This window comes from Squalius cephalus, assembly GCF_949319135.1.
Source record: "Squalius cephalus genome assembly, chromosome: 11".
NCBI classification, from domain to species: domain Eukaryota; kingdom Metazoa; phylum Chordata; class Actinopteri; order Cypriniformes; family Leuciscidae; genus Squalius; species Squalius cephalus.
Genome location: NC_137132.1, coordinates 629755 through 701843, shown reverse-complemented (window position 1 = coordinate 701843; position 72089 = coordinate 629755). Strand labels below are relative to the sequence as shown.

Below are 72089 nucleotides of genomic sequence, written 5' to 3'. Positions count from 1 at the left end.
CATAAACCAAATCTTCACAGTTGCTTGTCTCCTCTCTACCAAACTACCAAAATGGACCTCTGGTCAAGAAATGGAGATTATGAATTGAGAAACTGTAGCCATATCTTCTTCCAAAGAGATCGATATTAACTTTTTTTGTGTTAAACATACAGTATTCATAAGAATAACATTATCACTTTGTAAATTGTCTCTAAATTGTCTTGTATATAGTTTGTAAATATTTTTATGAATTGTGAGAACTTGAAGGTGCAACACAATAAAAAACACCTAAAAATCACAGGCATGGTCATGTAATAATTTGCAGTTTACAGTTGTTAAAGATGCAGTTGTAGTGCCAGAGACATCTACCTTCTCTTGAGTACAATGGTAATAAATAACATGTCTTTTTCTTGGGGTGCTCAGTGTTAAAATAATTGTATTGCTCTTAATCATAAAAACATCTTTACATTTCACACAGAACATACAACATTTAATTGGAAACACTACTAACACCAACTCTTGAAGTATTAGACATTAGGCATTAGGCATTTCTGTATGTAGACATAGAAATAAAACCTGTCTACATTTTCTCTGATTGCATCCAAAACCTCACTGTCTCTGTAAACTCTTTGGATGAGTATGTCTTCCTCAGCTGAAACAACAAAATCACACCAATCCATTCCTGCAATTAGCATCTGCCCCTGCACTTGCCAGTAATAAGCATGTTTTTTTTTTTTAGCTCCAATTTGCCTGACTCCATTTTCAAATATGGACAGTCAACGTAGCTTTTAACATTTGGACATTTCATCTCAATCAGCCCAAACGGACATGGCTCTGAAGGGTCAAAGATGATCCTGTCTGGAGACGCCCCCAGCCAAGGAGCATCAGGGTAGTGACCAAACCACAGGGGCAGGCCCGTCGCGACAAGGCAGGCAAACCAAGCAATTGCTTGGGGCCCCGAGCTGGCCTGGGGCCCCAAGACAACGACTGGTTAAGAATAAAATGCAATGACAAACTGTGTGAGCGCCCCTTTGATAGTCAATGCAGTAAAGTGCAATGACACTGTTATCGGGATCCCCCTCAGTAGTCGCTGACAGCAGCCAGCCAACCACGTGATCTCTGCTGCCGGCAAAATACAAAACATCCTCGGCAGTCATCATGAAGCGGAATTATGCAAGTAAAACAAGATAGTGGTAAGTGATAAATTACACTGGATAAAATAGCTCTACTTGTCTTGTACAAATGGTGTAATTTTGCAGCAGGTAGGCTAGCAAAAATATGTTTATGTTAGCTGTCTGCCTGACGGCAAATGCTGCTTGTAACGACCAGTTAGTGCAACTTTTTTGGGGGGGTTTGGGGTCAGGGATGTTTGGATGTTTGGGTCAAGGAATTTGGGGGATTATGGTAAGGGTTACATTTCCGACACACGCTTGAGGTGTTCGGCCAATCACAATGCACTGGGTCAGCTGGCCAATCAGAGCACACTACACTTTCCAGAAGGAGGGGCTTTTTAGAAATCGACTACAGTAGGAACAACAGGAGCTACAATAATGTACAGTGTGTGAATAAATAAATAAACATTAAAGCATGGTAAACTGATGGGAAACCGAGGCTTTCTGAAGCATTTGAGGCTTTCATCAAATTGTGCCGAAAAAAGGTTCATTACTCGAAGCTTTTAACACAATGCGCATTAGTGACATCTGGTGGTCACACTCGTTTTCTCTACTATATCTAACAAATCACCACAGAGCAGAAAAGCACGTGACCAAACAAAGCTTCGGAAGTCGGTGACATACAAGTGTGGATCAATACAGTTCTGTCTAATCTCATCTAAATTAATTTCTGCCAATGAGACACAACTCATGTCATGTGTATCCTGGCCAATGCATTCACATATTGAGCAATAATATAACATATACAAGAATGTGATCATAATTATAGCAACTGAAAACTATTTTGTGTTCTGTTTTAAAAATATATAAATGATGTTATAGGGAAGTGTAGTGTTAAATCGTTTAAATAATGCCTCTTCGATAATCATTTCCCTTTTCTGCTTCAGATGAGGACCAGCTGTCCCGACCTTCCGATCCTGCATGACGCTCGAAGCTTCAGACGTCATCAATCACGTGGTATTGTCATTTCCACATGTGAGGGACCAAGAGGCAAGAACAAGGAACACAAGCTTTGCAAAAGAAAATGGGTCTTTATTTGAACCCAAGAAAAAAAACAACTTTACAAACTCATAAACTTCTTACAAGAAAAATAAACAAACAGAAAATGAGATCAAAACAATTAGACAAAAAAAACAAACAAACTAAAACTATTGACCTGCTCAAATGAACAAAGCAACAGTTTATAAAGGAAAGGATGGGCCCATTACAAATTAAGAGGGGAAACAATTCAACTTTACATTCAACATATAACCATAAGTAAATCAAAATCAAATCAAACAAAGGTATACAATAAATAAAGATAAGGAAAGCAAAATGTAATCAAATATCATAAATGTACAACTAAATAAATCAATTGATAAAGACATTAACATTTCTTCCTCCCCCGGGCAATTTCAGCAAATGGTATGTTCGGGCGGAACCAATAACGCTTAAATTCTCTGTTCCTGCCCGGACTCTAATCTTTGTTACGCCAGGATGCGGCTGCAGCGGACCATGTCTGAAGTTCATCACGAACGGTAAACTTAAACTCAAAATAGAAACAAATATAAATAACATATACAACGTAACTAATTTGTGTGCACTTCAAATCAGTAACAATGTATATAAAATGTGCTGTAAATGTAAACATATGAAAACCTAACAATAAAGAAATTAATATTGTTTGTTTTGTGTGATTTATTATGATCCATCACTATACTGAAACAAATGAATATGAATGACAAAATAAGTTTAAATAAAGAGTATTCTTAAATGTATGCATGTTGGCGTGTGTGCGTGTGTATGCATCCACATTACCGCTCTTGTGCGGCCACCACTCAGGCCGTCACACCACACAAGCATCGGTACAGTGTGTGATACAATAGTGCTTTGAAAACTGCGTCGGAGCATCGGAGCCCCGGCATCAACCGTCCCATCACTACTATATTCTGTTTTCTTCATCGTCAGAGGAAAGTGTGAGAGACCAGAGGATCCAGAGAGCCATGAGTGTGTGCAGAAAAGTGCTCAGTACTTTTTCCTTCTCATGGAAAAGAAAGGAGAACGAGCAGCCGCTCAAGAGGAGCTCAAGCTGCCAAAGCACAGGTTGATCACAGAATCTCCACCAGTTCAGGGTCTCGCCATGCAATGAAAGCACGAGTGCTAGAGCAGGAGAAGGCCATTGCTAAAGTTCATCAGCTGATAAAAAACAAGGCACTTGCTCCTCATGGCGGGACATTGATGTCCTGGAGTCTGTTTGCAAGGCTCTAACTCTAACTCCACTTGCTGACTTCACTGATGGCCATTCTGCTGAAGAACATGTGAGTGTGTTGTTCCTGAAACCTGAACTGCAGCTCTTCAATGAGGAGGTCTTGAAACCAGAAGCTGAAGACTCAGAGCTCACCAAGACCATCAAGGCTACTGTCATCAGCTCTCTGAATGAGGAATATGACCATGCTGCCACTGATGACCTTCTGAACATACAGTAGCATCCCTTGTTGATCCTCGTTTCAAGACGCGCTCCATCAAAGATGACGAGGTTGAGGCTGTGAAACCCAGAGCCGTGGCTCAGATGCTGGATGAATGTCAGAGCACATCACAAGCTCCTCCTGCATTCCCATCATGCACTGCACTGGAAGAGGCGAAGGAGATGATGCTGCGACACCAGCCGAACTGCAGAAGAAGACACTGGCAGCTTTTTCATCAAGTCCTACACTCAGTGTGTGTCTACATCTGATCTTACTTCTCAATTCTGAAGGTGTGTTCCACTCGACAGGGTCCCTACGCAGTGTTCACTGCTCCCTACTCCCTGAACACGGTATATCAGCTGAAGTGGACTTCGCTGACAATAATCGCTCGTTTGGAATAACCTGCAACGTCATCAATGAAAGGCAACGATTATGATATAACTTAAATAAATATTGTAATTTACTTTTCAAATTTAAAATCATATAATAGGCCTATATATACAATAAATAATAATCATAACATTGTATTAGTCTATTAGTTTATTACACAGACTACTTTAATTGACTAAACATAAGCTGTACTGTAACAGTCACTCAATATGAAAATAATCTTTGATTTGGTTATCTATATATAAATGTGCTCTTAATATGGTCTTAATAATTGTGGAGGTCTCATCTCGAGAGCTTTCTTTCCCGCGCGCCGCTGAATAGCAAACATTCCTGAGGTAAATAAAGTAAAATAAAGAAATGACAATATAACATTTGACAGATATATGAGCTTTTCAACTCCTCGTTCAGCTCTGAAATCAGCATGAAAATGAATATAAATGTGTAAATGTGATGTATGTGGTCCCGCACATAAAGCACAGCTGCCATCAAATAACACCATGCCTGATGTTCAGTCAGCATATGTGTGAGTGTGTGGTGTGTGGAGGAGCACAAGCACTGAGAGAACACACTCCTGATAGACGTCTGAAGCACAGATGAAGGTCTGTGATGTCCAGCTGCTGTTTCCCTCCGTCAGAACTGATTGTGCCGTTCACACTGTCCCAGGGTTTAGTGTGGCATCAGTAGCAGCTGAGAGTTCAGTGCAGGTGTGATGGAGAGATGCTCTTCTCATCTGTGTTCTGCTTCATCAATCCTCACATACAAACAGAAAGAGACCAGCACATCATCATGTCTGGAGACCTTCTTCACGTTTAACAGCAACTCTTTCAGAATGTGTGATTCTTCAAACTCTGAGGCTTTACCTGCACGACTGCACTGAAGAAACGCGTGTTGCCCAGATTACTGAGAGACCTGACAGACACGACACCAGCGCTTCATGTGGAGCTGATTTCAGGCTTTTGGGATGTTGTCCTGTTTTTATGTCTTTCTTTCAACCTTTCCGCTTCTCTTTCGCTTTGTCCACCGTCTCTTCAGGATTCTCCATGATTCTCTCTTTCTTCCTCGCTTCTTATTCTCTGATAGTTATCATTGCAATATGTTACAAGACAATGTTTTTATTTTCAAACATTAGGTTATAGATCCTAAATAATGTGCCTTAATAATGTTATGATAAAGTCACTAACAAAAACATTTAAATTCAGAAACTCTCAGGGGAATCTTGTCCCGACTGTCATCTGAAGTTTATAGAATGTACGGTATAATATAAAGGGACAATAGTGTCTAATAAATACATTTTTGGTTCATTATTTAACAAAAAAAGGCATTTTTAAAATAATATTAATAGGCTACTAATATTACTTAAAATAAGTTAATTATTAAATAACAAGTCTATGCATTGATTAATTCATGAATTATTACTAATGTGAATTATGTTTAGTTGATGAAGGAACACAGCCCAGATAGCAGACGGATGTGGGCCACTTCAGGCAATGATGCGGCACTGCAGGCCCACTTATGGCCCGGACCAAATGTGTCTGAGCCTGAAGTGGCCCACATGTAAAATGGCAAATATGGCCCAAATATTTTAAATCACATGTGGGCCTTTTTAGGCAAAGATGCGGCACTCATGGCAATGTGTAATCTGAATGTGAGCCTAAAGTGGCCCATATGATAAATAATGAATATGGCCCAAATATCACAAACCAAATGTGGGCCACCTATGGCAAAAACGTGGCACAATCGACAATGACTAATCTGGATGTAAACCAAAAATGGCCCACATATGTTTCAGCAAATGTGGCCCAGATTTCTTAAAACATATCTGGGCCAGTTTTGGCAAAGATATGGCACAGTGGCACTGTCTCATCTGGATGTGAGCCAAAAGTGGCCCACATATAATGCTGCAAATGTGGCCCAGTTATCTTAAAACACATCTGGGCCAGTTTGGGCAAAGATACGGCTCAGTGGCACTGTCTCATCTGGATGTGAGCCAAAAGTGGCCCACATATAATGCTTCAAATGTGGCCCAGTTATCTTAAAACACATCTGGGCCAGTTTTGGCAATGACATGGCTCAGTGGCACTGTCTCACCTGGATGTGAGCCAAAAGTGGCCCACATATTATGCTTCAAATGTGGCCCAGTTATCTTAAAACACATCTGGGCCAGTTTGGGCAAAAATATGGCTCAGTGAGCACTGGCTCATCTGGGTGTGAGCCAAAAGTGGCCCACATATGATGCTTCAAATGTGGCCCAGTTATCTTAAAACACATCTGGGCCAGTTTTGGCAAAGATATGGCTCAGTGAGAACTGGCTCATCTGGGTGTGAGCCAAAAGTGGCCCACATATAATGCTCCAAATGTGGCCCAGTTATCTTAAAACACATCTGGGCCAGTTTGGGCAAAGATACGGCTCAGTGAGCACTGGCTCATCTGGGTGTGAGCCAAAAGTGGCCCACATATAATGCTGCAAATGTGGCCCAGTTATCTTAAAACACAACTGGGCCAGTTTGGGCAAAGATATGGCTCAGTGAGCACTGGCTCATCTGGGTGTGAGCCAAAAGTGGCCCACATATAATGCTGCAAATGTGGCCCAGTTATCTTAAAACACATCTGGGCCAGTTTGGGCAAAGATATGACTCAGTGAGCACTGGCTCATCTGGGTGTGAGCCAAAAGTGGCCCACATATGATGCTTCAAATGTGGCCCAGTTATCTTAAAACACATCTGGGCCAGTTTTGGCAAAGATATGGCTCAGTGAGAACTGGCTCATCTGGGTATGAGCCAAAAGTGGCCCACATATAATGCTGCAAATGTGGCCCAGTTATCTTAAAACACAACTGGGCCAGTTTGGGCAAAGATATGGCTCAGTGAGCACTGGCTCATCTGGGTGTGAGCCAAAAGTGGCCCACATATAATGCTGCAAATGTGGCCCAGTTATCTTAAAACACATCTGGGCCAGTTTGGGCAAAGATACGGCTCAGTGAGCACTGGCTCATTTGGGTGTGAGCCAAAAGTGGCCCACATTTGATGCTGCAAATGTGGCCCAGTTATCTTAAAACACATCTGGGCCAGTTTGGGCAAAGATATGGCTCAGTGAGCACTGGCTCATCTGGGTGTGAACCAAAAGTGGCCCACATATAATGCTGCAAATGTGGCCCAGTTATCTTAAAACACATCTGGGCCAGTTTGGGCAAAGATACGGCTCAGTGAGCACTGGCTCATCTGGGTGTGAGCCAAAAGTGGCCCACATATAATGTTCCAAATGTGGCCCAGTTATCTTAAAACACATCTGGGCCAGTTTGGGCAAAGATACGGCTCAGTGAGCACTGGCTCATCTGGGTGTGAGCCAAAAGTGGCCCATATATAATGCTGCAAATGTGGCCCAGTTATCTTAAAAAACAACTTGGCCAGTTTGGGCAAAGATATGGCTCAGTGAGCACTGGCTCATCTGGGTGTGAGCCAAAAGTGGCCCACATATAATGCTGCAAATGTGGCCCAGTTATCTTAAAACACATCTGGGCCAGTTTGGGCAAAGATATGACTCAGTGAGCACTGGCTCATCTGGGTGTGAGCCAAAAGTGGCCCACATATGATGCTTCAAATGTGGCCCAGTTATCTTAAAACACATCTGGGCCAGTTTTGGCAAAGATATGGCTCAGTGAGAACTGGCTCATCTGGGTATGAGCCAAAAGTGGCCCACATATAATGCTCCAAATGTGGCCCAGTTATCTTAAAACACAACTGGGCCAGTTTGGGCAAAGATATGGCTCAGTGAGCACTGGCTCATCTGGGTGTGAGCCAAAAGTGGCCCACATATAATGCTGCAAATGTGGCCCAGTTATCTTAAAACACATCTGGGCCAGTTTGGGCAAAGATACGGCTCAGTGAGCACTGGCTCATCTGGGTGTGAGCCAAAAGTGGCCCACATTTGATGCTGCAAATGTGGCCCAGTTATCTTAAAACACATCTGGGCCAGTTTGGGCAAAGATACGGCTCAGTGAGCACTGGCTCATCTGGGTGTGAACCAAAAGTGGCCCACATATAATGCTGCAAATGTGGCCCAGTTATCTTAAAACACATCTGGGCCAGTTTGGGCAAAGATACGGCTCAGTGAGAACTGGCTCATCTGGGTGTGAGCCAAAAGTGGCCCACATATAATGCTCCAAATGTGGCCCAGTTATCTTAAAACACATCTGGGCCAGTTTGGGCAAAGATACGGCTCAGTGAGCACTGGCTCATCTGGGTGTGAGCCAAAAGTGGCCCATATATAATGCTGCAAATGTGGCCCAGTTATCTTAAAAAACAACTTGGCCAGTTTGGGCAAAGATATGGCTCAGTGAGCACTGGCTCATCTGGGTGTGAGCCAAAAGTGGCCCACATATAATGCTGCAAATGTGGCCCAGTTATCTTAAAACACATCTGGGCCAGTTTGGGCAAAGATATGACTCAGTGAGCACTGGCTCATCTGGGTGTGAGCCAAAAGTGGCCCACATATAATGCTGCAAATGTGGCCCAGTTATCTTAAAACACATCTGGGCCAGTTTGGGCAAAGATACGGCTCAGTGAGCACTGGCTCATCTGGGTGTGAGCCAAAAGTGGCCCACATTTGATGCTCCAAATGTGGCCCACATTTGATGCTCCAAATGTGGCCCAGTTATCTTAAAACACATCTGGGCCAGTTTGGCCAAAGATACGGCTCAGTGAGCACTGGCTCATCTTGGTGTGAACCAAAAGTGGCCCACATATAATGCTGCAAATGTGGCCCAGTTATCTTTAAACATATCTGGGCCAGTTTTGGCAATGACATGGCTCAGTGAGCACTGGCTCATCTGAGTGTGAGCCAAAAGTGGCCCACATATAATGCTGCAAATGTGGCCCAGTTATCTTAAAACACATCTGGGCCAGTTTGGGCAAAGATATGGCTCAGTGAGCACTGGCTCATCTGGGTGTGAGCCAAAAGTGGCCCACATATAATGCTGCAAATGTGGCCCAGTTATCTTAAAACACATCTGGGCCAGTTTGGGCAAAGATATGGCTCAGTGAGCACTGGCTCATCTGGGTGTGAGCCAAAAGTGGCCCACATTTGATGCTCCAAATGTGGCCCAGTTATCTTAAAACACATCTGGGCCAGTTTGGGCAAAGATACGGCTCAGTGAGCACTGGCTCATCTGGGTGTGAGCCAAAAGTGGCCCACATTTGATGCTCCAAATATGGCCCAGTTATCTTAAAACACATCTGGGCCAGTTTGGGCAAAGATATGGCTCAGTGAGCACTGGCTCATCTGGGTGTGAGCCAAAAGTGGCCCACATATAATGCTGCAAATGTGGCCCAATTATCTTAAAACACATCTGGGCCAGTTTGGGCAAAGATATGGCTCAGTGGCACTGGCTCATCTGGATTTGAGCCAAAAGTGGCCCACATATGATGCTCTAAATGTGGCCCAGTTTTCTTAAAACACATCTGGGCCAGTTTGGCCAAAGATATGGCTCAGTGAGCACTGGCTCATCTGGGTGTGAACCAAAAGTGGCCCACATATAACGCTGCAAATGTGGCCAAGTTATCTTAAAACATATCTGGGCCAGTTTGGGCAACGATATGGCTCAGTGAGCACTGGCTCATCTGGGTGTGAGCCAAAAGTGGCCCACATATAATGCTGCAAATGTGGCCCAGTTATCTCAAAACACAACTGGGCCAGTTTTGGCAATGATATGGCTCAGTGAGCACTGGCTCATCTAGATGTGAGCCAAAAGTGGCCCACACATAATGCTGCAAATGTGGCCCAGTTATTTTAAAACATATCTGGATCAGTTTTGGCAAAGATATGGCTCATTGAGCACTATCTCATCTCGATGTGAGGCAAAAGTGGCCCCCATTTGACATGGCAAATATTTCCCAAATAATTAATTACAATTTGGGCCACGTTTGGGAAATATACGGCACAGTCAGCATTGCAGGGTGTAAGTCTAACTTGGCTCACATTTGACGTGGCAAATATTCTTTGTGTTTCCCAAAAATTAAAACCTACATGGTAAGTCCATTTCTGGATTGGATGCAACACTTCTGACAATGGCTAATTTAGCTTAAAAAGGACAAAGTTTGAAACTGTAATGGCCTGAATATTTTTTAAACATTTTTTTAACAACATTTAACAATATTTTTTGGTATGGATGGAGCAGACACTTAGGCTGGATGTGAGGCTACATGTACTTACATCTATGACATATGCTATTGCTAACATATGTTTTGTAGGTAGAGTGTCTAGAAAAGTTCAAGTGTCTAGGTTCAAACTTAAGAAGACTTTTTATGGTTTTGGGATGTGCAAGAAGATACTTTAGTTGCTGTTTGTGTAATGCTTGGGGCACAATGATTTTGCCAAGTACATGCTCCTGTATCAGTATATTTTGTTGATCTTGGAACAACATTCCTGTCCATAAAAATAGTCCTAACCCTAACCCTAACCCTAAACCTACAATCAGAGAGAAATGATAATAACATTGATCTAAAAGCATGGTTGTAAGCCTAAACTTGACATAACTGCAAACTTCAAATCTAATTGGTCGAATGCTGTTCCAGGATCAACAAAGATGTTGAGCAAGGAACGTGTTGTAGCCTACTCGGTGTAACCTTGCTTATCTTGCTAGCAGTGTCATCTAACTTCTAGAGCAGACCCGGACAAACTTCCACTGGGGCCTCAAGATGACTTAAAATGATGACAAAACTAAATCCACCAAAAATCAAGATATTTCTCATTATTTGGCTATTTTTATAACAAATGTACAGGATTTGTTGTGGAGAATATAAGGGGACACTGAAGTCAAAAAGGTTGCGATTCACTGTTGTGTCAAAGTGACCCCACAAAGGGTAATATTTTAAACTCCCTTAAAATATTTAAATATGTAAAATATTTCATATATATATATATGAGGAGTTCAGATGCAAAAGCCTCTAAGTGCCATCTGAAATTTTCTTCTAGAATGATAATTTTTTATCAAGTTTGTATATTTAAGTTCAATAATTTCACAAAATGACAATTGATAGGTCATTTTCATTGCCATTTAAGTGAAATTACTGAACTTAAATATTAAAGCTAGATAAAAATGATCATTCTAGAAGAAAATTTCAGATGGCACTTAGAGGCTTTTGCATCTGAACTCTTCATATTATATATATATCAAAAATATTTTATTCTAAATAAACCTTACATTTTTCTTACATTTCTGGCTAAAAATAATTTACATTTATACAACTGTCATCTTTAGGCTATAAACAATCTTTATTAAAGATTAAAAAATTATAATACTAATTGACACTATAATTGATGAAATACAATTAAATGAAGATGACAAATCAGCAGAACCTGGTATGAGAAAATATTATTTTGATATTTTTTCTTGAATACTTTTTCAAAGCCCTGCATTCATGACAAAATGTTCCCACTTTTTTGCTGATAAGAGATAAGATCTATTATGTTTAAATAAAATATTTACTGCATATGTAGTTGTCTGTGAAGAAAAAAAAATCTAACGGACGATTTTCCAGTTCACGGCCCTTTAAATTTAAACGTTGCCGCCGGAAAGCGCGAAAAAGGCGCTCAAAACCAAAACGTCAGAGGATTGTCAGGAGGACGGAGGACGGATACCGGTACTGCAAAAAGTCAAGGTAAGACATAATCTATAAATGTTTCTTTTTCGTTATATCAAGTTGGAGTCTGCATGTTGTGTTATATAGAGTCGATGGAATAATTTCTATTCGAAGTTACATTATTTTGGCAGTTCAACTCTAGATTTATTATGGTTATCACGAATGCGAAATGAACAAGTAAGTTATCGATTGCTCGGCGCGCCATTAACGTTACATTTAGATTAGCTCATGTTGCTCCCTATCACTCTCCCAACCTTTAGTCAGTTCTGCACGGTTATAGTATTTAACTCGTGTCTTATTTTGGCACAACAATGAAAAAAATAAATATATAATATAGTGTAATTTGACATTCATGTTTATATACATTGGACATAATACTGCACTAGTTGTATTACTTTGTGACAGCAATGTTTCATTAACCCTAGGAATAATGCACAAATAAAAAAAACCTAGGCCCTACATGCTTTTTCTTACAATAAAAGCTTTTATGAGATGATTACAAAGTAACAATAATAGATGTTTTGGGTTCAGGTAGACTATTTAAAAGTTGGTTAGGCTATTCCTCTATGTATTTCACATTATTATACCATAGTAATTATAAAATTAACGTTAGTTTTTTTTTTTTTTTTGTCATTTACTGTTTTGAGTCACCTTAAAATGTGTCAATGTGATTTGCTACAAAAAAACTGCTGGTGGGAATAAAATAGCCTACAGTTTAAAACACATCTAGTGCATTTGCTGCCAAAAAGCCCCTTTTTTTGTTTCATCTGACCATAGAATCTGGTCCCTTTTGAAGTTCCAGTCATGTCTGACAACTGAATATGCTGGAGTTTAATTTTAGCGGAGCGAGGAGGATTTTTCTTGAAACCCTCCCAAACAACATGTGGGGATGTTGGGGTTGTTTGATAATTTTTTTTTTAGGCTTTCTGACCCCAAGACTCAACTAATCTCTGCAATTCTCCATCTGTGATCCTTGGAGAGTCTTTGGCCACTCAAACTTTCCTCCTCACCTTGCATTAAGACAATCCGTCCTCTTCCAGGCAGATTCGTAACATCATTAGTTGATTATAACTTCTTAATTATTGCCCTGATGGTCAAAATGGGGATTTTCAATTCTTTAGCTATTTTCTTACAGCCACTTTTTTTTGTGATGTTCAACAATCTTTTAATACACATCAGAACTATATTCTTTGGTTTTACTCATTGTGATGGATAATTAAGGGAATTTGGCCTTTGTGTTTCCTCATATGTAAACTCCTGTGAAACAAGAAGTGATAGCTAGACAATTTCATGTTCCTAGTCACCCTGGTGTGCTAAAAAAGATAAATATTAATGGGAATATACTTCTGAGATATTTTACTCGTAAACAAAATCTAGAGGTGCCAATAATTGTGGCCAATGTGTGTTGGAGATAAACATTTATTTCATAATGTGATTTCTATTTCCATTTTTCCATTTACAATGTTATATTTTTTTAGGAACTGACAGAAACAACAGATTGACAGCTGCGGCCAACGATCAAGAGATCGAATCATTTGTTAAAATATGGCTTCATCTTGCAAGTGACCGAGACGGAGGGAGAAGAGAAAGAGAGAAACGGAGGAGGGTCCAAAACACCAGTAAGTCAGTTACATTGTGTTTTTGCTAGATGTGTATAATACCATGGTCTGTCTGAATACTTTATTCTGATTGGCTGCAAGGTGTAGCCATTTGTAACACTTTACAAGTTAACATTAGTTAACTACTTTAGTTAACATGTGGCATGAACAATTCTTCTACAGTATTTATTAGGGGTGGAACGGTACATGTATTCGTATTGAACCGAAACGGTACAGGCGTCACGCATGAATATACACGGAGAATACACGGTATAAAATAAATAAAACTTGCGTGCAAATTAATTAATGTAATGTGGAACTACTGTTAAATACGCAGGTTCTTTAGGGACACCTAATCTGTAGCTCTGTCTTAGCTCTGAAGCTCTGTGTCTATAATGAACAGGCTGCGATGTCAAGATTTCAATGCTGGAATATGTTGTGTGCGTGCGTGTGTGAGAGAGAGATCGAGGCGCGGGCGCGATCGAACAGTGGAAACATAAAAACATACTCCGTCATTTTGTTCATACAGGACATCATTCAAACTGCAAAGTGTTTACTTATATTTGTGTACACTCGCAATAAAACACAACATTGTGCTTTTGTCAAACTGTAAACTCTTGTTAAACTGTAACCTACAACTGTCACCCAACCAAAATCTCTCTGGGTGCTTCTCAATATCCCTCCTCGTCTCCTCGCTCCTCCGTCCTCCATCCTATGACCCGTAAACCGATCGAGCTCAGCCATCTTGAAGGAGATCTCAATTCTCTAAATGCACAGCGAGGAGTTGAGGATCGAGGAGTGAGGAGGCTTCCTGAGGAGTCATGAGCGAGGATGCACAGGTGTATCCTATGCGGAAGAGTTTTATCGACTTAAACGTGACGCACGTATAAATTCTCCTCCCCCTTCACATCAGTCACAATCATTTTAATTTATACTTTACCTTTGCAGTTTATATAAACCACACATCTCACATATTTCAACAGGGTATCTTGCTTTATTATTATTTATTATGAATTTCTTAAATAAACAAACTTCAACAACATAAGGGCAGATCCTTTGAGAGCTGCTGATGACGCGATGAAGTGACGCTCGAGTGATCAAGTATTCCAATGCATAAAAAAAAGTTACATTCGATTCCTCCGTCCTCATTTTCTTTCCTTGCAGTCTTCCCTCGCATCCTACAGGGGGTGGAGCTGAGACGCGAGGAAAGGAAGCGAGGAAAGGAAACGAGGATGCACAAATAAGAAATGAGAAGCACCCTCTCTCTCTCTCTCTCTCTCTCTCGGTCGAAGTCCACAGTAGTCGATCGTCGAGTTCACGCGCGTGATCATAGGTAACTAAGCAACTCGACAATCGACTACTGTCAGGGTTTCCGCGGAGTCATAAAAAGTCATAAAACGTCTTAAATTTAATAAGAATTTTAGGCCATAAAAAGTCATAAAAACGTCCGGATTTTCCATACAAGGTCATAAATTTCTTTTAGCCACGTCTTAAATTGATATGCTCGTTCATTCGTTGGTTCTACCATTGCCTTTTCCCCCTGAAAATGCGCTGGCGGCATAATGTTAAATGCACCCCAGATAGCAAATAGTAATTGAAACGATGTTAAATCAACATCCCGCTGTCAACGATAAAGTCATCGAATCAATGTCGAACTCTGATGTTGATTCTTCATCATGTTGCACCCTCTATTATCATTGAAACAACGTTTAAATCATACCTAGAGATCAACAGAATTTCAATGGTATTTCGATTACAATGGATATTGAAACAATGTTGAAATCCCAGCATATCAACAAAACTTCAATGGTGTTTTAGTATACCACAGATTTAATCTGAAGGTCTGTAATTTTAATATAATATTAAAAACATTATTATTAGGCTATAATCCTGCTTTATCGACAGCCAGGATGGGCTAGCAAAATATAGAAAATAGAAACTATACCTTAGGCTATAACCTAGACTAGCACAAATGACACCCCACGCATTCTTTAAAAATTAAACAATCATTTTTATTGTAGGCTATTATTTCTTTTTTTCTTTCTTTCTTTCTTTTTTTTTTTTACGTGCTAACTCCTGCTGCGTCTGTCTTCCGTCTTCCAGCTCCTCCCGCTCGGTCTGGGGCGTAGCGCAGCCACTTTTCTGTACAGCTTGAGCGAAGTCATAGTGTTTGCCGTTGAAAGACGTTGAGTCAAGGAATCTAGAATACAAGTAAAAAATCATGTTTATTATTTTATTAAATCAGAACTAATTGTTAACTCAACAAATTAATAAAATACAAATTATATAAATAACTGGATACTTATAACTAATCAAATAGTAAATGTATTGATTAGAGTTACCATAGATTTTTCTGGTTGACTAAATTGCACATTAATTTCTGCTTAAATGGGTGCATGGAGGAATATGCATAAATCTCACCGCAAAAACAGGCTAATAATAAGGCTATGTCTTTAAAATTAACGAGGCATTTTAATTGTTTCTAAATGAAGTATGTGGGGCTAAGCCCCCCCTTGACGCCAGGCCTGGTTGTCAGGCGCTGTATAATAACAGTGCGCGCGTGGAGCGCGCGCTTCCCCGCGCTCAGAAAAGGTGCAGAAGATCATCAAAAATCGTGATATCGCATAAGCACTAGTATAAAACGACTGTTATCATTTCTGAAAACAAACACAATGGAGTTACAAAACTGTATCGCACGCCTATCGCAGCCCTGCTCGAGGATTATTCATATTTTCGATTTGTAGGTTACGACGAGATGGTCTAATCGGCATTTCCAGTTAACGTTACAACTCTAGACAGTTCTGCATTGAATAAAGTAAAGGTAAACCATGTCTTTTGTGTAATTCTGGCCCGCCACGGTCACTGCTGTGGATAGCGCTAGATAGAGCTATGCTAGCGTTGGTTCCGCCGGTGTTCTCCGGCGGTCTGAAGAAATAGCGGTGCTGTGTTAATAGATTTCACGACATAGCAATGGGTACAGACATTATTTTGTAGATAGTATTTTGAGCTAGCTGTCACAAAAATAGACTGGACCAATGAGGTTTTGCTAACTTTATAACCTAGAAGAGAACCACAAAGTACGTTTGGCAGATTTTGACACATAAAACAAAAATCTATTTCAGTGACTGCAGCACTGCGTCGGTTAGGCTACTACATTAACCATCATGTTAACGATCAACCTAACAGTATTTGATTTGGTACAATTCATTCATCGAACATTAAGCAAGCTTACCTGTACGCTTGTGCCAAGGTCCAGAAATGAGCTGTGTTCGGTGCAGTAGGCTACGCTGGTGTTGATCTCTCGGTCAACCAAAAATCGATGGATTTTCAATCATATTTCCCGGTCAACTATAAATCGATGAATTTTCAATCATATTTCCCGGTCAACTATATGCCGATGACTCTTCAACAACAGCGTCGTTTCCCGGTCAACTATAATTCAATGACTTTTCAACACATTCAACCAAATATCAATGCTTAATCAATCATAAAGATAACTATAGATCAATGTTGTTCCAATATTGTTGCCATCAACAATAATAGCATCAAGTTTTCATCGATATGGTAATGGTGATTCAACATTTATTTTGGATTGAAATTTCAACATCAACCATAATGATGATTCAGATGGAAAAACAATGTTTATTCAATGTTGGCTTGCTGTCTGGGACAGGTTAAATGCGCCAAAAGCGGAACGCTCATTTGAAACGCGCGGCGCGCCACACGGACCATTTACCCGCTCGGCTCCAAGTCTAAACGGCAGCGCAGCGCGAGCTCAATAGAACTGATGCGTTTACTCCGATCGGTCTCGGTCACAAGATCCAGTGAGAAGTGCTTGAATTCAGCGAAGAACACACTGTCTCAGTGATTTAAACCAGTTTAAAGGCAGATGAAACTCTGCACAACGATACAGTCAGAAGGCTTTTCCGTCTACAATCTCCCATCATTTATCATGGATTTACTGTAACATTAGCCTAGTAATATTAACTGCACCATGTGGGATATACATATTGAATTTTATTATATTATTAGTGCTGATAATGTATTAAAGGACTCATGGAATATTTACAGTATTTAATAATGTATTTAGGCTACTGTTTTTCATACATTTCCTGAAGATATGTGCCATCAAAGTTAGGCAACACAAACCTGTTTCAAGACTTGACCCTATTAGCACATGCAGAAACTAAGTAATTATTTTCCCAATAAAGATATTTATTTTGTTAAGGACAAATGTTTGAATGTCCTACCTCAGATTTGTGAAATGTTCACCTGTTTTAGCAAGTGTTTGTCATTATATTTTGTGACAATAAAGAGTAAAGTTAGTTTAAAACCACAATTAACGCTCTGGTTTCTACAACTTTCACTTAGAAGCAACAGTCTGCCTTTAAACTTGAAAGAAATAAAGATTTGACATTTATCGTGATAATTATCGATATTGACTAATATAATTTTTGGCCATATTGCCCAGCCCTAACTGAAATCTCCCGGTCTATCACAAAGGGAAAGTGTACATTTAACGAGCCATGGCTCAAAGATGGTGTGTTTAGTAGCCTAGTTGGCTCAAGCCCGTTGCAAATAATCAGTATCAAGCATATTGCACACTGGGTAAGAAGGCGTTGGAGCTGTCTTTAGGCATTTAAATAATACATCTTATTACTTTCAATGAAAGTCAATTTAAAAAAAAAAACTTTTGAAAGGAATTTTAATGAATTTTTAGTAATTTGTGTAGGTCATAAATTTCAATCATAATGGTCATAAAAAGGTCTTAAAAAGTCTTAAATTTGACTGATCAAACCCTGCAGAAACCCTGTACTGTGGACTTCGACCGAAAACAGGAAGTAAATACAGGTATGTGCGCTGGCTGAATTAACATCACTTTTATTAATATATTTCACATCTACTGCAGTCAGATTCACCCGTGTTCACTCTGAAGGAATCACTCACATGGCTGGGCACTTGTAATGACACATCAAGGATGTTAAGAGGCTAAAAGCAGGTTTAAAACTTGCCCCATTGAAGTCAACAGGGTGCAAATTTTAAAAAGAGGATAACACGGTGTAGGCAGCAACACCGATTTTTGTCGTTGTTCTCTGTACTGACAGCACTCCAAATTTACAAAAAAATTAGCTCAATGTTAAAATTGACCAGAGTTCTCCTTTAAGACATTTATTTTCCTTTGGTGGTACAGCCTACAGACATGCACAAGAAAAAAAAAATTGCCTTCTACATTTTTGTTTTGCTTTTCCCTCCATTGTACCGAACTTGTACCGAACCGTGATGTCCAAACCGAGGTATGAACCGAACCATGACTTCTGTGTCCCGTTCCACCCCTAGTATTTATTAATCGTAGTTAATGCTAATTGTGATGCTTACTAATGCATTACTAAAATCAAAAGTTGTATTTGTTAATGTATTTGTTAACATTAGTTAATGCACTGTGAACTAACATGATCAAACAATGATTGACTGTAACTTTAAGAAAGCTTAATAAATAATGTAGTTAATGTTAGTTCATACTAGTTAATACATTAACTAATGTTAACAAATAAGACCTTACAGTGTTACCAAACCGTTTAATGCACTGGTAGTTCCAGTCCATTTATTCACCATTCAGTATTAATGTGCTGCTTTGATTAAAGCACAGAGACAGACGTTTTTAAAGTTTTTAAAACTTGCAGCTTCACTATTAGTAAATAGACGGTGTATAGACGCAGGTAATTCCTGAACGCATCTCTCACTACAGTGCTTGCTTTTTTTGTTTTGTATTTATTTATTTTATTTTTTAATTATATTTTGTTTAGGGCTTTTTTATTTAATTTAGCTTCTAAGTATTTGTGTGTGTGTTTGTTTTGTACTTCAACACTATTGTATTATCAGCGTTCTGTTACTGAGTCAACTGTTTTTTTTTTTTCATTTGTGTATCCAATAAAGGCTTGCAAGATTGCCATGATGCAGATGGGCCCAGTCAAGGAGGTCAAATTATATAATTTTGGATGGTTCCATTTGCCAAGGTGTTGTAGTGTGTTAACTTCTGTGTTGTCTGTTTGTTTTTTTTGGATGACCAAGGCTACTAGAAACATGTTTTGTTTTTATTTAGTTTTTACTATGCTTTCTATGCATATATTTTGTCTTTGTTTATTGTTGGGGTTTTTTTTGGTTTGTTTTTTTGTTTCTTTCCAGTTTTGAAAATGTAAACTTGCAGTGGGTTGTTCTTTGGCAATATTAATAAATGATGATGTTTTCAGAAATCTGTTTGAATCATCTGTTGTAACTTATCTTAACATAAAGAAGGGCCATTTTTACATTTCTCTTCTCTGTATGTTGGATATTGTTGATGCAGAGTTCACTTAGTGTCAGTGATATTCAGTCACTGAGTTTACCAAAGTTTTAATGGCACAGCATGCACACACAAAAACACACATTTAAGGCTTATTTAGTTAATTCTTGGCTAACATGTGGCTGAACAAATGGCCTGCTTGTGGCCCAGATCTGGCAAACAGGAGTGGACCACCCAAGTGCCATCATTTCAGGTATACATACAAGGTGTCGAATCTGGGCCCGAATTAAAATGAACTGTGGCTCAGATTTGTGCCAGTTCTGCTTCATTTGTTTTGTTTATGGCTGACATGTGGCATTGCTATGGCTTAATTGTGGCCCAAATCTGGCAAACAGGAGCGGACCGCCCAAGTGCCATCATTTTCATCTGGCCCACATACCGCGTGGAATGATGGCACATGGGCGGTCCGCTCCTGTTTGCCAGATTTGGGCCACAATTAAGCCATAGCAATGCCGCATGTCAGCCATAAACAAAACAAATGAAGCAGAACTGGCCCACATCTGGCCCGGAAAGCAAAATTACTGTGGCCCAGATCCGGCCCACACTTGACACTTTCATCTGGCCCACATACCGCGTGGAATGATGGCACTTGGGCGGTCCGCTCCTGTTTGCCGGATATGGGCCACAATTAAGCCATAACAATGCCGCATGTCAGCCGTAAACAAAACAAATGAAGCAGAACTGGCCCACATCTGGCCCGGAAAGCAAAATTACTGTGGCCCAGATCCGGCCCACACTTGACACTTTCATCTGGCCCACATACCGTGTGGAATGATGGCACTTGGGCGGTCCGCTCCTGTTTGCCGGATATGGGCCACAATTAAGCCATAACAATGCCGCATGTCAGCCGTAAACAAAACAAATGAAGCAGAACTGGCCCATATCTGGCCCAGACACCAAAGTTGCTGTGGCCCAGATCCGGCCCACACTTGACACTTTCATCTGGCCCACATACCGTGTGGAATGATGGCACTTGGGCGGTCCGCTCCTGTTTGCCGCATATGGGCCACAATTAAGCCATAACAATGCCGCATGTCAGCCGTAAAGAAAACAAATGAAGCAGAACTGGCCCATATCTGGCCCAGACACCAAAGTTGCTGTGGCCCAGATCTGGCCCACACTTGACACTTTCATCTGGCCCACATACCGTGTGGAATGATGGCACTTGGGCGGTCCGCTCCTGTTTGCCGGATATGGGCCACAGTCAAGTGTGGGCCAGATGTGGGCCAGTTCTGCTTCATTTGTTTTGTTTATGGCTGACATGCGGCATTGCTATGGCTTAATTGTGGCCCACATCTGGCAAACAGGAGCGGACCACCCAAGTGCCATCATTCCACGCGGTATGTGGGCCAGATGAAAGTGTCAAGTGTGGGCCGGATCTGGGCCACACCAATTTTGCTATCTGGGGATCATCATTCAGTTTTCAAAGCGAATCAACAGAGACCAAATCTGGACACTGTTAAAGGGATCCACCGTGTTCAAGGAGACAGGCGTTCATTTCATGAGGACTTAAACCAACAGGACAGAGAGGCTAGGGGAATACTATGGCCACGCATTAAACAAGCGCGAGCTGGAGGGAAAGTGGCGAACTTTCGTGTCCCTTTATTTTCATTGAAGGGAAGCAAAGATTCGCCTGATGATGAAGACTTGGAAAATGGGAAATTTTGGTGTTTTGGTCATGGCTCTAATCGATCAGCATGTGTGGCCATAAGCCTTAACAATTGTGTTTAGTCATGGCTCTAATCGATCAGCATGTGTGGCCATAAGCCTTAACAATTGTGTTTAGTCATGGCTCTAATCGATCAGCATGTGTGGCCATAAGCCTTAACAATTGTGTTTAGTCATGGCTCTAATCGATCAGCAGGTGTCGCCATAAGCCTTAACAATTGTGTTTAGTCATGGCTCTAATCGATCAGCATGTGTCGCCATAAGCCTTAACAATTGTGTTTAGTCATGACTCCAGTCGATCAGCAGGTGTCGCCATAAGCCTAAACAATTGTGTTTAGTCATGACTCCAGTCGATCAGCAGGTGTCGCCATAAGCCTTAACAATTGTGTTTAGTCATGGCTCTAATCGATCAGCAGGAGTCGCCATAAGCCTTAACAATTGTGTTTAGTCATGGCTCTAATCGATCAGCATGTGTCGCCATAAGCCTTAACAATTGTGTTTAGTCATGACTCCAGTCGATCAGCAGGTGTCGCCATAAGCCTAAACAATTGTGTTTAGTCATGACTCCAGTCGATCAGCAGGTGTCGCCATAAGCCTTAACAATTGTGTTTAGTCATGACTCTAATCGATCAGCAGGAGTCGCCATAAGCCTTAACAATTGTGTTTAGTCATGGCTCTAATCGATCAGCATGTGTCACCATAAGCCTTAACAATTGTGTTCAGTCATGGCTCTAATCGATCAGCAGGTGTCGCCATAAGCCTTAACAATTGTGTTTAGTCATGGCTCTAATCGATCAGCATGTGTCACCATAAGCCTTAACAATTGTGTTCAGTCATGGCTCTAATCGATCAGCAGGAGTCGCCATAAGCCTTAACAATTGTGTTCAGTCATGGCTCTAATCGATCAGCAGGAGTCGCCATAAGCCTTAACAATTGTGTTCAGTCATGACTTCAGTCGATCAGCAGGTGTCGCCATAAGCCTTAACAATTGTGTTCAGTCATGGCTCTAATCGAACAGCAGGAGTCGCCATAAGCCTTAACAATTGTGTTCAGTCATGACTTCAGTCGATCAGCAGGTGTCGCCATAAGCCTTAACAATTGTGTTTAGTCATGGCTCTAATCGATCAGCATGTGTCACCATAAGCCTTAACAATTGTGTTTAGTCATGGCTCTAATCGATCAGCAGGTGTCACCATAAGCCTTAACAATTGTGTTTAGTCATGGCTCTAATCGATCAGCAGGAGTCGCCATAAGCCTTAACAATTGTGTTCAGTCATGACTTCAGTCGATCAGCAGGTGTCGCCATAAGCCTTAACAATTGTGTTTAGTCATGGCTCTAATCGATCAGCATGTGTCGCCATAAGCCTTAACAATTGTGTTCAGTCATGGCTCTAATCGATCAGCATGTGTCACCATAAGCCTTAACAATTGTGTTTAGTCATGGCTCTAATCGATCAGCATGTGTCGCCATAAGCCTTAACAATTGTGTTTAGTCATGGCTCTAATCGATCAGCATGTGTCACCATAAGCCTTAACAATTGTGTTCAGTCATGGCTCTAATCGATCAGCATGTGTCGCCATAAGCCTTAACAATTGTGTTTAGTCATGACTCCAGTCGATCAGCAGGTGTCGCCATAAGCCTTAAGAATTGTATTTAGTCATGGCTCTAATCGATCAGCAGGTGTCACCATAAGCCTTAACAATTGTGTTTAGTCATGGCTCTAATCGATCAGCAGGTGTCGCCATAAGCCTTAACAATTGTGTTTAGTCATGGCTCTAATCGATCAGCAGGAGTCGCCATAAGCCTTAACAATTGTGTTTAGTCATGACTCCAGTCGATCAGCAGGTGTCGCCATAAGCCTTAACAATTGTGTTTAGTCATGGCTCTAATCGATCAGCAGGTGTCACCATAAGCCTTAACAATTGTGTTTAGTCATGACTTCAGTCGATCAGCAGGTGTCGCCATAAGCCTTAACAATTGTGTTTAGTCATGGCTCTAATCGATCAGCAGGAGTCGCCATAAGCCTTAACAATTGTGTTTAGTCATGACTCCAGTCGATCAGCAGGTGTCGCCATAAGCCTTAACAATTGTGTTTAGTCATGGCTCTAATCGATCAGCAGGTGTCGCCATAAGCCTTAACAATTGTGTTTAGTCATGGCTCTAATCGATCAGCATGTGTCACCATAAGCCTTAACAATTGTGTTCAGTCATGGCTCTAATCGATCAGCATGTGTCACCATAAGCCTTAACAATTGTGTTTAGTCATGACTCTAATCGATCAGCAGGTGTCGCCATAAGCCTTAACAATTGTGTTCAGTCATGACTTCAGTCGATCAGCAGGTGTCGCCATAAGCCTTAACAATTGTGTTCAGTCATGGCTCTAATCGATCAGCAGGAGTCGCCATAAGCCTTAACAATTGTGTTCAGTCATGACTTCAGTCGATCAGCAGGTGTCGCCATAAGCCTTAACAATTGTGTTCAGTCATGGCTCTAATCGATCAGCAGGAGTCGCCATAAGCCTTAACAATTGTGTTCAGTCATGACTTCAGTCGATCAGCAGGTGTCGCCATAAGCCTTAACAATTGTGTTTAGTCATGGCTCTAATCAATCAGCATGTGTCACCATAAGCCTTAACAATTGTGTTTAGTCATGGCTCTAATCGATCAGCAGGTGTCACCATAAGCCTTAACAATTGTGTTTAGTCATGGCTCTAATCGATCAGCAGGAGTCGCCATAAGCCTTAACAATTGTGTTCAGTCATGACTTCAGTCGATCAGCAGGTGTCGCCATAAGCCTTAACAATTGTGTTTAGTCATGGCTCTAATCGATCAGCATGTGTCGCCATAAGCCTTAACAATTGTGTTCAGTCATGGCTCTAATCGATCAGCATGTGTCACCATAAGCCTTAACAATTGTGTTTAGTCATGGCTCTAATCGATCAGCATGTGTCGCCATAAGCCTTAACAATTGTGTTCAGTCATGGCTCTAATCGATCAGCAGGTGTCGCCATAAGCCTTAACAATTGTGTTTAGTCATGACTCCAGTCGATCAGCAGGTGTCACCATAAGCCTTAACAATTGTGTTTAGTCATGGCTCTAATCGATCAGCAGGTGTCGCCATAAGCCTTAACAATTGTGTTCAGTCATGGCTCTAATCGATCAGCAGGTGTCGCCATAAGCCTTAACAATTGTGTTCAGTCATGGCTCTAATCGATCAGCAGGAGTCGCCATAAGCCTTAACAATTGTGTTCAGTCATGACTTCAGTCGATCAGCAGGTGTCGCCATAAGCCTTAACAATTGTGTTTAGTCATGACTCTAATCGATCAGCAGGTGTCGCCATAAGCCTTAACAATTGTGTTTAGTCATGGCTCTAATCGATCAGCAGGAGTCGCCATAAGCCTTAACAATTGTGTTCAGTCATGACTTCAGTCGATCAGCAGGTGTCACCATAAGCCTTAACAATTGTGTTCAGTCATGGCTCTAATCGATCAGCAGGAGTCGCCATAAGCCTTAACAATTGTGTTCAGTCATGACTTCAGTCGATCAGCAGGTGTCACCATAAGCCTTAACAATTGTGTTTAGTCATGGCTCTAATTGATCAGCAGGTGTCACCATAAGCCTTAACAATTGTGTTTAGTCATGACTCTAATCGATCAGCAGGTGTCGCCATAAGCCTTAACAATTGTGTTTAGTCATGGCTCTAATCGATCAGCATGTGTCACCATAAGCCTTAACAATTGTGTTCAGTCATGACTCTAATCGATCAGCAGGTGTCGCCATAAGCCTTAACAATTGTGTTTAGTCATGGCTCTAATCGATCAGCAGGTGTCGCCATAAGCCTTAACAATTGTGTTTAGTCATGACTCCAGTCGATCAGCAGGTGTCGCCATAAGCCTTAACAATTGTGTTTAGTCATGGCTCTAATCGATCAGCAGGTGTCGCCATAAGCCTTAACAATTGTGTTTAGTCATGACTTCAGTTGATCAGCAGGAGTCGCCATAAGCCTTAACAATTGTGTTTAGTCATGACTTCAGTTGATCAGCAGGTGTCGCCATAAGCCTTAACAATTGTGTTTAGTCATGGCTCTAATCGATCAGCAGGTGTCGCCATAAGCCTTAACAATTGTGTTTAGTCATGACTTCAGTTGATCAGCAGGTGTCGCCATAAGCCTTAACAATTGTGTTTAGTCATGACTTCAGTTGATCAGCAGGAGTCGCCATAAGCCTTAACAATTGTGTTCAGTCATGGCTCTAATCGATCAGCAGGAGTCGCCATAAGCCTTAACAATTGTGTTTAGTCATGGCTCTAATCGATCAGCAGGAGTCGCCATAAGCCTTAACAATTGTGTTTAGTCATGGCTTCAGTCGATCAGCATGTGTCGCCATAAGCCTTAACAATTGTGTTTAGTCATGGCTCTAATCGATCAGCAGGTGTCGCCATAAGCCTTAACAATTGTGTTTAGTCATGGCTCTAATCGATCAGCATGTGTCACCATAAGCCTTAACAATTGTGTTTAGTCATGGCTTCAGTCGATCAGCATGTGTCGCCATAAGCCTTAACAATTGTGTTTAGTCATGGCTCTAATCGATCAGCAGGTGTCGCCATAAGCCTTAACAATTGTGTTTAGTCATGGCTCTAATCGATCAGCATGTGTCACCATAAGCCTTAACAATTGTGTTTAGTCATGGCTTCAGTCGATCAGCATGTGTCGCCATAAGCCTTAACAATTGTGTTTAGTCATGGCTCTAATCGATCAGCAGGTGTCGCCATAAGCCTTAACAATTGTGTTTAGTCATGGCTCTAATCGATCAGCATGTGTCGCCATAAGCCTTAACAATTGTGTTTAGTCATGACTCCAGTCGATCAGCATGTGTCGCCATAAGCCTTAACAATTGTGTTTAGTCATGACTCTAATCGATCAGCAGGAGTCGCCGTAAGCCTTAACAATTGTGTTTAGTCATGGCTCTAATCGATCAGCATGTGTCGCCATAAGCCTTAACAATTGTGTTTAGTCATGACTCCAGTCGATCAGCAGGTGTCGCCATAAGCCTTAACAATTGTGTTTAGTCATGGCTCTAATCGATCAGCATGTGTCACCATAAGCCTTAACAATTGTGTTTAGTCATGACTCCAGTCGATCAGCATGTGTCGCCATAAGCCTAAACAATTGTGTTTAGTCATGACTCTAATCGATCAGCAGGAGTCGCCGTAAGCCTTAACAATTGTGTTTAGTCATGACTCTAATCGATCAGCAGGTGTCGCCATAAGCCTTAACAATTGTGTTTAGTCATGGCTCTAATTGATCAGCAGGTGTCACCATAAGCCTTAACAATTGTGTTCAGTCATGACTCTAATCGATCAGCAGGAGTCGCCATAAGCCTTAACAATTGTGTTTAGTCATGACTCCAGTCGATCAGCAGGAGTCGCCATAAGCCTTAACAATTGTGTTTAGTCATGGCTCTAATCGATCAGCATGTGTCGCCATAAGCCTTAACAATTGTGTTCAGTCATGACTCTAATCGATCAGCAGGTGTCGCCATAAGCCTTAACAATTGTGTTTAGTCATGGCTCTAATCGATCAGCATGTGTCGCCATAAGCCTTAACAATTGTGTTTAGTCATGGCTCTAATCGATCAGCATGTGTCGCCATAAGCCTTAACAATTGTGTTTAGTCATGGCTCTAATTGATCAGCAGGTGTCGCCGTAAGCCTTAACAATTGTGTTTAGTCATGACTCTAATCGATCAGCAGGTGTCGCCATAAGCCTTAACAATTGTGTTTAGTCATGGCTCTAATCGATCAGCATGTGTCGCCATAAGCCTTAACAATTGTGTTTAGTCATGGCTCTAATCGATCAGCATGTGTCGCCATAAGCCTTAACAATTGTGTTTAGTCATGGCTCTAATCGATCAGCAGGAGTCGCCGTAAGCCTTAACAATTGTGTTTAGTCATGACTCCAGTCGATCAGCAGGAGTCGCCATAAGCCTTAACAATTGTGTTTAGTCATGGCTCTAATCGATCAGCAGGTGTCGCCATAAGCCTTAACAATTGTGTTTAGTCATGGCTCTAATCGATCAGCATGTGTCGCCATAAGCCTTAACAATTGTGTTTAGTCATGGCTCTAATTGATCAGCAGGTGTCACCATAAGCCTTAACAATTGTGTTCAGTCATGACTCTAATCGATCAGCAGGAGTTGCCATAAGCCTTAACAATTGTGTTTAGTCATGACTCTAATCGATCAGCAGGTGTCGCCATAAGCCTTAACAATTGTGTTTAGTCATGGCTCTAATTGATCAGCAGGTGTCACCATAAGCCTTAACAATTGTGTTCAGTCATGACTCTAATCGATCAGCAGGAGTCGCCATAAGCCTTAACAATTGTGTTTAGTCATGACTCTAATCGATCAGCAGGTGTCGCCATAAGCCTTAACAATTGTGTTCAGTCATGACTCTAATCGATCAGCAGGTGGCGCCATAAGCCTTAACAATTGCCCTAGGAAGGTTGTGACTCTTCAGTCTGATGTTCAGGGTCATTGTCTTGCTGCTGTGGTTAATATTGAAGGTAATTTTCTTATTTTAGTTCATGTTTATGGTTATAATAGTAGTAGGCAAAACAAGTTTTTATTTTCTATATTTTCTTTCCTGTATTTTAAAGAGTATATATATGTTTTGATTTGTGAACATGAATAAGAATTTTTCCACAGGATTCATGTGATTTTCAGGGACTGATGCTGTTCTGTGTTTATTTTCTCTCTCCTGTCAGAGTAGATCATACTGAATCCAGAAAAACATGTTAGACTACATACTCTTTTCTGAACACAAAGTTCAGTTCAACTGAAGGTGTTTTTCAGGCTGTGCCGTGAAGGAGAAAACATGATATATTAACGAAGAACAAACGTCAAGACAGTAAGTACTTTCATGAAATATTTCAGTGCACTGGGACACATGGATCATATTTGCTTTTAAGGTGAAGTGAATGAGTGAAATTAAATATGACTTGGTATATAATAATATGATAAAATATTAATAAAAAATAATAATGGACTTATATGTAGTAATACAGATATTATAAATCCATCTACACGTGACTGTGTGTGTGTAATGCAGTGGATCTAAACAAAACTGAAGAATAAACAAAAGGAAAAAATATATGGTAAAAAAATTATCACACAAAAAAAAAAAACCTTTATAACAAAAAAAAAAAAACTTTAGCTTGTGAGGTTCTCTCAAAGTCCTGATCCAACGTTCTTTCAGTGACATCAATAGAAAGTTCATAAGTTATTAGGTCTTTAATAATGTTCTCAAAGCATTAGCACATTAGAATTAGAATTAGAATTCTAATAAGCATTAGAATCTGTGGAGAAAGTGGGAAACAGGATTCGTTTATCTTCGGAACACAAATTAAAGGGCATATTGCAGGTTTTTTTTCTTCAAAATTCATATATAACCTTGTATGAAAATACCATATGAAAAGGTAATGCAGGATTAAAAATTGTATTGCAAGACATAAGGGCACAAATTTAGTAGAAAACGTGACAGTTTCCTTGACCATGTTGAAAAAACTTTTTTTTTTCTCAACATTGCGTCATATTACGTCATGAGAGGGAGTCGTTTGCCGGGCTCTGCGTACTTCGCTCAGAGCAGACTTGGCAGTTCCTCATGAATTCCCTGCTACTAAAACAAAGAAGAGCTGCTGCTGGCAGAGTAGAGTGGTATTCAGTAGAAGCGGTCATGATTCAGTGTGTTTTTGGTGGTTATTGTATTTCAATTAATCATCGTCGTGGTAAATTATTGTGAATTATGGCCTGTCACTGTCAGGACATCGAGGTCCACAAGTTTCTGAACAAGAAAAAGGATGGTGCTATCCTCCCTTCGTGCCTGGGTGCGTTTTGTGCAGGGTAAGAGACGGGACTTCACTTCTGCATCTGCTTTGAAAAATGCGGTAGTGTATAGCGTTCACTATAGACCGGATGATTAAAATCCCGGCGATATGATGGAGTTATATGACACAATCACAGCTCCTTCATCGTGTCGCCCGGTCCATCGTCAGCATGTGGTTCGGCCGCCGGCTGGAAACATGATGCTCATTGCTCACGGATCCGTAAGCGTCCAATACTAGCTTTGCTATTGCCTTATATATGATAATAATCTGTACAATATTGTGAATATCTGAGCGTAGTGTTATACATATCGTCGGCTAATGTGAAAATATCTATAAACACTGTTCTCTCACTAAGACACCTGCCCTGTTCTCCTCACACCACAACTCAATGTGTCTCCTCTGACTTTTGTTTTGTCTAATCCTGGCCTGTCCTGCTCTTGGCCGCTTAGCAGGCTCATAATTATATGGCTGAGGTCCATAATACGAGTAAACATTTAGGCAACAATTTCCTCAGCGTCCGAACTGTCATTGCGATCCATTGCTTTCCTATTGTTTACTTTGACTGCACTCCCTCCCGTTATGTCACTTCCTGTTTGGCGGTTTTCAAATGCAGAAGTAAAATTTTTCTCACAAAAACGACTCCAGAAGCCTAAATAGCGTTTTATAAGCATATGTTTATATTTAAAATTAAAGTTCCTACATTATTTTTCTATACATTGGCTCACTGTGTACTCACCTGCAATATGCCCTTTAAGATCATTTTAAAGGTATTAAACTACTTTTGGCGCTCTAGCAGTTAATAAAAAAACTGTTGCGTCTTGCGGAAGAACATTATAGCCGGATCTACTTCACTCTGTTCATGTATATGACGAGTCACGCAGGTACTGTGCTACTCCGCAGCGGTTTAAAATAGTCCGAATATAAACATGTATTATAGGCGTACCATAGTGATTTAGGATAATACAAAAACACAGGTAGGAAGATGGATTCATGATGTACTCACTCATTGTATACATTTTATGAATTTTGAACAAAAAAAGTTACATGGTAAGTGTACCTCTACATTTTAAGCAGGTAAAATACCAATACGATACGGAAAAACAGAGCATCAAAGTGTTTAATCAAAACGTTTACGCAGGAATTTCCTTTTATCTTTATGATGTTTGATGATTTGAGATCATGTATCTTGTAAAAGTTTTATCAAGGTGAGTGTTCATGTGTTTGACATCCTCATATTAATATGAATCTCTGAAGGATATTTTACATGATTGTTTATATGAAACCCTTTTAATAAAGGGTTTCTTTCACTTCAGTGTTTCTTTTGTGTGTCATGATGTCTGATTCTTGGAGTTTAACAGCATACACTCACCTAAAGGATTATTAGGAACACCTGTTCAATTTCTCATTAATGCAATTATCTAATCAACCAATCACATGGCAGTTGCTTCAACGCATTTAGGGGTGTGGTCCTGGTCAAGACAATCTCCTGAACTCCAAACTGAATGTCAGAATGGGAAAGAAAGGTGATTTAAGCAATTTTGAGCGTGGCATGGTTGTTGGTGCCAGACGGGCCGGTCTGAGTATTTCACAATCTGCTTAGTTACTGGGATTTTCACGCACAACCATTTCTAGGGTTTACAAAGAATGGTGTGAAAAGGGAAAAACATCCAATATGTGGCAGTCCTGTGGGCGAAAATGCCTTGTTGATGCTAGAGGTCAGAGGAGAATGGGCCGACTGATTCAAGCTGATAGAAGAGCAACTTTGACTGAAATAACCACTTGTTACAACCGAGGTATGCAGCAAAGCATTTGTGAAGCCACAACACGCACAACCTTGAGGCGAATGGGCTACAACAGCAGAAGACCCCACCGGGTACCACTCATCTCCACTACAAATAGGAAAAAGAGGCTACAATTTGCACGAGCTCACCAAAATTGGACAGTTGAAGACTGGAAAAATGTTGCCTGGTCTGATGAGTCTCGATTTCTGTTGAGACATTCAGATGGTAGAGTCAGAATTTGGCGTAAACAGAATGAGAACATGGATCCATCATGCCTTGTTACCACTGTGCAGGCTGGTGGTGGTGGTGTAATGGTGTGGGGGATGTTTTCTTGGCACACTTTAGGCCCCTTAGTGCCAATTGGGCATCGTTTAAATGCCACGGACTACCTGAGCATTGTTTCTGACCATGTCCATCCCTTTATGACCACCATGTACCCATCCTCTGATGGCTACTTCCAGCAGGATAATGCACCATGTCACAAAGCTCGAATCATTTCAAATTGGTTTCTTGAACATGACAATGAGTTCACTGTACTAAAATGGCCCCCACAGTCACCAGATCTCAACCCAATAGAGCATCTTTGGGATGTGGTGGAACGGGAGCTTCGTGCCCTGGATGTGCATCCCACAAATCTCCATCAACTGCAAGATGCTATCCTATCAATATGGGCCAACATTTCTAAAGAATGCTTTCAGCACCTTGTTGAATCAATGCCACGTAGAATTAAGGCAGTTCTGAAGGCGAAAGGGGGTCAAACACAGTATTAGTATGGTGTTCCTAATAATCCTTTAGGTGAGTGTATGTGTAAACATGAGCTTGAGTTAACGCAGTCACATGATCCTTTTCTCCCACACTCCAGATATGTTCTGCTAAATTATGAATGTTGTTCAATTTAATCATTTAATTTAGTGTGTGAATGTTTCTTCATCCAGAGTCAGTGGAGGAGATCAAACTCATCAGATTCTCCTGTATCTTCATCATGGCTGATTCACAAGGACCCAGAGATGGAGATTTTCCTCCAGGACGCAGGTACTTTCAACAAACACTGTTAAATATTGTATTAATATTGTTACATCACAGAGAAAAAAAAAAAAAAAAAAAAAAAAATATATATATATATATATATATATATATATATATATATATATATATATACTGTATATATATTTTTTTTTTTTAAACTAACATGATTTTTTTTATGAAATATGAATGTGTTTATATTAATATGGTTCCAATCATAAAGAATGAACACAGTAATCTAAATGATTAAACTGAATCTTTTCTCTGTTCCAGTTCAGTCCAGCAGAAGAGCTCAAACCCAGAGTTCAGCTGTGTGTCTATGAAGAGTTACTGGTCTATGGATTCGCCAATAGAATTGAAGAGTGGAGACACACAGTCTGATCTCAGGTATATCATTTCTGTGTTATGCTTATAGTATTTGATATTTTATGAAATTATTATTAATATACAGCAACAATTATTTTATATGAAAAAGTTAATGTATTTTATTGACAAAATATTTTAGTTTGTCTTGTATACTTTTTTGATTAGATCAGATAACATTTTAATCTGTCATATTATATGGTCATGTTACAATGTGCCCCACCTATGGGGAATGTTGTCACATTTCACTTCCATTCTTTCAGGGGAAATAAAGAAAAAAGTATACACTGAATTAATGAAACGAAACCACATAATTGTACTAGACTTGTGTGAAATTAATGGGGAAAAATAAATACTCTAAACCCCAGTGGATTTACACAAACTGAAAAAAAGTGTTAGGTTGTGCCCCGCTCTCCCCTATCATTTCTATAAAAGTTATAGTTAAAAGCAACATTTATCAGTCAGTCAGTCTGTTACTAGCAATGACATCAAGTAAATGTAAATTGATATTTTATTCCACCTTTATACAATGTAATAGGTGTAAAATTAATCAGATTATTCTAACTGCTGGTTCAGAAAGTTTGTTGAAGTTCGTTTGGTTTGTTGAAAGCTTGTCTCAGTTACCAGCTGGTGTGCCCATGTTGACCACCAGAGGGCACTCTTTTTATCTGACCTTTGCCACTCAGCCATGAACTCCAGTTCCCATAATTCTTTGCCTGGACTCATCATTAATCATTGCATTTTCACACAAAGACAAAACATTTGCAAAACACGCTGAGTTATAGACGTTAAAGCAAATGTGTAAAAACACTCCCTGGTGTTTCCTAAGACAGAAGATTCCAGTGAAAGTGCACAACATTTATAAGTCTGTATACTTTTTATTTTATTTAGTTTGAAAACTAGTTCAGTCCAGCAGAAGACTATGTGTGTCTATGAAGAGTAACTGCTCTATGGATACGCCAGAAGAGTTTAAGAGTGGAAACAAACAGTCTGATCTCAGGTGTATAATTTGTATAAAAGTTATGCTTATAGTATTTGATGAAATTGTTAATATACAGAAGTGTAATGAGTTTCAATCCTGCAAGTTTCAGTCTATTGATGATGATCATTGTGCTCGTGTGTAAAGCTCTATGTATTGTATTGTTAAAGGTAGGGTATGGGATTTGCAAAACGGCCGGCAGATTTTGAAAATACACAACTCAAATGGTCCTACCTTCTTTCCTCCAACACTGGCCCTGACTCCACCCATCCATGTGGAGGGAGGGGGGAGGGGTATGGTACGACCGTTTGATTGACAAACTTACTGTCCAATGATTCTAGGTGGTCTTGGAAATGATTGGCTGGAGTTTTTCGAGTCATGCCCGTTCCACATATGATTAAATTGCTTAATTTTCATTTCAGTGCTTCTAACTCAGTGGCTGTAAGTGGGTTAGGAATAGGATTTCAAGTGATTTTGAAAAAATGGACAAAAAAAGAGAATGACATACCCCACCTTTAATACATTCACACACTGTAAAAGCTGTTGGTCTGTTACTCAGTTAATGACACAAATACATCAATATCAGTGTGTCTGATTCTTTACCCTCTTCATTCTGATTTAAGGTCAAATCTTCTATCCAGACCAGTTAAAAACAAAACTGTGTACAAGCCTGTGATTAAACCACAAGACTTTAATGAAAGCATGTATCCTTGTTTCAGGTAAAATGCAGGACTTTTGTTGTTGATGTTTAATTTTAGATGCTGCAATTCACATCACCGACACTCAAACACATGTTTAATAATTTAAACATTTCAGAAACCTAAGGGACCGTTCGGTATTTATGGAAGGGGCCACCGGAGGAAAATAGGGGAGGGTCATGTCTTTTTATTCTTTGTTGAGGGGAGGGTCATCCAACTTTTTTTAGTCTAGGGGGAGGGTCACCCAACTTTTATATTCATGAAAACAGCAACATTTCAAAGTGGCTTGTTTGGTGCTATTTTTTTCCATTTAGCTCCATGTTGATCTCGTGTTTTCAGCCCCCCTTCGATATCAGATGGGTCTGACCCAACAAAAATCCAGTTTGGCGCTGTTTGACAGTACGCGCGCACTTCAGTACGCGCTCAGAAAAAGTGCATCATGTCTGAACAGAATGCCAATGAAATGTTTACCCGGCAAAGCTTTAAAGCACGAGCAAATAATGAACTTTTGTGATTGCGAATAAGTGCACAGTGTCCTGTGAGTGTAACTCTACCGCTGCATTAACATGTGTGATGTGAATGTACGTCGAGTTTTACAGTAGGACTGAGGCGCCAGAACTGCTGATAGAATGTGCGCTGTAGCGCGATACTACCATATTTTAGTTTCCATTCTTATTTTGTTTCCACGATGTGTAAGATGTAGGGCTACCACATCTTTAAATTACTATTAGTATTATTTAAGTTAACATAATAAAATACGTAGACCTACACCACAAAAACTAGCTGAGGATAAATTCGTTAAAATTGGGCGATTCCAGTGTTATGGACGTGACATTTGCAGTCAAAACTTGAAATATAAATTCTCAGAAAATGCATTTAATACCAATATTTTGAAACGTCTGAAAGGAGTCAAGACATTAGAAAAATATCAGTCTACACATGCGTTTTATATTTAATATGAGGGAAATACAAATCTTTAACTTTTAGGTGGCAAAATATTTTTTAGTAATTCTATAAATTACACTGCAAACCAAAAGATATATACCCACCGGATGAATAAAGATCGGCCTCCACAGGATATAAAATATTATTTTTATTTTATTTTTCGTGTTCGCATTTATGTGAAAAAAAAATAAAAATAAATGTTACGGGCATGACAGTTCTCCATTACGGACATGACTGCTCTGAAAGCGACTTAAAAAAATTCACAGAGACCTCAAACAGAAAGCACAAAGCCTTTCTTTAAAGTGAATTTCGTTTTTTTATTAATTGTATCTTAATTTTAATCAATGTTTCATCTGGATTTGAAGTAAATATAGAAAATAGATAATCATGACACGGAGGCGCGGGCGAGTGAACTGGACTCTTGTCTCATAAATGAACCAAAACTCAGCGTAAGGTATGCTACTTGCCTCACAGACCTGAGAAATATATAGAAAGCTTGAAATGTCTACTTTTAAACAGAACAATTCAAAACGAAGGAAAACAGACTGCTTTCTGCTTATGAAATGTGCATTTCTCTCTGGCGCGTTCTGAGAAGATCGCGACGCATCGTCAACTTCATCTTTGCAGTCAACACAGAAAACACTTGTTTATTAATAAACAATTAAAATGTCTCCTTGCTATATTTGACATATTAATAATCATTACTTTTGCCGGTTCTTTGTGACAGCTTTTAGATGCTTTGTTGGCAGCGCCACCCACATGTTGAACGCGTCACACCGCGTGAGCAAAAATCGTAATACGAACCGAATCGTAGGTTTGGTCTATCGTTACAGATGAGAAAGCAAGAGTTTATGGTTTTAAAAAAACAAAACAATGGCTATCTGAACATCTTTGCCAACGCAAACCAGTACAGAAGTAGGCTAATCAATAAATTATCGGGGAGGGTCATGCCTTTTTTCACAATCATTTTGGAGGGTCATAGAAAAATGTATTGCTGGCGAAGGGAGGGTCATGTCTTTTTTGACAACAGATCTCAAAACTCCTCCGGTGGCCCCTTAAATAAAAAATGAACAGTCCCTAATGATGTTCTGTGTCCCATAATACAGCACATGTTTTAATTCATGGCTATTTACTTCTCTGACTTGTGTAATAATGTGGTATTTTAATTTTACAGCCATGACTCTAAACCTGCTGAAGTCCTCAACACATTGAGATCAAATCTGAGACAGAAGTTTGAGTGTTTGTATGAGGGAATATCAAAGCAGGGAAACCCAACACTTCTGAATGATATCTACACAGAGCTCTACATCACAGAGAGTGGAAGTGGAGAGATCAATAATGAGCATGAGGTGAGACAGATTGAGATACAGTCCAGGAGAGCAGAAACTGAGGACACACCGATCAAATGCAGTGACATCTTTAGACCTTTACCTGGACAAGACAAACCCATCAGAACTGTGCTGACAAAGGGAGTCGCTGGCATTGGAAAAACAGTCTCTGTGCAGAAGTTCATCCTGGACTGGGCTGAAGGGAAAGAGAATCAGGACGTCCAGCCCATATTTCCACTTGCTTTCAGAGAGCTCAATTTGATGAAGGACAAAACACTCAGTCTTTCAGATCTTCTTCATCTCTTTTTACCTGAAACCAAAGAAATGGACATATCCAGTGATGAGTATAAAGTGTTGTTCATCTTTGATGGTCTGGATGAGTGTCGTCTGTCTCTGGATTTTCAGAGCGATGTGAGGTTGTGTGATGTGACTCAATCAGCCTCAGTGGACGAGCTGCTGACGAACCTCATTGTGGGGAATCTGCTTCCCTCTGCTCTCATCTGGATCACCTCCAGACCAGCAGCAGCGGATCTCGTCCCCTCTGAGTGTGTCCATCGAGTGACACTGGTACGAGGCTTCAGTGACACACAGAAGGAGGAATACTTCAGGAAGAGAATCAGTGATCAGAGTCTGGCCGACAGTATCATCTCACACCTGAAGTCATCAAGGAGCCTCTTTATTATGTGCAACATCCCAGTGTTCTGCTGGATCTCAGCCACTGTTCTAGAGAAGATGTTGAGTGAAGCAGAGAGTGGAGAGATTCCCAAGACTCTCACTCAAATGTACACACACTTCCTGATCATTCAGACCAACATCAAACATGAGAAGGACTATGAGAAGAAAGTGAAAGATGAAGACATGATTGTCAAACTGGGGAAACTGGCTTATCGGCAGCTTGTGAAAGGCAACCTGATCTTCTATGAGGAAGACCTGAGAGAGTGTGGCATTGATGTGGCAGAAGCATCAGTTTACTCAGGATTGTGCACTCAGATCTTCAGAGAGGAGTTGGGCTTGTATCAGGGGAAAGTCTTCTGCTTTGTTCATCTGAGCATTCAGGAACATCTAGCAGCTCTATATGTGCATCTCTCCTTTATCAACAATAACATCAATGTGTTTGACCAGATTACCAAACCAACTAATGGTGACAAAGTTTCCCTATCTGATCTCCATCAGAGAGCTGTGGATGAGGCTTTAGACAGTAAAAATGGGCATCTGGACCTTTTCCTTCGTTTCCTTCTGGGTCTGTCAGTGAAGTCTAATCAGAGTCTCTTAAAAGAACTAAAGACACAGACAGCAAACAGCTCTCACAACAATGAGAAAACGGTTGACTATATTAAAGAAAAGATCAGTGGGAATCCCTCTCCAGATAAATACATCAATCTGTTTCACTGTCTGAATGAACTGGGTGATCTTTCTCTAGTGAACGAAGCTGAACCTCATACGTATGGAGGATTACGTGCTGTGAAACTCTCCTCGTCTCAGTGGTCAGCTTTAGTTTTTGTGTTGTTGTCCTCAGAGGAGACACTGCAGGAATTTAACCTGAACAGATTAATTGGAGACAGAAATGATCAGTAAGTAACATTATGAACAAAGAGAAACTTAGAGATCAGAGTTAAATATTAAATTATTAAATAATTTATTAACATATTAAATTATTGTTGTTATTATTAGGGTACTTTTATCATTAAGTAAATATTACAGTTTATTACAGTAATTTCATAGTGCATCACTGCATAACTGATGTGCTGTGAGGATAAAAGATTGGATTAGCTTGCTTCTCATTTCCAAGACAACTTGTTTAACACAAAATACTTAGTGATTCATGAAAATATGCATTTTTTCACTATGGGCCACAAGAGAAGTATTAAGAAAATAAATTAGATTAATGTCTCATCATCAGTCTTCTTTATCACCAGTTGCTCGCAAAATTATGGAAAATGATTCACATTTCGTGCGGGTCATTTCTCGTAACAATAAAACAAAGTAAATTATAAAAACACTTTTTTTCCTTTCACAAGGAATACCTGTGAACAATGATCAGATGATTAACCAATGACAAGATACATGGCAGGATCACATGACAAACAGGGAATCGCATGACAAGACACAGAAACAAGAAACAAGAAACAAAACCCAAAACGTGACATAGCCCCCCCTCTATGGGCGGCTCAATGCCCAAAAAAATAAAAAAACAATAGTTCACTCCACCACCCTCACAAAGTGTGTGAGGGTGGTGGAGTGGAGGCGATCTTGGGGGAGGGATGGAGGGCCAGGCCTGTGCAGGGGAACAGGACCAGGACATGGCACTGGTGGGCCTGGGCCGTGGAGCATGGGCGGACCTGGCAGTGCAGGAAGCCTGTACAGAGCCGGCAGTGCAGAGGACCAGGGCAGAGCCGGCAGTGCAGGGGACCAGGGCAGAGCCAGCAACGCAGGAAGCCAGTGCGGTGCCGGCATAGCAATGGGCCAGGGCGGCGCCAACAGTTCAGGGGGCCAGGGCGGCACGGCTTCTGAGGCCTTAATCAGGTACCTACTGCCCCTCCCCAAAATTTTCTTGGGGCGAGACTCTGGCGTGGCAGCGGCCATCTCAGGACGAGACTCTGGCATGACGCTCGGCAGGCATGACGTGAACAGTCTCTGGCTTGGCAGGCTTGATGTGAAGCTAAGGCTTGGCAGGACTGACGTGAAGCTCAGGCTCAGCAGGGCTGACGTGAAGCTCCTGCTGAGAGGATACTGTGGGTTTGCGGGGCTCCTCATCTGCAAAGCCCACAGTAAATGACGAGCCAATCAACAAAAGAGCAAAGTCCATATACTGCACCACAGTGCAGTGAGGGGTATTGGCAGGCATGAGGTAGTAAATATGCTCATCAAGTCCATGGTGGAACATGTCCTTTAAAACACCATCACCAAAATCCACCCCATGGCAAAGTTCATAAAACTCCCTCACGTAATCCTCAATTGGACGGTCACCTTGGCTGGGGCGGAAGAGATAAATTGCTGGGTCCATGTTTGGTCGAGTATTCTGTAATGATTTCCACTGATGGCAAGTTTGTTGAGAACCCAAGCACAACTTTTATTCCAAAACATGATCAAACATAAAGCAAAGGCATGACGAGGAACATGAACATGAACAATACAATAGTGGTTACAGGAAACATTCAATACTCGACAAAGACACAGGGCAAACATGAGGGCTTAAATACACAGAGTAAATACAAGACAAGGAACACCTGTGAACAATGATCAGACGATTAACCAATGACATGGCAGGATCACATGACAAACAGGAAATCACATGACAAGCCACAGAAACATGACAATGACAAGAACAAGAAACAAAACCCAAAATGTGACAGTTGTAGTGTAAATACAGACTAATAGACCTGCCACAGCAACATTGACAAGAAAAAGAAAAAGAAATCTGTGTTGGCTGAATATGAGGCTTCTACAGTTATAGATACTAAAACAACTTTTTCACGTCCTTTATAAAGCAGTGTTTAATTAAAATAATATTTGAGGGTATTTAGGAAGGTATAATGTATTATTTATTTGTGATATGAATTTGTATTTGTGATATGAATATTATTATTATTATTATTATTATCATTATTATTGTTGTTAGCATTCATAATTATTATTTATTTATTAATACTTATTTACTTATTTATTTTCAATTAGTGTAACACAAAACACTGGAGATGAAGTTCTTCAGAAGCTGCTGCCTGTGGTTACAGCAACTAGATCAGCTCTGTAAGTAACACTGAGAACAAGCATCACTGTTAAAACTTTATAACATTTCTTACTTAAACATTATATATTGTAGAGTCATTATATAGTCACACTTCAGCTTTTAAACCCTCTACCTATCTGACCTGATTTGTGATCTACTTCACCGTTTTTTATGATATTTGTGTGAGAAATTTATTTTCAAATATATGCATTTATAATGTATGTATATAAACATTTATATTTAGACTTGTTTATATACATTTTTAATTTAATTTAAATGTTAATACATTTATATTTAGGGAAAAACAGATGTATTCAATGTATTCCATTTTATCAGTTTTATATAATCTTTCTCCCCCACATAGAGACATAATCTCTCAGAATAAGTTAAACTTACTGATATATTGAATGAATTGTTTAAAGAAATATTGCACAAATTATAAACACAATTAAGAAAAACAAAGATTTTGATCTGAGAGAGTGAAGAGTGTGTCATTGTTCTCTATAGGTTGTATGATTGTGGTTTCACAGATGAAGGTTGTGCTGCTCTGGCTTCAGCTCTGAGATCAAACCCCTCACACCTGAGACAACTGCATCTGTCTGAGAATAAACTAGGAGACTCAGGGGTGAAGCTGCTCTCTGCTGGACTGGAGAATCCTCACTGTAAACTGGAGATACTGTGGTAAGATCACACATGACTCTCACATGAAACTGTTACTGTGAATTCATAAAGTATAATCAAAATGGAACAAAATGCAGGCGAAATAACTATTATTACATTTATTACATGCAAAGCTATTTAAAACAACATGATCAAATTAATTTCACGTCTGTTCATATGATGTAAGATAATTAATATTTTTCAGTTTGAATCATTTGGTCTGTTTCTGCTGCTGTGAGTTCATGTGTTTGATCTGTAAATGATTGAACACATAAGCTATTCCTCATTAAGGTGATACTGCAGTACTGATAGTCACACTGAAAAACACACTTTGACATCTTGATATACATTTAGCACCCTTTACTTTAAACACAATCTCAGCACAGTCAGGATTAACACAGTCCATTCATTTTAATTTTAGGAGAAAAATGGATACTGTAGAGATTTTTTTTTCCAGGTTTAAAATCTACCTCATGTCAGTGTCACAGATTTTGACATGGAGAAACACTATAAAACATCGATGACACGTCAGTGTCTGTATTATTAATGAGACTGCGTGTTCTTATCCTATGAGTAGACATTTCTGTTACTTATTCATGACAGCACATGGTGTTTTCTTATGACAGACGCTTCAAACTGCAAAATCACACAGTAGTTTAGAGAGGCGTTCATGGGTTAGCTTCTGTGCCTTCAGCAAGCGCTCTCTGTATACTGTCCCTGTCTATTTATTGTTGTCTGTCATTGCAAGCACAATATCTCAGAAAGACATATATATATATAGCGAGCAAGCAAGCATATATATATATATATATATATATATATATATATATACACTCACCTAAAGGATTATTAGGAACACCTGTTCAATTTCTCATTAATGCAATTATCTAATCAACCAATCACATGGCAGTTGCTTCAATGCATTTAGGGGTGTGGTCCTGGTCAAGACAATCTCCTGAACTCCAAACTGAATGTCAGAATGGGAAAGAAAGGTGATTTAAGCAATTTTGAGCGTGTTGTTGGTGCCAGACGGGCCGGTCTGAGTATTTCACAATCTGCTCAGTTACTGGGATTTTCACGCACAACCTTTCTAAGGTTTACAAAGAATGGTGTGAAAAGGGAAAAACATCCAGTATGCGGCAGTCCTGTGGGCGAAATGCCTTGTTGATGCTAGAGGTCAGAGGGAATGGGCCGACTGATTCAAGCTGATAGAAAAGCAACTTTGACTGAAATAACCACTCGTTACAACCGAGGTATGCAGCAAAGCATTTGTGAAGCCACAACACGCACAACCTTGAGGCAGATGGGCTACAACAGCAGAAGACCCCACCGGGTACCACTCATCTCCACTACAAATAGAAAAAAGAGGCTACAATTTGCACGAGCTCACCAAAATTGGACAGTTGAAGACTGGAAAAATGTTGCCTGGTCTGATGAGTCTCGATTTCTGTTGAGACATTCAGATGGTAGAGTCAGAATTTGGCGTAAACAGAATGAGAACATGGATCCATCATGCCTTGTTACCACTGTGCAGGCTGGTGGTGGTGGTGTAATGGTGTGGGGGATGTTTTCTTGGCACACTTTAGGCCCCTTAGTGCCAATTGGGCATCGTTTAAATGCCACGGCCTACCTGAGCATTGTTTCTGACCATGTCCATCCCTTTATGACCACCATGTACCCATCCTCTGATGGCTACTTCCAGCAGGATAATGCACCATGTCACAAAGCTCGAATCATTTCAAATTGGTTTCTTGAACATGACAATGAGTTCACTGTACTAAAATGGCCCCCACAGTCACCAGATCTCAACCCAATAGAGCATCTTTGGGATGTGGTGGAACAGGAGGTTCGTGCCCTGGATGTGCATCCCACAAATCTCCATCAACTGCAAGATGCTATCCTATCAATATGGGCCAACATTTCTTAAGAATGCTTTCAGCACCTTGTTGAATCAATTAAGGCAGTTCTGAAGGCGAAAGGGGGTTAAACACAGTATTAGTATAGTGTTCCTAATAATCCTTTAAGTGAGTGTATATCCCTGCCCTCGTTATGTCACAGGTTGGGACACACATCAGCTTTGTGTTGCTTGTTTGGGAGTGGAGCATGCCCAGTCAGTTCTCGAGGGAGCTGACTGTGAGCATCGCGAGAAGCTGTCTGTGAGGACGCTCCGCTCTCGCCGGGTGTTCTTTGAGGAGGACGGTTCGGTTCGCGCTCCCCGAGGTGCGGGTCCCGCTGCTGATGAGGCATGGTGGCGACTCACATCTTGTGATTCGCAAATGGATCTGACAGCGGGGTTTGAGACGGGCCCAGCTCTATGTCAGCCTTCACCTGCCAGATCCAGTGCCTTATCTCAGGGAGAAGCACGCTCTGCGGTTTCTCCTCCCCGGGATGAGGCACCAATGCTGCGATTATCCAGTTCTGAGGAATTGGATGTCGTTAGTGTTGATGCAGGGGATTATGAGTCTTTGCCAGCTCATACCTCTGTTGACGAGGAGCTTATGGAGGTTTTAACTCACGCTGTTGCTAAATTAAATATTGACTGGCCAGCCGAGGATCATGAAAGTGAGAATAAAAAGAGTTTACTAGAGCTTACAGAGACACTGAGGTGTCGAGATCGTTTCCTTTCGTGTGTTCAATCCCCAAACTTCTAATTACAGTAATGTTATGGGTGTTAAGCATCATGGTTATATGACAATGCCTTGGGCTGAAGAGACGCTTGCGAGCTATCTATCTCCTGAGTCGGTGTCATCATTAAAAGCCCTGACGTTACCCACCAAGCCATTAAAAGCCACAACAGTGCTGGTGGGTAAAGCTTATTAGGGTGCAGGTCAGGCTGCGGCATTCTTGCATACCATGTCTATTTTGCAAGCATACCAGGCTGACCTGCTAAGGAACATGGATGATTGTGAGGAAGTCAGAGGAGCTCCGCCACAATCGGGGGGACCTGGTTGGCGGTCACAGTCTTAAGCCAGTTAGAGGTAGGCAAGATCTGAGGACTGTCATTATCTCTAAGATAGCTTCAACTAAGAAGAAGTCCTCAGATCTTGCCTACCTCTAACTGGCTTAAGTCTTAACCTGTTAAGCTGCAACGCCACTTTTGAAAAATCCCCAGAAATGACATACCCAAACTTAAACAGATACAGTTCATGAACCCTTTGTACTAAAAGCACAAGTATGATCTCATTTGAAAGCTGACACCTGGCAGTTTATTGTAAATGTAGAATTAATTATTGTCATAATGAACAAAATTGTTATAAATAGCTTCAAAGTTTTGTAAAGTTATTAGAAATTAATTTTTATGAAACATCCTCATGAAAATAAAATTGAAGTTGGCACTGTAGCAATCTAGAAATGCACTACAGCTAAAGCCACATGTCTAAACATTTTATGTTTAAAATCTGAAGATAATAAGTCCAAAACTTTGTATTTAGTTACATGTTTTCCAAGACCATGTCAAATGACTTTATTTTGATTTGACGCTAAAATGCTGCTGATGTTTAGTCATCTTCTAAGTCATCCATTCAGTCTTATTGTCTCTATTGTTTTGTGGTGCAAACGAGCCCCATTCAGTCTCAGTCTCCCCCTGCACACATTCACACCTCTCCAGCCTGGTTATGGCTCGAAATATGCATTTCTTTTGTCTGCATTATAGTTACTAACGACTGGCTATTCACAGGGTTTCAATCCCTAATTTCTTTTATCAAAGTTCTCACTTAACATTTAAAAACTGGATCAAATGCCCTGCTTGAATAATGAAACATTTCAGTAAGCATATTTAGAAAAAAATCATAAAAGGATAACTGCCAAATGTGGCAGGTGCACCTAGAGCTAGCTAGCATGTTAGCTTAGCACACCACCAATACACGACAATTTATGAGATTAAAACCATGTTTGTGCTTCAAACTTAATTTATAACGCAAGTCGAGTGTTTTAAATAATCTTCTGTGATATAATTTCGCTTCAGATAAAAAAATCAGACAGAAAATATATTTTTTTTTTTATTCTGCACAATGATAAAGTCTATATCGATTAGCATTACATTATAAATATAATCTATTATTATGGAAATACCTGACATTACTCGAAGAACACAGGTAAACCAAATATCATTTCAATCATGTTTATTGTCTTCAAAATGTCTTTATCTGCATGTTACAGCGATCTCTGATAGCTTTGAATGTGTTCGAGACTTCCTGGAATGTCACATGATCATGGCTCTTCTTCATGTTCCATAAATGAACTATTATTGTGAATGTAGCGCCCTCAGGCTGTTGGTATGGATTGAAAACACAATACATCACAGTATCCAGCGCTCATAATGATTACATCGACGCATTTGGGCATAAATTCAATAAATATTATTCCTGTCTATAGAAATCTGATGAAAACTTATGAAAATATATCAATATTTCTCCAAGTCTGCACATTTTTGAGCTAAAGCCCTGAGGGACGTTGTTTTGTGTATCGCTGTCATGACGACAGCACAGAGTTTTTTATGAATGGGAGCGGCTGACGCGCATAATTCATATTAAAGGTATCGACTCATTTTTTCATTTCATAACTCCTGACACAAATTAAGACATAACTGTCACTATAAGTTTTTCAGAATACAATAGTGGTCAAATACTGGAACTTAAGTCTTATATCTTTTTAATGATGTATAGTTTGTCAATGTATAACATTAAATCTGATAGTAATTTTTAACTAAATAAAAAAAAAAACGCTTCAGTGCGCCGACGCACTGGTGAAGCTTAACAGGTTAAGCCAGTTAGAGGTAGGCAAGATCTGAGGACTTCTTCTTAGTTGAAGCTATCTTAGAGATAATGACAGTCCTCAGATCTTGCCTACCTCTAACTAAGAAGAAGTCCTGACGACAAGGCTATCAGTCTTCTGAGGGTGGTCCCCTCCGGGGAAGGATGGTTTCGAGAAACCGTTTCTCCTCTGCGCCCTCTGGGGGGGGGGGGGACTCTCTGAGGAGGGTCGCAGCGCTGCCAGTTCGCTTGTTCCCTGCCGGTTCGCCGTTTCAGGGCACCGAAGTAACTGTTCAACCAAATCCAGAGGCCAGTCTCGAGAGACTGGTTCCATTAGTAGAATTTCTGGCAGCGTGGAAACTACTGCCAAATATTTCTCATTGGGTCCTGCATACAATAGAATAGGGTTACAGAATTCAGTTCTGTTCTCGTCCGTCCAGATTTCTAGGGGTCCTCTCCACGGTGGTGGACCTACGGTCTTCTATGAAAGGCTATTGAAAGGGTTCCTCCTCCCAGCAGAGAGTCAGGGATTTACAGCCGTTACTTCATTGTTCCGAAAAAGGATGGGGGGTTGCATCCTATTCTAGATAGAAAATCAGCAAATTCTTTGATAAAGTCTGTATGGTGCCCTGGTGGCCTGTATACAGTAGCCAGCACAAATCTCAAACGTTATTTATCATTTACTCTATATATTGTTATATTTAAGCACCAACACTTCAAAAGAATTATATTTGAAACTAGACTTCATAGTAATTCTGAAAATATTACTATAAATTACAGCAATACTTCCCCCTTTGCCTTTCAGACAAGGTTCATGTTTATAACCGTAATCTTGTGGGGTGGACTCATTTAAAGTAATATAATTGTCTGGTTTTAGCCAGGTTTCTGTCAAACACAGCACATCTAGGTTATAGTCTGTAACCATATCATTAACAATGAGTGCTTTTGGAGTAAAAGATTGAATATTCAGCAACCCGAGCTTTATCATTTGCTCATCTGTATTATATCTGTTTTTTATTTGTTGAACATCAATTACATTTTTACACTTAGATGGGTTTGGAAGTTTTTTGTATTTCCTAATTCGGGGAACAGACACAGCCTCTATATGATGATATCTAGGTGAAAGAGGCTCTATGTGATGGGATTTATCTGACCTTGGTGACATGAGACAACTAGCAGATGGTCGGTTTAGCCAGTCTGTCTGCTTCCTGACCTGAGCCCCTATTCCTGTTTGAGCTCTAAGACTATGTGCCATATTACTAGAGAGAAGAGCAGGCGGAACCGGACAATGTACAGTTAAAAACGCGAACCTGTGAGAACGCTGATGTCATGCACATGCGTATAACAAGTTCAGTCTATAGGTATGCGTTTTTGAATATATGTGCGCAGGCGTGGAGTTCACTAAGCTAGTCGCATCCAAAGCAGTATCTAAAGCCCTTGCACTCTTACAATTAACCTTGTAGTTTCATTTCTGAAACCTTCTCTGCCAGCCTGACTATCTCCTTGCATTTATCACATGTAAATCCTGTGCTGACAGAGAAGGCTATCCTATAAATGTTACATGAAGTGCAAGTGACAATAAGAGGAGATGACATGACTCACCGTGTTTGTTGACTGATCCTACTCACCAAAGGTTTGATGAACTTACTTAGAAAAATAAATAAAGAGCGCACGGATGGCACGCAAACAGGCTAGCGAATTACTAGCGTGTTGTGCTAGCAATAACGATTTAGATTGAAGCTAGCGATGTCAGGTTAATGTGTGATGTTGAGTAAGCTATATTTAGCAGTATAAACAACAAGGAATGATAGTAAATAATGATTCAAAACAGAAAGATATACGAAGCTTACAGATGCAAGCCAACTCAGCAGCAGCAATGCAGACAGGAGCAATCGATCAGACAGGAGCAATCGATCAGCAATCCAAAATCTGTCAAAGTTCACTAAAAGTTATTGTAACACTCTTTTATGCTATAGTAATGTTCAAATGCCCTTGACAAGCATGTAAAAACCATTAATAACTGAATCATTAATATTTTATTTCTATTTGAGCTCTACAAAAAAATATAGCCTATTTAAAAATGTGATTCTCACACGTTTATGAGCTCGGCCACTTGCTGTCAATACGTGCCAGAGAGAGGTTAAATCATTTGGTGATCATTAATGACTTTTAAATCATCAAGCACGTCCCATTCCTTATTGTTCATTTTTCAATAACTTTAAGCAATTCACCCGAAAGCAGATCATCCATCATTTACTGAAATTAAGCGGTAAAGCTCTGAGGTCTCTGACCAGGCTTTAAGAATAAAACAAATACTCGACAAAACACATGCATTAATCTGTTAACCCTCTGAGGTCTAAGGTGTTTTTGGGGTCCTTGAGATGTTTTGACATGCCCTGACATTTGTGCTTTTTCAGTTGCTTATAAACATATTAATGACAAAGGTGTAATTACACTCTATTTAGCACAAACAGGGCTAACATAATATGTGAGCAACATGTATGTACATGTTTGTATTTTTGAGAGAATAATGTTTATGCATGGTTATTGAAAAAACTAAATATTAAAGTTGTATAATATCTAAGGTAAACATTTCTAGTAACTATGCAGTTAATTCTCATACTGTATTTTCAGAAAGTTTTAGAATACATCCTATCAGATCTGTGAGTCTGATCTGAGAGAGTGAAGAGTGTGTCATTCTACTCTACAGGTTGTATGATTGTGGTCTCACAGATGAAGGTTGTGCTGCTCTGGCTTCAGCTCTGAGATCAAACCCCTCACACCTGAGACAACTGAATCTGTCTGAGAATAAACTAGGAGACTCAGGAGTGAAGCTGCTCTCTGCTTTATTGGAGAATCCTCTCTGTAAACTGGAGATACTGGGGTAAGATCATCTCTACCATAAAGACTCGGAGTGAATAAGGATTAATATGTAGATAGTGTATACAATATATCTTTGGTGTAAGCCCCATCCTGTTGGTTCAGCGACAGATTCTTGCTTGAACTGTCAGATCCTGCCGGCGGTAGAAGGCAGCGGTGAGGAGTCTCCCTGAAGAGGAAAATGTACTTAATATGTGTCTTAATATATTATTATCTCCCAAAAGAAAGTAAAACTAACATTTAAATAAACTGGATGAACCACAAACCAGACAACAGATGCAGGTTACAGTTTTTTTATTTTAAATCACAAATGTTTGGTGTAATGCTTGTGCAAACAGACCCTTGTAAAAGCGTGAGCATTTCCTCAAAATGTGTGTGTGCAGCTGAAAAGAGGGAAGTGGTGTGTGTTTCACCTGAACCAGGGCTGTCACCATATCAGATTTATAACTACATGATTATCATGTCCAAAATAACACACAATAACAATATATCACCATATCTATGGAAATCTTGAAAAAAAAAAAAAAATGTTATCAGTCAAATTCATCTTTACTTTGTTTATTTTGTGTTATTTTTGACAAAGAAGAATCACACCATCACACACAAAAGGAACAATTACACTTAATGTGACCAGTTTGAAATTATGGTAACACTTTATCACAAGTTTACAGTAACTCAGCGCTTATAAATCATTTACAAACTATTATAGTTAATAAATAGTATATAATAGTATATAAGCTGTAGTTAATATATTAAGAGACTATATACAAATAGTGAGTTCTTCATTCACTTTCACTGTAATTAACAAAGTGTTATTGTTTAATTAGCTCTTATGTAAAGAGTTAGATAATGCTTCGCTAACAACATATTAGCCATAAATAGTTCTCACTTTAGATTAGGTCACGGAAAATCAGAAAATGTTGTTAAGTGCTTTAATACAGCCTTTATTGGAAATTAATAACATTAATATTAAGTGTTCCTTAAAACGTTTACAAATACATTAAGCTCACACAGACACACACACACACACACACTCTCTCTCTCTCTCTCTCTCACACACACACACACACTCTCTCTCTCTCTCTCTCTCTCACACTCACTCACACACACACACACACACACACACACACACACACACACACACACACACACACTCTCTCTCTCACACACACACACACACACACACACACAAACAGACACACACAAACACACACTCACACACTCTAGGGCTGGGACGATGCACCTATCTCCCGATTCGATACTATCACAATACTTGGGTGCCGATATGTGTTGCGATTTTTAAGAATTGTGATTCGTCAATATTGCGATTCGATATTGCATTGTATTGTTTTTTTGTTTGTTTTTTACACTAGACTATGGAGAAAAGTTCAATCATACACTTATACAGACTGTACATGATGTATAAGATGAGTCATAAGATGAGTTTTATTTCAGAAGCATCATACAGTACTACATTCTCTTGAATGAATAATTCAATAAATACATTTTTTTACAGTCACTTGTCGCCACCTAGTGGTGAAAAAATGTTATTGAAAAATGCGTTATTTTAAGTGCCAAGTTTCTATTAAAAGCTGATTTACTCTATTTTGATCGCTACCGTAGACATGAGTGTTTATATTTGAACTTTAAACTTTTATCCCAGTACTTCTGTGATAATTTGAACTATTGTATCACAGAAATAATGATACTATTATAAGGTTTAAAAGACCTTTTGTGAAGCTGTTTCATGACAACTCTCTCTGGGTCAGCGACAGCGCCAACACAGATTAAAAATTTTGCGATATGATTTTGTCAACGTTTTAATAGACAGAGGAATTGGAAGAAGATCGTGTGTGTGTGTTTGAATGGAGATCACAGTATTTTAATTGATTGTGATTGTATTTTATTGATTCTGGAATAAAAAAAAATCCATTTTAAACCCGTTAACAAAAAAACGCAATAGTTATTCCCAGCCCAAACACACACACACATTCCTTAAAATGTTTACAAATAAATTAAGCACACACACACACACACACACGTTAGATTTCCATGTTTTATGGGGACTTTCCATAGAAATAATGATTTTTATACTGTACAAAATGTATATTCAATCCCTTAATCCTAACTGATGTATTTTAACAACATAAACTAATGAGAATTTGTATATATTCCATATTGACATATATATATTATGTTATTTTATTTTTTAGGTGGTCATGTTTATTTTTGGATATAGGTTTAATGTGTGTCATTGTTCTCTACAGGTTGAGGGATTCTGGTGTCACAGATGAAGGTTGTGCTGCTCTGGCTTCAGCTCTGAGATCAAACCCCTCACACCTGAGAGAACTGGATCTGTCTGAGAATAAACTTGGAGACTCAGGAGTGAAGCTGCTGAAGGATCTGGAGGATGATCCACATTATAAACTGAAGACACTAGGGTAAGAATAGTTTTTAACGATTTTCATCATCATATTTTCATTTAAAGTTCAAATGGCTGTTTTACTCGCTAGAAATAAAAGGAAATTGTATCAGGTTCAGTAACACCATGTGTGTGTGTGTGTGTGTGTGTGTGTGTGTGTGTGTGTGTGTGTTTTGTCAGAGATCATCAGACAATGAGTCTTAAATTCAGCTTCAGTTTCTGTAGGTCTCTGAACTTTAAACTGTATTTAATATTAATTTAATTCTGCTCATACTGTTGTGACTGATTGTGTAAATAATATTAATGTAATTTTCAGCTTTTCCCCTTTAACTTTCTTACTGTGATAATCTGAGATTTGGGTTGTTTGTTATTAACTGATATTAAATTTGTAGTGAATGTAATGATCATTTCTGCTGGTTCTGTATCAGCTGTCCGTTGTGTAAAAGTGACCTCTCATGTGCTTTTGATTTTGTAAATGGACTTTGAGCATCAGATAGAAGCTATATTATTGATTATATAGTTAGTTTTCTTATGAAAAGATGTGACATATGTCATATCTCATACTGCACATGTGACTCTTTGTGTGTTTTATTGTAGAATTATTCACAATGAAGATGACAGTCTGATCTTCTGATGATCATCTGATGGTGAATAAGGATCCACTACAGAGACTCACTGTCACGGTTCATGGGTTCACTGACTCGCCCTCGCTATGTTGTGTGTATGTTTGTGTGTGGTGGGTGTGGCTCATTATCGTTCTGATGAGCGGATCAGCGGCAGCTGTGTTTTCATGATTGGCGTCCTATTTATTGTCTTTGATTTTGTCCTGTCTTTGTCAGATTGTTTTGTGAGCTCACCTGGATATTTCTCCATGTTTGCGGTTCCCCTTGACCTTGTTCCTGGTTCTCGCCTTCGCCTTCTGTGTTTCCTGAGGATCTTCTGAGTCGCCTGGATTCTGCCCATTGCGTCCCTGCGTTACCGAGCACTTCATCATCTCTGCCCACGACGACTGACCAGCATCTCTATCTACTTTTCTGCTTTGTTAATAAACATTCTGTTTTTCACTCGCAACTGGATCTTTTGCCTTCATTACAGAGCCTGACATAACGATCTGACCGTTATGGATTCAGCGAGTGCACCCGGACTACAGGAATTCCTCGCTAACAACGTTCATATGGACCGGCAGGATGAACAGTTAGTCGCCACTGGTCGGGTGATACAAGCTCTGGTAACACAGGTGTCCGAGCTCACCTCTCAACTTCAACAACTGAGAGTGCCCAATGAGCCACACCCATCACACACAATCATACACACAACATAGCGAGGGCGAGTCAGTGAACCCATGAACCGTGACACTCACAGTCAACAGAATCAACAGAGACTTAAGATACAGTGACTTCACTGTTATAAATTAAGACTTCATTTAGATTTCAACGATCCTCTGACAGACCCGATGAGGCGGCAGTGAAACACCGTTTATTTCACTGCAAATTACAGTTTCTCATTCATAGATTAACCATTTTATTTTCTATAAACCCACAGTATAAACTCAAAAAGGTCGGAGTTTTGTTACAGATAAAATATAGATCCTAAATGATTGTGTTGAACCAGCAGAGGGAGACAAAGACTAATGAAAGATTAATTTTTCATAATTATGAGGAAAAAAACTGTTCAAACTCACTTTTTGAAAACAATCAATAGAAGCTTGAGTGTATATATCATGTTTTAATAATAGTTGTATTACATTTGTATTAATGTATTAAAGGGGTCATATGATGTGTTTTCATGTTTTCCTTTTTCTTTAGTGTGTTATGTTGCTGTCTGTGCATGTATAAGATCTGCAAACTTACAAAGTCTCCTACAAAAAGATTTATTCTATCTAATGCCCAGTACACACTGTGTGATTTTGGGCCGTTCCAGACTAAAGATGAGCATCGTGAAACAATCGTGGTGATTTCTGTGGTCATGGCTCCTAAACGTCATACAGTGAGAGCGGTTCACAGACGCCATTGTCACGGTCTTGTGATCATAGATAGCCTGTAATCATTTACTGAGAGTGTCATGATCATCTCACAGTGTGTTGCTGCTACGACCCACATCTACTGACTAGCCAATAAAAATGCAACATGAAATGGCTCATTGCTCGACACAAAATGGCACTAAATCTTAAAACTACTTTCATCAAGCTCCATTTGCAATGTTAGCATGCCAAGGTCACCTCTTTTCTTTAGCCATGACCATGTCCATATTTTCCTCTTTTTACTTCCTCCTCTTTTTTTCAGCGCACATAAAAACCACAATTACCAAAGATTCATCTTGCTTTGCCACTAGCACGTTTCACACTGGCGCCGTTTGTCACGTTCAGCTGAACTGCAGCTTGTGTTACTGCAAATACATACGAGTATCCGATCGATCGGCTTGATCATCTGCATTTTCAGAATCGACTCGGCTCGAACTGATATGGTAAAACTGACGACATTATTAACTGTCTTTGGAAGCTGAAGCTTGCGATTATGGTAAGGGTTACATTTCCAACACAGAAGCTTGAGGTGTTCGGCCAATCACAACGCACTGGGTCAGCTGGCCAATCAGAGCACACTACGCTTTCCAGAAGGAGGGGCTTTGTAGAAATCGACTACAGTAGGAACAACAGGAGCTACAATAATGTACAGTATGTGAATAAATAAATGTGTTTAAAACATTAACCCTCAGGGGTCTGAGGTGTTTTTGGGGTCTTTGAGATGTTCTGACATGCCCTGACATTTGTGCTTTTTTTCAGTTGCTTATAAACATATTAATGGCAACAAACAGGGCTACCATAATATGTGAGCAACATGTATGTATTTTTGAGAGAATAATGTTTATGCATGGTTATTGAAAAAAACTAAAAATGAAAGTTTCTGAAATAAGGCCTCAAAACACATACTAAATATGTGTCCACAAGACTTCTGAATAATGCATTTTGTCACCTAGAGTTTTTTCTTCAAAATGATCTAAAAATCATCCTCCCTTATCATTCACATAAAACAATGCATTGATTTAAATTTTGTAAGACACTTTTTGTTTGGAAAGGCAATATGCGAGTGGGTGTCAACGATCCAACTCCATCATGCATATAGAGTGGTTCATCATGCTTAATGAGCCATTCATTCAGGTGTGTCACTGAGCCACAGGAAAGAATGCAAGGACTATATATATATATACAGTGCTATGCATAAGTTTAGACACCCATGCTAAAGTTGACTAAAAAGAGGAATAAAAAATCATCTTTTGGAAATTGAACTTAATGCCTTAATTAAAAAAAATTAGGAAAAATCAAGACACCAATTTTCTTTGTGAATGAATAATGTATCGTAAATAAATAAATGTTCTTCCTTAAAATACAGGATGCATAAGTTTGGACACCCCTATGTTAAATTCCCATAGAGGCAGGCAGATTTTTATTTTTAAAGGCCAGTTACTTCATGGATCCAGGATACTATGCATCCTGATAAAGTTCCCTTGGCCTTTTGAATTAAAATAGCCCCACATCATCACATAGCCTTCACCATACCTAGAGATTGGCCAGGATTCTCCATGATTCTCTCTTTCTTCCTCGCTTCTTATTCTCTGATAGTTATCATTGCAATATGTTACAAGACAATGTTTTTATTTTCAAACATTAGGTCATAGATCCTAAATAATGTGCCTTAATATTGTTATGATAAAGTCACTAACAAAAACATTTAAATTCAGACACTCTCAGGGGAATCTTGTCCCGACTGTCATCTGAAGTTTAAAGAGTCTACGGTATAATATAAAGGGACAATAATGTCTAATAAATAAAATTTTGGTTCATTATTTAACAAAAAAGGCATTTTAACATAATATTAATAAGTTACTAATATTACTTAAATCAAGTTAATGATTAAATAACAATTAATTAATTAATACAATTATTATTATTGTGAATTATTTTTAATTAATGAGGGAACATCTTACCACTAACTTTATCAAAACTGTTCCAATGCTATAAATCTCACAAATGTTGATGTTGAGAGTAAATGTTGAAATGCTGAGATGAGATTTAGTGTCTTCTAGGAGTGTGTCGATACACTGATCTAACGAGACGAGACACGATATTGGGTTCACGAGAACGAGACGAGACCATATTTTAACACTATTTTTAAGAAATCTTCAGTGACGAAATATATGACTGTCTTTTATTCGACTGAAAGTCACAGAATGCAAAACAATGCAGGGACATTATGTAATGTTTTAACTACTAATCATCTTGAAATGAATGTCACTTCAGTTCTACTTTCTGAGTATGAATTATCATATGCAGTAAAAGACAGAATAATATAATGCAAGCGCTGTAAAAGCTCAAACTCGACTCCGTCTGATGTCTGACAGCTTTTCACCTCCAGGAGAAATATGGTCTGGTTTTAATATGGCGAGATCTGGATTATGTTCTCCGGTCCGTATCCAGATCAGATGGTGGACCTGCACCCTAAAACCAGCACAACGCAGCCCTGAATGTCAAAGTTCAAAAGGTCAAAGGTCAAATGTATTTGTATAGCACATTTAAACACAACCACAGTTGACCAAAGTGCTTAACAATGTCAGGATACACACAAATAAACACATAAACACAGTAGAGAATGTCACAGTAAAAATGTGCAATGTTTTTACTGTATGGTTTTAATTTATCTGATTCTTTCAGGCTCACATTTGTAGATCGCTTTGAAAAAATCATCTGTTAAATGACTAAATGTAATTATAAACATGATTGGATGATGACAAACTTATTTCATATCATACAGATGTGATCAAACAAACTCTTTATGATTTATTATCAGTAACTCTGCGTTTGCTGAAAGATAAATGAAAGACCAAACTGAACAAATGAAGGCAAGGATTAACAAATAAAAAAAAATAAAAAAAAACGCAATAAATTATAGCCTACGGATAAAAACAGACTAGAATTCTTCAAGAATGGTAAAAAAACAGAAAAACATACAGAAGACCAAAAAATGAACAAATGAGTGAACAAATTGAATAATAAACAAAAGCACAAAACGAATTAATAAAAGACCAAAAAATTACCACTTTATTTTCAAAATATTAATCTCCAACAAGCGATCAGGCATCAACGTCTGCTCTCACACGCATGCGCCGTGGTGCTCTCGTGAACGCGCGTCTCTCTCTCTCTCTCTCTCTCTCGTCACACAGAAAGTGAAAGTAAGTTCTCCTGTCGCTATTTTGGAGTAGGGGGAGGCTGCAGACCTGGAGCCGGTAGATCTACGCCCCAGGCAGTTTTACGCCCCTGCTTTTCCAGATGCGTCCAGTAGGGGGAGCCTGTACAGCGACACGAATTGAGGTATATTAAATAATCTGCTAAAGTTATTGTTGTTTAGCAACATAGACTGTAAAAAAAATGCAATGATGCAACATTTATTATTTATAAACGATTAGCTTGATAGAGCTAGGTAGATATCAATTCATTTCTATATATCAGTGGATGGCCTATAATTTATTTCGAGAGACAAAAAGTTCTGGACAGTCAGGTTGATGTTCTGTCTGGCTTAAACTTAGCTAAGTAACCACGTGTAAGTTTAGCTGCCCCTAGTCTTCTCTACTCACTTTCAAAATTAACTTTCTTTTGAATTTTCTTTTGTTGCCTGTCTTTATCTTGCGTGAGATGGCCTCTTCTGGTAAGACTCTGTTTACTCCTTTCTGGTTTGAGTTTCTTATGGAAAATGAGATGATCTAACTATCTAATTTATATCTAAATATACATTTTTCTTAAAGGTCCCATTCCATGGATTATTTTATTATTTTATAATGTTTCCTGGGGTGCCCTTATAATGTTAGTATGTTTTTTAGATCAATTTTTTTTATAATTTAGAAATAAAAGGCATTTTTCCTAGCCTGATTTCATCACCTGATTTGAACACCCTGTTTGAAGGGGCGTGTCTGCTGTGAGACTTCAATGTAAACACCCTCTGCTGTGATTGGCTGACATGCTTGCATATGAAATATCTGGAATTACATGTGGAACTATCTGTAAAACTTTTACTATTACAGCTATTATACGTTTTTACTATTACAGCTATCGGGATTAACGAAGTTTTTTAAGTATTTAGATCTATTTCAATCACATAAAAGGTTGCAGTGATGAGCATTGAGCAGATGACAGCCTGTTGATCGCGTGAAAAAAGATCTTATCATTGCAACGCAGTTTCTGCACTCACTAATGATTTCACCAATGCAAACATGAGGTATATAAATACAGTAAGAGCTTCGTTGTGCAGTGTAACAGCGTCATTGATTTCATAACGAGTTTTGGCAAGTGTCCAGATAAACTCGCGCTGTGTGATTAACAGCTTGGGCGATTGGAAAGGGATTGTTCTTTGATCGCTTTCTGTATATTAATTAAGATTATTTTCATCCTACTAAGAGAAACGATGTGAAGTTGATCGCTACTTCCATAGTAAATCACTACTTACGGCTTGCTGGAATATAGTTGAAATTGTCCCCTTCGTCAGTATGAAACGCTGAGAGAAGCCTGCTTGATATTATCCCAGGTTAGAAAAACAGTCCGTGGTGAAATGGACAGAGCAAACTAACAACTTCGAATTAAACTTTTGCGGTATCCGATTATAAACATCAACCACGTCTGTCGTTCGCCATCAATACACCTGTATTCCTGTGGGCGGAGGTTAGTGAAAAAACGGTTTTAGTGACGTCATTAAAGAAGGAAGTAGAGGGGTGTAGTCCAATCGAGCCGTTTTTTGTAGTCGACTTCTGTTAAATAAAATATCTCGCTTGGCATTGAACTTTGAGCTTTATAATTTTACAGATATTATTTATACTCTAACAACAACATTACACACTAACTAAAGTTTGAAACATGGAATCACGAAGAACGGGACCTTTAAAATAGCTTACTGATCTGGACTAAAATGTAGGCTGTGTGCACTTAATGCAGGATATATCATACTCTGTCTTTATACCAAGTTCTCTTTAACTTGCATCCTGCGTGTTTGCTTTAGCTACTTAAGGAAATTCAAATCTCCCTCTCTCTCTCTCTCTAAACTTGTATAAACTATAAACACCCATCTCTTTTTTAACTGCATTCCAAACCAATAGCTTCTCTAGTAATTAAATGACTTACAGAGACATACATGGACATGTTTTTAATGTCATTTTCAATTTTCTCTGCACAGTCCATCATCAGTGGCCAAAAGAAAAGTGTCTTGACACTTTTTCCAAAAGTGTTCCACCAACAAGTGCCTGTGCCGTTGTACTGTGAAGATCAGGAGCAAATTGATGCAATCCACACTGACCTGACATCAATTCTGGGAAGCACACACACACACACACACACTGTGACAAGATCAAATTCACCATGGATGTCCTTTTTACATTTTTTTAATGTTTAATTTTTTTTTTATTATGAAATACACAGATATGTAACTCAAATTAAAAAGGCAGTTTGTGTTCTCGTAACACTTTCTTTTATGTGGTCTGTGACTCTTAGGGGGTCTACAGTGATTCTGCAGGGTCTCCTATAAGTCTTATAGTTTATCTCAGTTGCTTTGGTGTATTTCTCAGATCACAACTGAAATCACATCATCTTGTCACTGGTGCACATCATAAAAGCAATTTCTCATTCTTTTATACTTTATACAAATTGCAAATGCTTCGGTACATTCATGCAAGAATTGATAATGTACAACCAGGGGTGCCGCCAGAAATTCTGGGCCCTATGGAAACCAAAATTTCTGGGCCCCCTACATTTTTTACAGATAAAATTTAACCCAATAAACATGCCCTGTATACTTTAAAAAAGATACTTAGTACATTGCGTAGTTAAAATGTCTAAAGATGAGTACAAAGCCTACAAAAACAAGAAAAATAAAATAAAATTGTATTATACAAATTTGACTTATAAGTCAAACACACACGTAATAACCATATTATTTCTATTGGCCTATTTAGTTTTCATAATATAAAATATTAAAATATCTATTTTGTAAACTCCTTATAGCCAATGGTTAGGCTACTACAGATGTTTTATTCGGTTTTTTATATTATTTTTTTCTGGGGCATTTTATTCATATTAGAACGTCATGTTTGACATAATCGATCGTAGCAGCAGCACTGATAGAACACACGACACACACGGCAAACTGATTTTGTAATTTTTGAAGCTATAGATTACTTTTTGTTTTGTAAAGTTATCATCATGTGGCGAACACAGTAGATAAGACGTGTTGAGAGGCTTCAATCTTCGTGAAGTTTCGCGCTCAGGGCAGGCTCACCTTGTTCGGCTGAAGGTCCTTGCACACTGAATCCGAAATTTTCCCATGCGTTTTTTCGTATCCGTCATTCTGTGGCTCTAAACTGTCAAAACACCATTCAAACCCTTGTTACGGATGCGAAAAACGCAGAAAATCGAACCCGATCCGATTTTTTTTTTTTTTTTTTTTTTTTTGACGGACGAAAGTTTCGGAGGCAGTGTGCAAGTGTGACTGACATAACGTGAGGTTGTATTTATTTTTTAACGTGCTAAAATATCGGATGCAAATTTCGCACGGGGGGAGAAGGAGGACGTGGGTGTGCAGCAGCCGCTGAATCTGTGTAGCTATTTTTTTTACAGGTGTAGAGACATGATAACCCAGAGATGTTATTATTGTTGGATGTAAATCATAATTCAGTAATTATTTTACTAAGCTAGCTAGATAAAAGCAGGTCATGTAGCAACAAAAATAAGTAACTCTGAAAGTTTTGTAATACAGGAATAGGGCAAGATAACTTTCTTTTTGAAAAACTGTGTGACATACTGTCGACTTCGGCGTTCTCTGTCTTCTCTTTCCTTTCCTTTTTTGATGCCCTAACTTTTGATGTGACATGCCTGCGTGTGTCACTGTCTGCGCTGCATCATAGCAAGTGCAATAAGCAAGAGACGTTACACTAGCGATCGTAGCTCGGACAGCGCAGGTGGAATGAACCATTGTAAAGGGGAGGGGTGTGACTGAAACAGTAAATACATTATTTGTTTTTTAAATATTAAATATATGGTCAAAACGGACAAAATACAAATTTAGTGCATGAGGGGCCCTAGCACATTTAATGTACGTATAAAAAAGAGAAAAGAAATAAGAAAAGAAAAAGGGGGTCTGCTCTTCTGGGCCCTAAATCAGCCTGGGCCCTTAGAATCGTCCTAACCTTCCACCCCTTTACGGCGCCCTTGTGTACAACTGTCTGCTGTTTCCTACATTATCAACTCTTTATGTCATGTTGATCAAAATATAGGCCTATTATACTATTTCTCTGTTGAATTGTCATACTCCTCAAAACATCATAGGCATTAGTTCCTTGCATAAGTCATTAAATGCAAAATGGTTGAGTTGTCATAAACTGTTAAGCATGTTTTCAATACATTTCCATTAGACTATTTTGTAAATGTGTCCTGAATTGATGAATTGCGGAGGTGTATTTAGAATTTCACTAATGGAAATAATGAATTGATAAATTAGGAAGCAGCAAGGCAATTCATAATCAATTGCATGAATTTACCAAAGCATTGGCAATTTGTTCAAAAGTAGTTATGAGAATTTCAGTAGTGATCTGAGAAATGTACCAAAGCAACTGTGATAAAAAATTAAGGATTCAGGAATTTTTTTCAAAATTTAACAGTGAGTCCTGCTGCGTGTGAATTTGACAAGACCAAATTTACCATGGATGTCCTTTTTACATTTTTTTCAATATTTAAATGTTTTTTATCAGTGAGCAGAAACACTTTGACAGGAGGATAGAAAAAAAAGTTAAAGAAGAGTGGCAAGCCATAGGGAAGTCATCTACAGGAGTCATCATAATTCATAAATGGTGTTGATAAATAATGTTTTTGTGAACAACAATATTGTCTCTTTCTTCTAAATGGCCCTCGGAATTTTAGAAAAGGGTTAAATTGTGTTTGTCTTCATAAAATGCTATAGGACACTGTTTTGTAGCTGATGACCAATAGTGAATAGTACAGCAGATATTTAATCAAGGATCCATATGATTAGACGGTGCTGTATGTCTAATGGGCTAAATATGGTTAATATCTAAATGTAACTTTATATAAATTCACAACAACATATTTCACTCAGTCTCCTGTATATAAAAACATACAGTGAATATTCTATATTCAATATTCAATGAACTATTCTACAGCAGGTCATATATAAATATTCTACAGTAGGTCATATATCATTACTTGTCATCTGATCCACCTGTGTGCATTATTAATTTTTTAATTCACAAAAATAGTCTTCTGTAGGCTGAATTTAAAACAAACAGTCATCTGTAGGCTGAGTGAAGCGAGTGAAGCCCAACTGAATATCCACAGATATTTTAATCCATTGTGCAGATCTACACTGTAACGTTTATATTTAAATGAACAAAAAAACACAAAATTGGGCAAAGTCTATGAACGGGACGGTTATTAATGTGTACGTTTTGAGCGTCGATTTAATGGTGTTATTTTCGCAGTATATCCCCCTACTGGACGCATCTGGAACAGCAGGGGCGTAAAACTGCCATGGGGCGTAGATCTACCGGCTCCAAGTCTGCAGCCTCCCCGTATAGCTATTTTGAGCAGGAAAAATACCAATACGACACGGAAAAACAGAGCATCAAAGTGTTTATCAACGTTTAAGAAGGAATTTCCGTGTATCTTTATGATGTTAAAGCTGGAGGATTAGAGATCCTGTATCTTGTAAAAGTTTGATCAAGGTGAGTGTTCATGTGTGACTTCCTTATATTAATATGAATTTCTGAAAGGTCATTTTACGTGATTGTTTGTTTGATATAAAATATTTTATTAAGGGTTTCTTTCACTTCAAGGTTTTTTTTGTGTTTGGTGATGTTTGTGATTGTTCAGAAGTGTAACAGTTTAAATGTGTAATATAGGCCAAATCACACCTCGCAGAAAAACGGCTTTTTTTATCGGATCAATGTGTGTCGATGTGGATCAGTGTGTGTCGATGTGGGTAGAGGTTTGTTTTCTTTTTCACCTGAACATGTTCAATCCGCGTTTCTCGGTGTCAGTTATTTTTCATAAATTCTAAATCAAACGGTGTTTGTGTTTGCAGTGCGAAAAGGCCCAATGAGCTTGAGTTAACGCAGTCACGTGATCCTTTTACCCACTCCAGATATGTTCAGCTAAATTATGAATGTTGTTTAATTTAATCATTTAATTTAGTGTGTGAATGTCTCTTCATTCAGAGTCAGTGGAGGAGATCAAACTCATCAGATTCTCCTGTATCTTCATCATGGCTGATTCACAAGGATCCAGAGATGAAGATTCTCCTCCAGGATGCAGGTACTTTCAACAAACACTGTTAAATATTGTTACATCACAGAAAAAGATCTCACAGATCACAGAAATGGTTTACAGGAAAAAAAAAATTGTTTTCATAAAGAATGAACAGAATAATCTAAAGGATTAAACGGTTAGTTCACCCAAAAATAAAAATTCTGTCAGTAATTACTCACCCTCATGTTGTTCCAACCATGTAAGTCTTTCGTTCATCTTCGGAACACAAATTAAGATATTTTTGATGAAATCTGACGGCTGCATCACTCCTCCATAGGCTTTCAGAGGGACCGAAACTCGTCGGCCCAGAAAAGTTATTAAAAACATTGTTAAAATAGTCCAAGTGACTACAGTGGCTCTACATTACGTTTATCATGCAACGACAATACTTTTTGTGCGGAAAAACAACAAAAATAACGACTTTATCCAACTATTAGTGTTCTTCAATGTGGGCCTCTGACGAGAGTTCACGGGAGCGCCATGACGCATGCGCGAGAACTGAGATTACGGCGTTCTTCTTCTATTGTTACTGGCTGCTCACTCCTTAGGAGTATTACCGCCATTTACTGTACAAGATCATAGATATCATATAATAATATGATATCTATGTACAAGATGACGTCCCGACATTGCCGGAAGCGCAAAACGGTCTGTTTATAAGCAGAGGAAGACGCACGCTGTAGAACGAAGAAGAAGAAGAAGAAGAACGCCGTAATCTCAGTTCTGGCGCATGCGTCGTGGCGCTCCCGTGAACTCTCGTCAGAGGCCCACATTGAAGAACACTAATAGTTGGATAAAGTCGTTATTTTTGTTGTTTTTCCGCACAAAAAGTATTGTCGTCGCATGATAAACGTAATGTAGAGCCACTGTCATCCTGCTTAATCATTCACATAAAACGATACATTGATTTAAGTTTTGTGAAACACTTTTAGTTTGGAAAGGCAATATGCGTATGGGGCGTAAACGATCATGCATATTTAGTAGTTCACACCTGATGAGACAATGCCCCTGCATACTTAATGAGCCATTCATTCAGGTGTGTCACCTATAGCTAACTTAAATATACAAGCTTCATAAAAATGATCATTCTAGAAGAAATTTCAGATGGCATTTAGAGGCTTTTGCATCTGAACTCTTCATATATTCACACACACACACACACACACACACATATATATATATATATATATATATATATATATATATACATACATATATATATGCATACACACACACATATGTGTATATATTTATACACAAATATACATTTTATTTATATTTTTTTATATACTTTTTTTTTTTTTCACAAATTGTGCTTGCAAATTGTATAATATCCAAGGTAAACATGTCTAGTAATTGTGCAGTTAATTCTCATACTGTATTTTCAGTTTTGGAATATTTATCCTCTCCCCAAATTTGTTACTAATAAAACACAATACAAATTATTAAAAGAAAAAAAAATTATATTTACCTTTTAATAGTTTGTTTACATCTACCTTGTAAATATATTTTTTTATTAAAAAGGTTACAATTACAACAACAATTCAAGTGTAATCTTACAGTATATTCTACAGTAAAAACTGTACCCAAATCTAGTCAACAAAATGTTGTCTTTCATATTTTGCCTGACTGTAACGTTGTTTTTATGAGATATTAGGGCATATAAATGTTAATTTGCAGTTTAATACGTTGCTTATACAAATAGCCTACATTTTATTTCAACATATTTCGATTTTTCTTTCTTTTCTTCTTTTCTTTTCTTTCTTTTTCTTTTCTTTCTTTTCTTTTCTTATTTTTCTTTATTTGGCAAAAAGCACAACACTTTGTTTTTATTGTGAGTATACACAAAAATAATACACATTTAACAGAATCGATTGATGTATGAAACTCCTATGGAAAATCTAAGTCAACAGAGTATTTATGAGTTTCTTTTACACTGATAAAAAAAAAGCGAGCTGGTATCGCCGGCGATACCGCCGACCTCAGGGGGTTAATAGACAGACGAATTGGAAGATCACTGTACAAAAAAGTATATTCAATCCCCTAATCCTAATTAATGTATTTTAACAATGTAAACTAATACTTGCAGGGCTGGACTGGGACAAAAAATCGGCCTTGGCATTTTGGCCCAGACTGGCCCACTATATGATCATAAACACCACCCATCTTTGCACGCCCTTAATTATATGCATACCAACTCCTATTCCTTAAAACCACTAATGCCATGTAATGAGTGAGTATAGGAATGAGTGAAAATTTGACATTTATTAATACAGTTGAACTATACTCCACAGTGATGAATCCTAAAACAAGCTATAAGCTGCATTGGCATAGCAATACCAGTGTTTCTCTCAGGATTTTGGGTAAAACTGTGGTGGGTGGACCTCGGTCCTTCTAGGGGGGTTCGGGGGCATGCCCCCCGTGAGAAAATTTTGTGCATTTTAATGTTAAATTCATCAATCTGGTGCACTTTGAGAGTTCAAAATTAAAAGCTCCAACCCATATTCAGTGTGCAAATTAAACGAAAAATTCAAACCTCTTTTAGTTACAGTGTCTATTTACATTACACCTACTACATAATAATAGTTTTAATATTAATCCAATGACAGTAATAGCCATATTTTGTAAAACAAATGCACTAAAAAATAAAGGAAACTTTCATAATTAGTTTTGTACCAATTTCTATACTTGAAAGAGATAAGCACATGATCTTTTATTTTGACGCAAACTGCATCAAGCTTTTATTTTGGCGGAAAACATGGTTTACAAACGCCTCTCATTAAATTTCTAGTGAATTGCGGTAATCGTCAACTATGCAATGTGGAAAAATCTGTAACTGGGTTATGGGTTCCTACACTCATGACATAGCTTAAGTGTTTTGAAAGTAGTTCTGCTTACCGCAGGCTCTACACTTTCTCACTCTCTCCTGATCCTCCTCACTATCATCATCTGCCACAGGAGCTGATGACGGTTAGAAAACATATATTTTGACATATAAAGTGTCTGCTTTAAGGGCCTGGTTCTATTTTTTCACGCTATTTCTCTGCACATTCCTTGTGTTTCTTCTCCATCTCTCAGACTATTTTGACAGATACACATTGACACTGCTGCACGCTCGCTCACTCGTTTAAAGTTGTGATTGGGCCAGCCCAGTGTCAATCAAGAAAAGAGCCAATGGGCCGCTGATCTACGTGTTTCATGGGCTGGTCTGTCAGAAAAAAAAAACTACCACTGACTTTTTTTGACCACTGCATTACACCGGTACAAACCCAGCGCCGCCAATTAAGCAAAACAAAACAAAACAAAACGAATGGGCCGCCGATGTACAAATTGTATGGGCCGTTAAAAAATAAAAATAAATAATAATAATAAAAATTATGTATGAGTATGAGATGTATCGGCCCAAAAAGCACGTCGGCCCACCGGGCAAATGCCCGGTATGCCCGATGGCCAGTCCAGCCCTGAGTACTTGTATATATTTCATATTGACATTATTATGTTATTTATTTTTTAAGTGTTCATGTTTATCTTTGGATATAGGCTTAATGTGTGCCATTGTTCTCTACAGTTTGAGGGATTGTGGTGTCACAGATGAAGGTTGTGCTGCTCTGGCTTCAGCTCTGAGATCAAACCCCTCACACCTGAGAACACTGGAGCTGTCATATAATAAACTAGGAGACTCAGGAGTGAAGCTGCTGAAGGATCTGGAGGATGATCCACATTATAAACTGGAGACACTATTGTAAGAATAGTTCTTAACGATTTTCAAATGGTTGATTTACTCACTAGAAATAATGTGTGTGTGTGTGTGTGTGTTGAGCTTCATTTTTGCAGGTCTCTGAACATTAAACTGTGTTTAATATGAGTTTAATTCTGCTTAGTGTTGTTGTGACTGATTGAGAAAATAATATTAATATTATATTTTATGGAAGTAAAATAATGCCAAATGTTTTTGAAACAAAAAAGCCTGTTGAATTGCACTACTTGAAAAAATAGGCATTGCATTAACAATGCTTCCATTTTCATGCATTATATTTTTTAGGGCTTGCATTTTTATGGGCTGAAATTCAGCATGTTGAATATTTAAGATGTGAATATTTAAATTCAATACATTTCAAACACATTTTCATTATTACAAATTAAATCTATATTCACCTTTCATATTTCCAAAATATTCAAACTGTATAAAAATACATGCTTACAACTACTAATGCAATGCCAAGTCATGCAATTCAACTGGATTTTTTGTTTCAAAAACATTTGGCATTATTTTCTTCCATAATTTTTCAGCTTTTCCCCTTTAACTGTCTCTGTGTGTGATAATCTGAGATTTGGGTTGTTTGTTATTAACTGATATTAAATGTGTAGTGAGTGTAATGATCATTTCAGCTGGTTCTGTATCAGCTGTCCGTTGTGTGAAAGTGACCTTTCATGTGCTTTTGATTTTGTAAAGTGACTTTGAGCATCAGATAGAAGCTATATTATCATGTTTGAGAATTAATTAATATAGATTATCTAGTTAGTTTTCTTATGAAAAGATGTGACAGATGTAATATCTCATTTATTACTGTGTGTTTTATTTTAGGATTGGCCATCAGAAGACAGTCTGATGATCATCTGATGGTGAATAAGGATCCACTACAGAGACTCACAGTCAACAGAATCAACAGAGACTGAAGATACAGTGACTTCACTGTTATAAATTAAGACTTCATTTAGATTTCAGCGATCCTCTGACAGACCTAGGGCCTCATTTATAACCGTTGCGTACGCACAAAACAGTGCCTGGTTGCATAAAGCACCTTAAGTGTAATTTTCCCTTAAGTTCGCCCTTATGTTTCCCTTAAACCTAAGGGTGTTGCAGAAAAAAACCCTTAAGTGTTACTTAATGGTTTTTTTAAGTGAAACGTCATAAACACTTTTTCCCTTAAATGCTGTTTTTTCACTTAAGTAATCCCTTAAAAAGCGTTAAGTGTTGCATAAAACCCCTTAACGGTCATTTCCCTAAGTATAACTTAAGGTTTGGAAATCGTAACCTTAAGAGTAACGCGGACAAAAATAAGATGACATGGCTGAATTTATGGAACCAGCTGAAGATCATTATGTGCCAAGAATAATTTTTATGGATAGGGAGAACCCTTTGGACCATCTTAGCGATGAAAAATTGTTGCAGGAATACCGATTTGATCGACGCGCAATATTTGACATCACTAACAAACAAGAAGGTGACCTTGACCATGTCATACATCGCAACCACTCGTTACCTGCGGTGTTACAACTGCTTATAGCATTGCGTTTTTTTGCAACTGGGAGTTTTCAGACGGTAGTGGGAGATGTTTTCCAAGTGCATAAATCGTCTGTCAGCAGAGTGGTTCACCGGGTTGCGGGGGCTCTTTCCCGTCATTTAAACGCAACGGTCAAAAATAGTTTTTCTTTTACCATATTCGTCAAGAAGAATGCATTTCTCCTCCTCTGTCCAATTAGGCTTTCTCTTTTTGTTTTCTTTATCCATTCCGATATCCTAGCCTACTTTATTTGATGAAACTGCGAAAATGTTAATGTTAGTGTTTTGCATATCTATGGCAACAACAGACTTTTATAACGTGAATCCAGGATCACGTTATAAAATGTAATGTTTCCCTTACCTAAGAGAACCGTTTAAGAGATTATATGCAACACCCTTAAGTTATTCTCTTAGGTAAGGGGAAATCGCCCCTTAAGTATCATACTTAAGGGAAAATCTTAAGGTGCTTTATGCAACCGGGCACAGGCCCTGAAAGAGGCGTACAACACTTCCGACGCATAAGTTGTGATTTATAAAAACAAACTTGCGTGCACCTGCACGTAAACTCTGACCCATGCGTACGAACGTTTTGGAGATGGAGCAGTTTGGCGACACCGATGGTGAGCTGGAGTTAAATGTCTTTTTGGTCACCTTTAGACAGAAAATCTAAAGAAAATGAAACATATACAGAAAGATAATACAAATATAATTTCACTCACCAAGCCTATCATTTGAAGCAAATATCCATCCCTTCTTAAATGTCCACGCCAGCGAGCACGTTGGGCCGTTTAGTGAAACAGACGCAAATAACAGTTTAAATAAATAAAATAATGATTCAAACTATGTTTTACTTCTGACATAAACATTTAGATTAAATATTCCATTCAAATGAATGGAGTTAAACACTTAAATACGAAATCATTACTGAGAAGTTACAACATTCATCAATAGAAATATTTGTTGTGGATGTGATGTTTTTTAACACTTTTCCTGTGGCGTGCTGTGTTTTGTTTTAACCACAGAGATAATTGCTTATCATGATAATACCAGATTGTCTGAGAAAATAGTTTCATGCAAATAATGCCCAAGGCCTATCTGTTTCCATTAAAAATATAAATCAATTAAAAATACAATTCGGCCAGTGGAAAAGATTGAGAAAAACTTTCTCTGAAATGTATTTTACACTATTTGATTTATGTTATGATTTATTACAATAGTTGCGTTTATAATTTTGTTCAGTGTATTTTGACTTTTCTCGAAATTTAATGACTTTATTCTGAAAATGTTATGAGTTCAAAGTCGTGTTTCAAGAAAAAAAGTCTAAATAAAATATTGAGAATAAACTCATTAAATTTTGAGAATAAAGTCTTGTTTCGAGAAAAAGTCAAAATATAATATTGAGAATAAAATTTAAATTTTCAGAATAAAGTCGTGTTTCGAGGAAAAAACGTATTAAATTTTTTAAGGAGAATGAACTAATAAAATTTTCTGAATAAAGTCGTTTCAAGAAAAAAATTCAAAATAAAATGTTGAGAATGAAATTTTCAGAATATTCTTAACATTTTGACTTTTTCGAAACAACAAATTTATTGTCAAAGTATAATAATGAGTTCTCAACATTTTATTTAAATTTTTTTCTCAAAATTTATCAAGTTTAATCTTGCATTATAATGACTTTAATCTCAAGATAGTTTTATTTTTTTATTATTGCTTGGCCCTAATCCTCTTCAGTAATTAACAGATGTTGTAAACTAAATTTATTGTAAAGTGTTACTGAAATATTATTAATAAGTCTCCAGTTTGAGTGTTTTCTAGAGTAATTTAGTGCTGAACGGTAGTTTTTGAAGGTCTGTATGGAGACACACTTTTGTGTAGATATTGTACAGGTTAATTGTGTCTTTTGCATTCATGAAGTTGAGGATTATGAATGAAAATATAAATAACTATACTTTTCATTTAAATAAATTTCTTCAAATACTCTGTTGGTGTAGCAGTCGAAATAATCAAAGCACATGTCATTCATGTGATTTTTATTCAGTGCTGTAAAAATAAATATTTCAAACATTTTAAAGTCATTCTGAGCACCAGCGTAAAAACACACACTCTCACTCACACTCTCACACACACTGTAGCTTCAACAAATCGCTGCTCAATTCAAATAACATCCATTATACGTTTAAAAAAATCTGTAATATTCATTTACCTGTTCACATCTCACCTTCACTATCACGAAAAAACACAAAATGATTATAATAAAAGTCAAAGGTGACACGTTACAATAAGGTCTCATTAGTTGATGCTTTAACAAACAAGTAATATTTTTTATTTCACATTTGCATTTATTAACCATTGTTTATGTTAATCAAAATGTTCATGTTCGTTCATAGAGCTTTAATATTAACAGATACAACTGTTGATCATGGAAATGTTAATAAATACAGTGAAAGTATTGTTTGCTTCATGTTAACTAATGAAACCTTATTGTAAAGTGTTATCAGGCCACATTACACCAAACAAAAACTTGTTCTTGGAATGTCGAGAATATTAATAATTAAGGATTATTAATTATATAATTAAGGAATTCTGGGTAATATCTGAGGTAGAATAAGCTGTGGTTCATTAGAAACATTTCCAACACGTAATAAAACATCTTCATGTGATAAAAGTGACAAATACCAATGAAAACAGAGTTTCATCTGCTTGTTTCTCTTCATTCATTTGAATTTAAATCACTGATGTGAACAGATTCTGAACGACAAAACCTGTTCCAAACACATCAAACAAACATCAGAAAACTAAAAAGAGATCAAAGAGTGAATGTCAAAAACATGTCCGGGTCACATGACCAAAAAAACACACCACAAGGATAAAATAACAAATTATATTCTACATAATTAAAACTAGGAACATGGAGGTTCTCTGCATTTTGACATTATTTTTTTATGACAATTTAACACATTTTATGGCAATTATGTAATGAAAAAAAAAATGACATAAAAAATAGTTACATAAATTATGTAAAATGTATAATTATGTATTGAATTTTATATTACATTTGTAATTATGAAATGAAAATAATATTTTTATATTATGAAATTAATTTATTTTTACATTATATATATATATATATATATATATATATATACACGTGTCACGGTTTGGGTTTTCTTGTCATTGTCATGTTTCTGTGTCTTGTCATGTGATTCCCTGTTTGTCATGTGATCCTGCCATGTGTCTTGTCATTGGTTAATCGTCTGATCATTGTTCAAAGGTGTTACTTGTCTTGTAATTAGTCTTGTGTATTTAAGCCCCCATGTTTGCCCTGTCTTTGTCAAGTATTGAATGTTTCTAGTTGTGTTTATTCCTTGTTCAGGTTCTTGTTTTGAGTTACTTGTTTATGTTATGTACAGCCTTTATGTTTGATTTTGTTTATTACTAAAGTTGCATTTGGGTCCGCTCCATCTTGCCTCCAGTGGATTCATTCGTAACTATATATATATATATATATATATATATATATATATATATATATATATATATATATATATATATATATATATATATATAAAATACACTACAAATATTAATAATGGGAAAAAATGTTACATAAATGATGTAAAAAAATACATTTTACATTATTAGATTTTTAATATTTTTTGTACTGCCTTTATGCCCAATTAAATTTATCGTACAGTAAAAAAATTAATCATTGTGAAAAGTGTAGTGAAAATAAAATAAAAATTGTAGCGAAAATGAAAAAAAAAAAAACTCAAATTGTTGAGGGAAAAAAATGTAAAGAATTGTCATGAAAAATATAAAATGAGTTGTTGTGAAAAAGCAAACTAAAAAAGCCATGAAAAAAAAATTTGTCGTCAAAATAATTTTCAGGCAAAATGCAGTATGTTCTCTCTTTAGGTCTTGGGCTGACCTTTGACCCGGGCATGTTTTTATGCCGACCTTTGACCCGGGTATGTTTTTATGCCGACCTTTGACCCGGGCATGTTTTTGTGCCGACCTTTGACCCAGGCATGTTTTTGTCCTGACCTTTGACCCAGGCATGTTTTTGTCCTGACCTTTGACCCAGGCATGTTTTTGTCCTGACCTTTGACCCAGGCATGATTTCGAGCCATGGACCCGAGTGTTCCGCTAAACCAGGAGTTAGCGCAGCGAGGTCTGCAGCGAGCGCATGTCCTTCAGCAGACTCAGACTCTCTCTGATCCTCTCGCCGGGTCTCACTCGCACCGATACCGATCCTCCACCGGGACTCTGTTTACCACTGCGCTTCCTCAACCTCTCCATCTGACACACACACACACACACACACACACACACACACACACACACACACACAATCATCATCTCAACATCAAACTTACAACATTTAAGATCTTAAAATAAAAGAACAGTTAAATGTGATTATGTCAGGGTTAGGGTTAGACTGCTTTGAATTTGTGTGCGGTATTTTTGAGACCTTCCTGACAGGTTAAGATTCATAAATATCTTTTTTTTTTTTTTTTTGGAGGATGTTCTGTTTAGCCAGTCGCGTTGAGAGGTGAGCTTTTAATCCACCAATCAAAACGCTCCTTACTAAACAGACTCAAGAAGCTCAACCACAGGGAGATAGTACCGAGACAGCGCTCATTAGAGTCACAAATGATTTGCTCTTATCATCCGATCGTGGTTGTATCTCTCTATTAGTGTTACTCGATCTTAGTGCTGCATTTGACACCATCGACCACAACATTCTTTTAAATAGACTTGAACATTATGTTGGCATTAGTGGAATTG

The 72089-nt window shown here is 38.5% G+C and overlaps 2 protein-coding genes across 3 annotated transcripts in view; one reads left to right on the top strand and one right to left on the bottom strand.

Moving 5' to 3' along the window:
• Window positions 1-29028: 29028 nt before the first annotated feature.
• LOC307167260 (NLR family CARD domain-containing protein 3-like) lies at window positions 29029-65763 on the top strand (the record flags this gene model as incomplete). The annotated part of the gene is made up of 9 exons (XM_079886248.1): window positions 29029-29110; window positions 31827-31923; window positions 32188-32301; window positions 36074-37798; window positions 39903-39974; window positions 40462-40635; window positions 48076-48249; window positions 50513-50686; window positions 65586-65763. 9 exons carry the CDS (start codon window positions 29029-29031, stop codon window positions 65761-65763), a joined length of 2790 nt encoding a protein of 929 aa, XP_079742374.1.
• A 5411-nt stretch (window positions 65764-71174) lies between these two features.
• cep57 (centrosomal protein 57) overlaps window positions 71175-72089 on the bottom strand; it is a 7131-nt gene continuing 6216 nt past the window's right edge. The window contains exon 10 of one of the 2 annotated variants that reach the window (XM_079886551.1): window positions 71175-71600. In XM_079886551.1, the coding sequence (XP_079742677.1) occupies window positions 71460-71600 (141 nt within the window). In that variant the 3' untranslated portion in view covers window positions 71175-71459. The remainder of the gene's footprint in view (window positions 71601-72089) is intronic. The other variant, XM_079886550.1, reaches the window with a different exon arrangement.